A 72089-nucleotide genomic window follows, 5' to 3' on the forward strand; every position below is an offset into this window, starting at 1 on the left:
GTATTATATAAGTGAAGTTGTAGTTGTGTTATTTTTCAATATTAGCTGGGAATTTGTTTTCAGTAGTTTATTAATCGTTTACAATAGGAGATTGATAATCAGTGACTGCAATAGTTGATTTTTCACACTACTCACCCACAAATGGCCCCCCTGCCCAAAACTGGTGGAATCAGGTGCGGATCATAATTACCCATCTTTCTCTATCATATTGAATTATGAAGAGCGTGTTCAGGTGAAGAGGAGGACGGTGACCAACGTGGGTGGCGACAATGCAGTATACAAAGTGCGGGTGAAAAGAAGTCCAAATGTAAAGGAGCGAACAAGCAAGTTATAATCTGACATTCGAAAGCAAAGTGGAAGTGAGAGAGGAGAGTGAATTCTCTAGATTCTGGTTTGAAGTGGAGGGTGTCTCTATACATAGAGAGAGAATAGGTACACTAACCTAAGTGGTAGCATATAAATAATGCCCAGATTATCTATAGTGAGGATGTCAATATAAAACAAAGACTCTGCATGTATTTATGTTAACATAGCAAGTGCGGTATTTGGTGTATGTCGTTGAACCATTCTTGTTCCAAGGGAGACAATTCTTTCCAATGACTCCTCTAAAACAAATGAGATGGAATTAAATACTATAATAGCTATATGTTAAAGAATAACTTTTTCTTGGTGCTTTTCTACTTTATGTAATTTTGTTTTATGAAGATAAATGTCTTTTTTTAGTAAAAAATATTAAGTTAAATTTGGAGTGCCATGGAATTAAATTATAACGCTAAGAATAAAATAATCATATTTTAGAATTTATATTTATCATGTAAAAATAAATTATTACTTCAGTCAATTGTAGAAATGATTATAGTTATATTAGTTAAAAGATATCTCTTCAATTAAAATATCTATTTTTCACTATTTACTATTTTTTACTATTTTTTTGAATAATTACAAAAATATGTCATTTATGTATAATATTTTTTTGAATATTTTTTAAATGAAATATTTATAACTTATTATAAATATTCTTAAATACATATTTATGATTTTTTGGAGTATTATCATTATTTATTTTTAAAAATCACATCATTTTAAAATATATAAATTGTCTTTGTAAACAAGACTATAATTTTTTTAAACTTAATTTAAAAAATTAATTGTAAAAGTGTCTTGTGTTCAAAAAGTGTTACTCAAAAACTTCAATTACATAGGGACATATGTTTTTTCCTTCAAGAGAATAATCCTTCAAGATAATTTATTTTTCTTCATTTATCTAACACCAAATATTTTATATTTTACCTTTTTTTATGTTTGATTTCCACAATTGATATTTCAAGCCTATCACATTTCTTTGAAAATTCTAACAATAAAGTTAAATAATTTATATTATTTTCCACACAAATTTTTTTATTGATTATATAATTTAGAAACATACATTTGTCAAAGTATTGAATCGACTTGTCAGTAATGAAAGTTACTAGTGTAATTAATGTGCTATTAATATGCTAGTTTGTGTGATGGGCCTGCACTCTCTTGTTATTTTTAATGATCAAAAACAAAATATAACCACGAAAGCTACACACCAAAATATACATTATATCATGGATTACATCATCATATTATTGTGAGAAATTACTTAGAAAATGAAATACCATCTCTTATTAGTGAGAGTGGACTAGCCACTTGAGGTACCAAGGTCTAAAGCAATAGGACATGCTCTATTAACAAATACAAGAGGAATTGTAGAGGAAATGATCAACCTTGCCCAAGTGACTGCAAAAGGAGGAACTATAGAGGAGGAGGAGGAGGAAGGTGGATCCTATTGAAGTTGATGAAGATCAACCCCACAACTCTCGAATCACCTTCATGCAAACACTTGTCACAGAAAGAGAGAAACAAATGCTATAGAGGCTAGAATTCTTAGATCTATAGATGAGATATTCTTGATGAGAAAAAAGAGAAATTGTTATAATTAAAAGTAAATTAATTTTATAATTACAAAGAGAGATCATCCTTATAAAGGAGATCAAAACCCTAACAAGTAACTAATCTAGGTTGCATGATAATAATTAATTATTATATGCCTAAAGTTTAGCTTAAGTAAAATAGAGTTAATTAGGAAAGATCTAATTACTCTAACACCCCTCCCTTAAGATAAACTTAGGGAGTAGCTAAAAACTTAAAACTCCTACTGAAAATAGAATTGGGTCTCGACAATAAGGCCTGATGAGATACCCAAGCACAACCAAATCTCTGCAAAGAGGAGAAATAAAGAAAATCACATGAGAACAACCCTACACCAAAAAGAGGTGGAAATAATGTTGAAAAGAACTAGTGGAGGACTGAAGAAGCCTCCAAACTAGGGAATGTTTTAGAAGATAGGAACATGTAGAAGTTGCAAAGCTCTGTCAAAAGTAATTGCTAATCTGAAGAACCTCCACTAAAATAGAACCTAACTAGGTAGAAACGACTATAATTTGCATCAAATTAGGAGGCACACAAAGGAAAACAACTAAACTTCAAGATACATATGGCATGAAACACCAAACCCTAAAGAGATGATTAATTTAACATGGAAGACTATAACCAAAGTAGGAACAAAAAGAAAAGTGTCTATATGGTAAGTGATCCATATCACCAAAAAGTATAGGTACCTTAGCCACTGCACCTGCCTAGTATAGAGGAATGAAAACTAAATACATAGCTCACTCCATTGAACCAAGGAAGCATAAGAAACAATAGAAGAACCCCCCTTATGCAGACAAGGGTGAGGTGATATGAAATTGGAAAAGTGGGCCAAAAGAACAGCATGTCAAGGAACCACAATCAAGATGTGTAAAAGAATACATATGTGTGTACTGAGGTGACCAATCTCAAACACATCATGTGGCTAATTTCAAATAAGGGAAACTCACTGGACTGAGAATGATGGAAAACAAAGGAAAAACATACACCCCTCATGGCACTTTAATCAGAGTAGTGCATGTACAATAAGACACAAGATATAATGAATTCCAAGAATACAATAATCTATACGAGTGTCCTCAAATGACACTGGTTGAGTTAGAAAGAAAAATAACTGAAATAAAAATATAGTTGAAATACAACACTTTATCTTAGTGTCTTTGCAAGAATGCATACAAAGATGTCTATAAAGACTAGTAGATACATAAAGATGATACAATAGATAGTACAACCCATAAAGAATCATTTGAAGCAATGAAATCAATCTTCGAACCTAAAACAACCAAGATATCCACTGAAATGCAAACATGCAAAAAGAAAAAACTACTTGGAGAAAAATATTAAAAAATAATTAGCATAATTAGGAAGAGCTCTAAAAGAGATTTCCAAGGATATAAAGAATTCCAAAATTGGAGATCAGATACTCAAGATATGTCTCCTAGAGTGCAAAATAGAACCCCTGACTTTGATAGCAAAAAAAGGCATAAAAGGTATCAAAATTAAAATATACTTATAGCACTATAATAAACTAAAAAATAATTTTCTAACAATGTCTTGTTTGCAGAAAAATGGACTCTGTATGCTCAAGATATGAGCAAAAATGTGAAGGTAAGTCCAAACAGAGCCAAAAATAGTGATAGGATATGTTGATGCAGTATTGATGTCAGCATGTGCGAAGCATAAATTTGATGGGCAAATGGTTGAAGAAGAAATAAATTGCCAAAAAAATGACCCCTACCAGAAGAAAGAAAATCTAGTTGCCAAAAATACTATGTAGGATCAAATGGTTGGTGTCAGAAGAAAAATCTATCGGCCAAACAGAGTTAGAATGAAAAGTTGAGGCAAAATACCTTAGTTTCTGTGCCAACATGTCTTAGTTTCCATGCCAAAGTGCGTCAATTTCTAGGCCAACATGCACAGATCGCCTCAATTTCTATGTCAAAAATCTTGGTGTCTGTGAAAATATGCCTCAATTTCTATGTCAATGTGCATAGATCGCCTTGATTTCCCTGCCAAAAAATCTCAATTTGTGTGCAAACATGCCTTGATTTATGTTCCAACATGTACAAATCACCTCAATTTTGTTTGCAAAAAACCTCAATTTCTGTGCTAGAAAAGTCTTAATTTTTAGCCAGAATGCATAGATCGACACCTCAGGAAATGTGCCCAATTTGGGAGTAGGTTTTGTTTGCTCCAGATTCTAATTATGTCTAGATTGGATGTGCCTTAAATGAAAATAGGGTTTTGGGGTGCTATGAGTTCAACAGTTAGGTTCATTTTTTTCTCAAAGTGCACCAAAAATTAGTGGCCCCCCATATTCACTACGAAAAACCTCTGAAAAATGAAAACCTTTGAAAGAAAAAATACAGATCTTAAAGTCAAGAAAAACCTCTCATAAATAGAACAAAGGCATGAAGATCTGGAGCTCTAATACCATGTTGAAGTTGATGAAAGATCAACACCGAAGCTCCCAAGAATCGCATGGATGAAACACCTGTCATAGAAAGAGAGAAGCCAGTGCAAGGAGGGATCGAATAGCTAGGGCCAAAGGCACACCTAACTATCCAACCACCTTGCTAAGTAAACACAACAAAAGAAAACAAACACAGAGAAAAAATCCAAGGAGGGAGGGAGGGAGGGAGAGAGAGAGAGAGAGGGAGAGAGAGAGCAAATCACTTTTAGTGATTCATCAAATTATCAGCATACATGTCTAATTGTAAAGCTTTCTGGGTTATTGTTAGAGTAACTATTTATTTATACTTATTAATTAAATCATGTTGATTTAACTAATTACGTCATCTATTACTCTAGTCTATTTAAGCTTTCTCTTAGGTGCTTATAATTAATATAAAATATTAATTATAATGCAAAAACCTAGTTTTCTTTCCCTTTAGGGATTTGTTCACTTTTAAGGTTGAACTTTTGTACATTTTGTTTTCATAACTTGGAATACAATTTTGCTTTCACACCATTGAGATTTTTCAAGCTCTTCTTTTTCCTTTTCTGATTTCTCTAGAGTATAGGTTATTTGCATGTAGGTGTTCTTGGCAATCTGTGAAGTTGGTTTTCACAACTTTTACATGGTATCAGAGTGTCCCTATTGCTTCCTATTTTGAAGATTTTTGAAGCCATGATTCAAAGTTAGAAACCCCATCTTTTTGAGGCTTTCTCCTACAACTAGGAGGAGGTCATTTTTTTGGCTCACTTTAGGCCAAAATGGACATTTCCATCATGCTCAGAAGGCCCATTACAGTCAAAAATCAAATAAAATAATTGACTTTTGGCCATTGTAGCTTCTGGAAAAAACATCTAGCCTCCTAGTGGACCGTGCAGATGGAAAATCAAAAAAATTAAAAAATTAAGAAGCGGTCGCACAGGCCACCACCCAGTGACCCACCACCGTTGGAATGCAACTCACACCTAGCCCATGCTCAGTTGACACCAATCACATAGCCACAACGTAGCCTTCTCTTGGCTACCACCGGTAGTCCACCCTCCAGCCACCTTCGCTCAACCTAGCTGCCACCAACACCCATGGCGCCACCCTCTTTAGCCATCGCCACCTATTAGGATTAAACCATGAACAAAAATAAAAATTTCATGCAAATATAACCAATATTAAAAAATAATAGATCACATAGAAAAGAACACAAGACACCAAGATTTAATGTGGTTCACCCAAACCTTGGGCTAAGTCCACCAAATAGCAAGTGCAATATTTTACAATCTAGTGATTGCAACCTTATTACAATCTCCAATCCCTTATAGCTCAATACCACCGCAAGAACCAATTTCGCATCACCTATGAAATAATCCCTAACTCTATGCTCTTTTATACAACTATTTTTACCACTTTAGAGTTATAATTAATAATTACATGTTAGCCCAAAATATTGATAAAATAGGGCCCAAAAAAAAATTTTCCCAAAGAATTTATGGAGTATGTACAACACTTTTCTGACTAGTCACCAAAAACTAACAATCTTCCACTTGGGGATTAATTAGACTCCACACTAGACAAGAATCTCCCACATGGAGACTGATCCTATAGCAATATCGCTACCACATGGGGCTCCCACTAGATCAAACCACCCTGGACTATGTTGTTCATTGATTTTTGTTCAGTCTAGAAGACCAACTGAAATTGAAGAGGAATTCAACTTCTCTCTTGTCATTACCTTAGTAAACATATCTACTAGATTTTCATCTATATGTATCTTGTCCAACTTTAATTGTCCATCCTCCAAAACTAATCGAATGAAATGGTACCACAACTGTATGTGTATTGTCTTTAAATGTAGAGCTGAATTCTTTGCAAGATTAATTACACTCTGACTATCTATAAAAAAAAAATTATCCTTTTGAGGATGTCCCAACTCTTCCAAGAAGAACTGAAGCCATATCATCTCCTTGGTTGCCTCTATAGCAACAACATACTCTACCTCTATAGTGGATAAAGCATTAACCTTCTATAACCTAGAAACCTAGCTCATGGTTTCCCCACTAATAGTAAAGACATAACATGTAGTACTTCGCCTAGTATCAATATCCCCTACCAAATATAAGTCAACATAGCCTTGTAAATCAGTAGTAGAGCCCCCAAAGTGTAAACACTTATTGGATGTTCCTCTCAAATATCTGAGAATCCACTTGACTGCATTCCAATGCTCAGTTCTCGAATGACTCATATACCTACTAACAACTCACACCGCATGTGCAATATCTGGTCTTGTACATACCATAGCACACATCAAGCTTCCTATAGCTAAAGCATAGGGTACCTTAGAAATTTTATCCTCCTCTTCTTGTGTCTTGTGACACATCTCCTTAATCAACTTCAAATGATTAGGTAAAGGTGTGCTGACAGCTTTAGCATTCTCCATAGAGAAATGTTACAACACCTCCACATAATTAGCCTGAGATAGTGTCAATATTTTTTTCTTTCTATCTCTGCAAATATTCATACCAAAGATTTATTTTGCTACCGCCAAATCCTTCATAGAAAATGCATGTGCTAACTAGTGTTTTAGCCCCTTAATATGATCCATGTTAGACCCAACTATAAGCATATCATCAACATATAAACATAAAATAATATAGCTGTCATCGTCCAACCTCTTAAAATAAACACAATGATTTGAATGACACCTATTTTATCCATGCTCATGCATAAAACTATCAAATTTTAGATATCATTACCGATGTGCTTCCTTCAAGCTATATAAACTTTGCTTCAATTTGCAACTGAGTTCTCCTTACCTTTGACCTCAAATCTCCATGGCTAAGCCATATATATCTCTTCATCCAAATCACCATGAAGGAAGACTATTTTAACATCAATTTTCTCTAAATGCAAACCTTCAGTAGCCATAATACTTAAAATAGTATGGATAGAAGTCATTTTAACAACAAGAGAAAATATCTCATCAAAATCAATGCCCTTTTTTTATGCAAATCCTTTTACAACTAACCTGGATTTAAATCTTTTTTCACCTCCATCCTCTTCTTTTAACTTGTAAACCCATTTATTCTATAGAGCCTCTTTACCTATAGGAAACTTGCATAAATCCCATGTCTTACTCTTCAACAAAGAGTCCATTTCATCTTTCATTGCAAACTCCCACTGAATCTTAGTATCCACCTACACAGCTTCATCATAACATTTAGGTTCACTGGCATCTATTAATAAAATAGAACACAAAGAGGGAGAAAATCTTTTTAGAGGTCTAATTTGCCTTGTTGACCTTCTAACATTTACTAGTGTGTGTGGTATTTTTTTTTGTAGTTGTTACTAATCATGAGGAATGGCTAGAATATCATCTTTTGGAGTATCATCCAGGACTACATAATTATCTTCTTTCTTCTCATGTTGCTGCAACAGATCTTTGTACAACACTTTGTCATTAAATATGACATCTTTGCTTCTTACAATTTTATAATTTTTAAAATCTCAAAGCCTATAACCAAATTTAGTAATGCCATATCCAACAAATAAACATTTATTTGACTTAACTTCTAGCTTGTTTGTGTTTTTAGAATCTATGTGAGAAAATGCTTCACAACCGAAGGTCTTGAGAAAAGAATAACTCACCTTCTTACCAGTCCATGCTTCCTCTAGAATACCACAACCCAAAGGAATAGAGGGACCTCTATTAATCAAATATACAATAGTATATGTGTAAGCAAAACCTAGCATGAAACCTCATGCTCCTTGCACGCTCCATTATAATCTTGTTCATGCATTCAGCCACTCAATTTTCCTCTGGAGTCCTTGGAACAATTTTCTATCTACAAATACCATTAGTGGAGTAGTAATTTTCAAATTCATGATTGCAATACTCACCACCATTATCAAATCTGTGACATTTTAATTTCTTACTAGTCTCATTTTCAACCAAGCATTTCCATTTCTTAATAGTTTGAAATACATTAGATTTCCATCAAGGAAATAAATCCATACCTTTCTAGTTGCATCATCAATAAATGTAACATAATAATGAGAGCCTTTAAGGTAAGATACCTGAGCTGGTCCCCATACATCAGTATGCAAAAGCTCTAATTTCTCCTTATTGTTTTTCTTCCTAGTCTTCATAAAACTCACTCTTTTTTGCTTTCCATACACACAACTTTCACAAAAATCCATATTAACACATTTCAGACCTAGTAAATCATTCTTTGAATGAAGTATTTTCTTACCTTTCTCACTCATGTGCCCAAGTCTACTGTGTGACAACACTGTATCAAAATTTACAGCAGCTATTTGTTCTCCCTGCTCAACTACAACAATTGTTCCTAAACATTCATTTTTCTCTAAAACAATTAAAGTAGAAGGAACAATATGACCTATATGAAGATATATGGTGCCTACTTTCACACATTTTTCTACTACAAGGGAACCTTTTGAAACCTTCCAATTTTTATTATTAAAAGTAACTACACAACCCTCATCACTGACTTGCCTTGCTGAAATTAAATTCCTACTCAGCCTTGGAACACGTCTTACCTCATGTAGTAGCCAATGATTCCCATTCTACAACTTAATCTTATTTTTTCTACAACATGGTTCACCCAAACCCTATGCTATGTCCACCAAATAGCAAGTCCAATATTGAGAAAGTCACCTACATATATATATTCAAATAATTAACAATTTATCTCTTTTTTGCTCATATACTTAACCACTAAAATTGCATAATCAAAGTGTTAATTCTATATTCACTTTCTACCATACATCATCAATATACATGTTCATGAAACATTAAATAACATTAATTAAACATCTCAAAGTAAAACATCACACAATATAAAATTACATAATAATATCTAATGTATCTGACAATATCTCGACATATCGAGTCATGAGTATCAAAATAATAATGTATCAACTATGTTATGATGGGTCCAGGTCAGGCCTCACATCCTCCCCCACTAGGCATGAACATCCTCCTAGAGTTCATAAAAAAGATATAGGTACTAAGATCGCATCTATGCTGCATCCTCTCATGAAACTGTGACCTCATCATAACAATCCCACTAGACTCTAACTTGGTCCAGCTCTTGGCCTCGAAGAGCTAGGGTTTGGTAGACAATAATATGGATAAGCACTAGTGCTAACTACCCATCTGACTCCACCTACAAGGCATTCCAATCTATAATGTGAGACTTGTCATAAATGTATCCTCTAAGTACTAAAATGTGAAACACATCTTGGATGTGTAATAAGCTATGTGGCAAAGCTAGACAGTATGCAACTGGTTCTATCCTCTCTAGGATCTCGAATGGTCCAACAAACTAGGGTGCCAACTTGGAGCCTTTTTTGAATCGAATCAGACTATTGTGCAGTCACACCCTCAAGAAAACTCTATCTCCAACCTGATACTCTCAATCTATACTCTTTGCATCAACATACTTCTTCTGCCTATCATGTGCCTCTCTCAAACGTTGTCTAATTAGGATCACTTGTTGTTTCATCTCTTTGACTAATTGAGGGCCAATAGATACTCGATCTTTGATCTTATCCCAAATCAAGGGCATTCTGTAAGGTCTTCCATATAAGGCTTCATAAGGTGGCATACCTATAGAGGAATGGTGCCCATTATTATAGAAAAACTTGACAAGATGTAAGTATTCCTCCTATTTGACTTGATGTTCCATCACGTACATATGTAACATGTCCTCCAAAACTCGATTCACTCACTTAGTCTGACCATCAATCTAAGGATGGTACACTATACTAAAATTGATCCTAGTGCTCAATGTTTCCTGCAACTCTCTCCAAAAGGATGAAGTGAATAGAGTGTCCCTATCTAACATGATCTTATGAGGAATGCCATGAAGTCTGACAATGTCCTACAAAAACACCTAGGCTATTTTTTGTGTTGTGTATTTAGTACACATAGGTGAGAAGTGGGCAACCTTGGTCAATGTGTCAACCATCACCAAAATGGCATCATGGTAGCGAGAAGACATGGGAAGACCAACAATAAAATCCATAGATATAACATCCCACTTCCACTCTCCAATCTCATGAGGTTGAAGAAGCCCACCAGGATGATGGTTTTCTACCTTCACCGTTTGATACTTGAGGCATCTCACAACTATGTTAGCAATCTGCACTCTCATGCTTGGCCAGAGAAATAATTGCCTCAAATCTACATGTAACTTCTTAACACCAAGGTGTGTTGCATAAGGTGCTTTGTGAGCCTCAAATACAATGAGCTTGTACAAGCCCCCAATCAAAGGTACATACATATGCCCTCTATGATGCAAGAGTCCATCATACTCCAAAGAATACTCTAAACACTTCCCTTCCAAGGGTCTCTGAGAATGTACTATCTAATTAACTTCTACATAAAGCTCATCCACTGGCAAATGATATAGGATCTGCTCTCTCAAATCAGTGCAAGTAGTCATAGATAAAAGCTCATGGCACCTTCTACTTAAACCATCTACAACCACATTCTCCTTTCCCTTGATGTAATGAACATTAAAATCATACTCACAAAGGAACTCCATCCACCTTCTTTGCTTAGCATTAAGGTTCATCTAAGTAAATATGTACTACAAGCTCTGGCGATCGGAATGAAGTTTGAATCTATGACCTAGAAGGAAGTGTTGCCACCTCACTAAGGCATGAACAACTATTGCAAGGTCTAGTTCATGAGTAGGTTAATTGAGTTCATGAGTCTTCAATTTTCTAGACTTGAGGGAAATATTTCATCCATCCTACATAAGGACTGCCCTTATACTATCCAAAGATGCATCTGTGTACACCAACAAATCTGTAGAAGGATTTGGCACTGCTAGGATTAGCGCACTTTTGAGGGCTCTCTTGAGCTCTTGAAAATCGCTATCACACTTCTTTTTTTGCTCATAATTATTCCCCTTTTTTTGAAGAGATGTGATTGGGTGTGCCAATCTAGAGAATCCTACAATAAAACGTCTGTAATATCCTGCTAGTCTCATAAAGCTCCTCACTTCAATGACATTGGTGGGTGCTAGCCAATCCATGATGGCCCCAATCTTTGATGTGTCTACTGAGACTCCATCACCTAATATGATATGATCCAAATAATATATCTCAGGTCTATAGAATGCACACTTTGACAAGCTACCATACAACTGATTCTCTCTCAAATTCTACAACACTTGTCTTAGGTGCTCTTCACACTCTTTCTTCTTATGAGAATAAATCATAATTTCATCAAGGAATACGACCACAAAATTATCCAAAAAGATACAAAATACTCCATTCATGAGGGTCATGAATACAACTAGAGCATTTGTGAGGCTAAATGGTACCATAGTGAACTCATAGTGACCATACCTCATACGAAATGTACTCTTTGGGATATCATAATCCATAATCCTCAACTGATGATAACCAGACTTCAAATCAATCTTTGAAAATACTTGGGCAACCTATAACTAATTGAAGAGATCATTAATCCTAGGAAGCAAGTATCAATTCTTGATGGTTACTTTGTGCAACTATCGATAATCAATACACAACCTAAGTGATATATCCTTCTTCTTTACAAAGATCACTAGTGCACCCCAAGGTGACACACTAGGTCAAATATGCCCTTTCTCCAAGAGTTCCCCCAACTAAATCTTTAGCTCACTGAGCTCATAAGTAGTCATCTTGTATGGTGCTCTCAATAGTATCTTGTATCCTTACACAAGATCTATGTGAAAGTCCACTACTCTAGGTGGAGGGATACCAAGGGTCTCTAAAGGAAAAACATTTGCAAACTCCTACAGGATTGGAAAACTATTGAGGGATGGCTCTCCCTCTAGATCTTCCTCTCTATCACTATTGGTGATAGCGAACAACTAACATCCTTTTCAGATGCACTATCTAAGTTGCATAGCAAAAGTCATATGAAGGGATACTAGTATCTTTACTTCGAAGATCACTCTAGAGATCCCATACTCATCCACACATTCTACCCTCTTCTGTCGACAATCCATCTTGGTGCTATGGGTATAAATCCAATCCATTCCAATGACAACATCATAAGAACCTAGAGGGGTAATGCATAGATCAAACATCATGGTCATGTCTCCAATCTAAATCTAGCAATTATGCACGATGGAACTAACTGACACTTTAGCTCCCAAGGCTAACTCTACTTCCCAACTAACATATGTCCTAACTGCCACTAGCCGCAACACTCCACTACATATGGAGATATAAAAGAGTCAATAGCTCTAGAATCAAATAAAATAGAAACCATATGACCCTACATTATACCTATGGCCTCGATAACTATGGCCTAATGCTCAGTCTGGTGGTTGTCAACCACTACAAAGACTCTATGGGATCTACCCATATCACCAACTCTCAGCTCTAAAATAGTCCCTCTTTGACCACTTGATGATTGTCCCTATGGACACTCTCTAGCTATATGACCCATGCCACCACAAATGTAGCACAGTCCTTAGGTATAAGACTATACAACTTTTGATCTAGACTACTATGGGCCTCTTGACCTACTAGATCCATGTTATCCACTCCTAGAAGACTACTGAGTCTTTACTGACTGTGACTATGGGGCCTATACTTTCTAATCCTATTTGGGACCCTATGACTACCACTGCTTTGGCTTAGAGCTCTGATAACCCTATGAGGGTTTCTACTACTATTGTTATGGTTTTTGTTGCTAAGACTATTGGCCCTTAGAGAACCCTATTGTATAGTTTTGATTTCCTTTCCAAGGAGGTTTCTGCTAGGTAGAGTTTTGGTTCTAAGACTAATCCCGTGACTCCTATCCACCCCAAGTATCCTCAAAAACTAATGTTATCTCAACTGCCTATCTGAAGCTGGTAGGGAAGGCCAAACATTCTACGCCCTAGAGTGAGAAATTTAGGCCCATGATGAAGTGATGCACTCATTATTTCTTATCCTTCATGTATTCAACATAAGGAAGGAGCTTGAGAAACCTACTCTCATACTAAGCTACTGTGAGGTCCCTCTGATATAGAGAATGAAATTTCTCTATCTACTTATGCTTGAAATACTTGGAAAGGTACCTCTCTCAGAATTTAACCAAGAATGTCTCCCATATGAGGGTATCTATCCTCACTCCTCCTATAGTTTTCTCCTAATGCCGTCAATTGGAGGCATCTCCTCTTAGCTAATGGACTAATAGATGTGCCTTCAGATTACTCCCATAAGGATGTAGTCCAAAGCACCACAAAAAACTCTATAACCAAGCCTTTGCTATTGTTTCATCAGTGGAACCAGTAAAGAATGGTGGCTGGAGTCGAATCAACTCCCTAATCTCATCTCCTACATGTCTAGGAGGTCTGGTGAGTGGTGGTCCTCTATGATGTATCAACTCACCCTTATGCTCATCCTGTCCCTCAACCTACCTCGGTGGGTGACTCCTACTCCTCTCTCTTCCATCGAGCCTACCTCCTCTTGGTCCCTATGCTTCCTCTTTGGGAATTTGTTGCTCTGGCTAAACTATGGGTGGTAGGCTCTGCTAAACTACTCCATTTAGTGTCTGGAGGGCATCCAAGATGTTCTAATTTGGGTTTAGTGGTGGTGGTGGTGGTCCATCCTACTTTTTTGCTCTACCACCTCTCACCCTATGACCTCTACCTCATCGATTGCTTTGTGTGATGGGAGGCATCCTACACAATTTAAAGTTTAGATTAAGTTTTAGAAGCATAATGGATTTGGTTCCTAGTGTCAAAAAACAGGCTCTGATATCAAAATTTCATGCCCAAAATACAGGGCAAATTTTTTTATTTTTTTAAAATTAATTAAATCCACTAATTTAGATATGTTTGTTTTCACAAGTTAAAGTAAAGATATAATGCAAGATAGATACGGGTTCTCCTAACAATATCCTAACATTCCATTTAAGTTTATAACCAACATGTGGGGTCCACTCATAATTTTGAATATTCATTATTAATTTGATTTTGATATTTGTTTTGTATTACATTAATTTTAAAACAATATATTATTTTTCAATTACCTTTCAATAACCCATACGTAAACCAACAACTTGTTAAATCTATTAGAAAACGTAATTTGCAACTAATTCATAACCTATTAACATTAACCACTATAACATTAATTAAGCAACATATTAATGAACTATATATATATATATACAAAATTTTCACAAAAAAAGTATAAATACAAAACTTTTTTATTTTTTAAAAAATTTGCCCCAAAAAAATACACTTCCTCTTGATTGAAGAAAAAAATCTCAAACAAACTAGGGTTTGTGTCTCTGAATCACAACTTCAAAAATCTTTCAAACCAAGAAGTAGCAGGGAGGCTCTGATATCATGTAGAAGTTGATGAAAGCCAACTTCACAGTGCACCAAGATCACCTGCATGCAAATAGCTTGCTGAAAAGAAGCTAAAGAAGAAGGAACAAGAGCTTGGAGCAATTCAAAAAAGAAAGAAAAGATATTTCACAATAAGAAAATAAATTTTCTATGCGAATGATGTGAATTTACAATGAGAGAGACCAAATATAAGGGCCTCAAGGAAGCTTGTACAACAAACTAGAAAGTGTTAGAAGATAACGATGACAACTAAGCATACATCCACAAAAGGTGAAATATCCTTGATCAAGGTGAGAGGATAAGTATGACTAGATAGGAGCAAACTCTCGTGTTGTCAACAACTCATCAACTACAACTATTAAATAAATGCATTAACCTAAGTAAACTTAAGTAAAAGAATAAATAATTATTTACTCTAGACACCGATGGTGCTAGGCATAATCAAATGCTTCCAAGTGCCTTTCTATCCAAAAGATGCCATTCATCATTTGACATAGATCCTTGATTCTTGGTTTTTGCCTTCCAATGATTTACATAAATCCTTTTGATAAAGATAGTCTTCCATTTGCATCTTCCATAACTGAAAGTTCTAACCATTAATCCTGTCAAACCTCAGCTTCCCCTCATCTACCATCACTCCCAATCAACCATGAGACTTTCCTATAGAGGATAACTAAAAAATAGCCTCGCTCTGATACCACTTGTTAGGATTAAACCACGGATAGAAATAACAATTACATGAAAATATAACCAATATCAGAAAAAAAAAGAAAATTAGATCACACAGAAAAGAACACAAGACACTAAGATTTAACATGGTTCACCCAAATGTTGGGCTGCGTCCACCAAACAGAAAGTCCAATATTTTATGATCTAGTGATTACAACCTTATTACAATCCATAATCCCTTACAACTCAATATCATTGCAAGAACCAATTTTGCATCACCTATGAAACAATCCCTAACCCTAAGCTCTTTTATATAAGTATTTTTACCACTTTAGGGTTATAATCAATAATTACATGTCAGCCTAAAATCTCGATAAAATAGGGCCCCAAAAAAAATTCCCCAAAGAATTTATGGAGTATGTATAGTACTTTGTTGATCAGTCACCACAAACTAACATTGCCATGGAGCATAACCAACCTACCACCTGGCCACCACTACTTAGCCTGACGTCATCTTCATGGCATCCAACGTCACTATCTCGACTAAAACAACAAATTGTTAAATCTACTAGAAAACATAATTTGCAACTAATTTAAAACCTATTAACATTAACCACTATAACATTAATTAAGCAACATATTAATGAACAATATATTTGAATTATTTGAATAACAATTCAAATAAATATAAATCTAATTATTTCGAAACATTGAAATCAAAGAACTAACTAACTAATATAACATCTAATATACAAATAACTAAACATTATTTAAAACTAACACAACTATTCATCTTTATTCTAAACAAATTATATTTAAATCTACAATCTATTCTAAAATAAAACATATCTAACAATAACAATATAGTTAGAATTAAATAAAACTAAATGACAATTCTTCAAACAAATTAACTAACTAACTTAAAATTAAATTAACAAATCCTAACTTTAAATTTTAGTAAAATATTTAAACAAAATAACATATTATCTAATTTCTAATATCTAACATACTCTAACACTAATAACTATCTAACTTTAACTAACTAACTAAACTTCACTAATTCTAAATAAAATCTAACATATAATATACAAACTGACTTTACTAACAACTGATATTAACTTTAAAGCTCTCTTTTTTTAAACACATTTAAAAACTAAACTATAAAATTTATCTAATAAATAAACTAATTCTAATCATTAAAACTTCATACTAACAAAATTTACTAAAAAATCTAATTTCAAGAAAAACATTAACTACCCCACTTCTAACCTTACCCGACTTAACCCCTTATTCCCTAGGCTGCGTGACCAAGTGGGATTCTATTTCCCCAAACTTGGGTGCTTCCCAAGCGCATGAGGAGGGGGTTGCACATGGTCCAAGGTCATCTTAGCCTTTACTCCAAGGAAGGTATGCATGAATTTGTTGAAGGCTTTTGCAATAATGAGGAGGAGGCATTTACACTCACTTTACAACCTTTCAACACAAAATTGAATTTTTTCCCCCATTCCTTGCCATGTCATGTGGGTGGTTTATAAGAAAAGAAAATGCAATAACTTTGGAGGGTGAGGGGGTGACATCACCCACTTAAATGCATTGACTATGTAAAGTTTAGTGGGTGGCTAGGATAGACATAGGGTAGGATATTTAGATATTTATTTTTTGTTTTTTTTCTTTGTTTATAATTTTTTTGATATTAATTAAATTTAGCAATGAATTTTCAAAGAGAATCCAACGAGAATATTCTCTGTTTCAACAATGGGATTATTTTTCTCCATACAAAATATAGAGAGCATTCACTCTTAGGATGCAAATTTTTTTGGTAAGTGTTGGAAATTTCCAATTTACATAATTTGCCAAGGGAATAATTTTTTTTCTTTGAGTCTATATTTTTTTTCAAGGTGTTAGATTCCAAATTAAATTTACATAGTAAGGGAAACACTTTTTTAAAAAATTGAATATAACATAGAGATTAAATATTATGTTTGAGTGTTCAAATAATATTATAATGCTTCCTGATAATTATGAAAATGCCAAATAATCTAACATTCAAGTAATCAAATTTCCTTAACATAATTTGGGATCAATTTTGCATATCTCTATTTATCATTATTTCCTCAAATTACGATTTAATCCATGAATAAAATTACAACTTTAAGAATATCATAAAAAGGGTAAAACATCAACGCATCTAGTTTTTAGCAACTTATGCATATAAAAATTTAATCACATAGAATATCATAAGAATAGAAAGTACTCCATTTTAATTCATTGATCTGATTCGAGGATTCCCTCGGGAAAGAACTAGGGAAGAAAACCCAAGATCATAGTCGTTTCAACAATACATTTAACAAAAAATGTCTTTACAATAGGATCTTAATCCCGAGGGGAAAACTCCCAAATACATTTGAATTTAAATAACAACTCTAAATTTTCTGTTTGGCTCCACAACAAAGTAATCATTATGAAACTGACCAATAGACAAACAATTTTAACATGAAGAAAAATTCAAACATTTACTCCCATCTAGGATTGCACAATAGGTTTGTCATTGAACCAGACTAGGGAGAAGGTGGATTTTTTCAACAAGAGACATCAGTCTCAACACCATAATAGGTGCCCTTTCAGGGCTATAATTACAAGAACTTTCTTTCTTCCATTTCTTAAATTCCAAAACTCAAAACATGGTTTGTGCTAATGACTAGAGGGCCACAACACCCTACTCTCTCCCTCTCCTCATCTTGAGGAGAGACTATGCACTGTCGGAGTCCAACTAAAGACCTCTTCTTATACATGGCCACTTCTTTCCTATCTGAAGGTGAGTAATGCCAATACAACTCATACAATCCCTTTGAAATCAAAAGTGAAAAAACAAACAAAGGAAACATTTAAGGAAAACTCATTTCAATCCCTTCCAAACATATTTATCAAACACACAAACATACATATGCAAAGAAAACTACTTAAGAATGAATACAACATGGACACATGAGCTTGAAGGGTTCATACCTTCACAATAAGGTGATGGCAACTAAAATTTGAGATGAGCTTCCCTTCCTTCTCCTTCAATCTTGAATTGCTCTCTAAAACTAGAGGTTGGGTGAACACTCCTCCATCCTCAAATCTGCCCCTAAATAATATCCCAACTCAACCATCTTCAAAATGCAATAACTCCCCCACTTGACCAAGGCCTTCTAGAGACTTCTAACCCAATCCTGACATTAAGGCTAACCTCAAGGTGGAGTTTAACTTATCAAACTCATGATGGAACTTCAATTTTCGCAATAAAGAAAAAATGGAATATTTGAGTGGTCACCAAAGTCAATGAAAGGGGCTAGAGAGGTGGAAAACACCCCCAACCCATATATATAACCCTTGGGTACTTAGTTTTCATGATTTTTGGCCTCTAGGACTATTTAGTGACCTAATAAAATGCTTGAAAATTTTTCACTTTTTAAAACTCTTTAAAAAATGCAAAATTATCACTAAACCTTGATTAGGGTAATTAACCTCAATTACCCACATATTAGCATTAGGTCACTAATCTAGTCCACTTAGATCTTTAGGTTACTCACTTAACCTTAACTATCATGCTGAAATGCATACAGAAATCACGAGTGTCAAGCGAAATTATAAAATTACTATTACAAAATATTAACACTTAATGATTACAGAATGATACATTCATTCAATTCACAATACAAATAAAATATGAACTATGGGTTCTGCATCTTTTATTAGACTCAACCCTAGTTTTCACAAATGGTACATAGGGTTTAGTTTCAATTCTCTGTTAGATTTCTTGGCTAAAATATCCTGCACACATCAATAGCTCAAGAAAATCACATGCGTATATATAACTCATTAGGATAATCACATAACTCAAAAAAAAATCTTTCAAATAATTAACTATTTATCTCATTTCTACTCATATACTTAACCACTAAAATTGCATAATCAAAGTGTTAATTCTATATTCATTTTCTGCACTACATCATCAATATACATGTTCATGAAACATTAAATAACATAATTAAACATCTCAAAGTAAAACATCACATGACATAAAATAACATAATAATGTCCAGTGTATCTAACAATGTCTCGGCATATCAAGTCATGAGTATGAAAATAATAATGTATCAATTATGCTATGATGGGTCGAGGCAAGGCCTTACATTATGTTGATTTGACATTTTCAAAATGGCTACCCATTTTTTGAAATTCAAATAATAGGTGCCCATTTCTTACAACATTGGGTAGGATTTTTTTTCTCCCACCTCAAATTTTGTTTCGAGATAGGCTTGGTGAGACCAAGCCTATGCCTCATCCTCGTAAGATTTGGCTAAGGCATTGAACTAACAAATTCACGACATGCCATAATTTATAGAAGGTCTTCCTGATCAATTTTTTTTATGAAACAAAAACCCATAGAGCTCTCATTGTCTTTATTTCATAAATATAAATTTTATGGTGCTATGATTTTATTTACTATTTTTGCATTATTTTTAAATGAAAGGTGGTACCTAAATTTAAAATAGTGAAGTTCACTAAAACTTTAATAACTTTTTTATTTTATAATTTTTCTTAAATTAATTTATATTCTATCAATCTACATACAATTCTTTTGAGATTAAGAAAAAGGATTTTTGAAAAAAATAAAATTTTGATCAAATTATGGTGTCTGTACACGAGAGGTTTTAAAATTTACATTTATAGCCAATTAATAATTAATAATAATAAAATTATTCAATAAAAAATTAAGGAAAAATATTATCATCAATCTTATGTGTATTAGGTAACACCTTTTAAAATTATTTACAAAAATTCATTTATTTGTGTCAAATTATGGTGTTTGTACACGTGTGGTATGGTCTTGAAACAGGAATTTTGAAAAAGTAGTTTTTAAAGATCCATACCACAAATAAAATATATCATATGGGTACACAAATAAATTACATATTCATAAACTAGATTTCAAACACTAAATTTTTTATTTCTATAGTTTTTTTATATTTAATATCTAAATGCCTCAAATTTTGACATCAATTGACAAAAAAATTCAAAAATAGGAAAAACACTTCCACTTTTTGCCCAAAAGTGAGACCCAACTTCTTGCACATACCCCTGTCCTACAGCAATTAGCATAGGAACAAAATGGATGAAGCCATGGGATTGATTGCACTAAAGATCTTTGATAGTCTACTATTTTACTTGAATGGTTTGACCACTCCTCGTGCTATTTAGACCAAGTTTCAGAACTTATTTGGCACAATAAATGAGTTCCGAGCACTACATCTTGATGCAGAGTTGACTTTTTTGACACCTACTAGCTTCCCCACCATTGAGGACTCCTTGATGAAGTTCAAATCTTTGCGTACAATTTTGGAGGGATTTAGAAAAAACAAAATAGATGATGAGTATATTTTTTTGATACTCTTAAAGTTGTGAGGACAGTATAAGATCTTTTCTTCCACTTTCTACTCAACTATGGATGCCTTGGGTAATAGACATCAGATGCCTTCTTTTGAGACATTTTGTGATTGGTTGACATAGGAATAAGCAGAGATCCAATAGGTGGATGCCTCTAGCTCTTCTAGCCAAGCATTGGTTTCTCAGATTTCTTAGGGGAAACTATAACAGAAAGCCAAACTGAAGAAAGATATACCAAAAATTAATTCCAAACCTCCAGCTAACCCTTCCAAGGTAAATCTACTTCAAAGTCTACTAAGTCTACCTCCAAGACTAAGAACTATTCAACTGAGACCTACATTTTTTGTGGAAAGGATGGACATTCCATTTCTAGGTGTCAGAAACATTTTGAGGCTTTAGAGGAAGCCATGCAGGAGCATCATATTTCAGCTCCTAAGTCTTCATCCCCCACTATAGGGAAAGGTCCCATTTTTACTGCATGAGCTATGACTTCTATGCCTAATTGGATTCTTAATTTTGGTGCCTCTCACCATATGAAAAACACTCAGTAGTTGGTCACCTCACTTGCCCCTTGTGTTACTTCATAGATTGCTTTTGGGAACTCATCACATCTTTTAGTCATGGATTATGGTTATGTTGCATTAGATGGGGGTTCTCTTCAAGATGTTCTTTTTTTCTCTGACATCTTGATGAACCTATTGTCTATTTATTAAATTTTTCACTCTAGCTCTAGTAAGATAGTTGAGTTCTCATCACATGATGTGGTTATTCAGGACTTACTTGATTTTGTGTTGATCTTGGCTACTAAGAGTGTTGACTTTGCATCTCATCTCTACAGATTTGATGGATTTGAGTCCTCTGATGACATAGGTTCCTGTCTTGTAACATTTGCAGATTCAATAAGCAAACTTTGGCATGAGAATTTAGGCCATGTCAATTATAGATATCTTTAGTAGATGAGACCATAGGCACTTGTTCTTGGGCTTCCCTAAATTTCTTGCATAGATGGTGTTTGTCAGAGTTGTGCTCTTGGAAAACAACATAGGGATCCTTCTCCACATGGACAAGCCACTCATGCTTTGGCACCATTGGAGTTGATTCATAGTGACCTCATGTCATTTCCCACTCTTTCTTTTTTTAGTGCCAGATATATGCTTACTTTCATTGATTACTTCTCTAGACATACATGGGTGTACTTTTTGAAGTACAAGTCTGATGTCTTTGATTCATTTTGAGTCTTTAAGACATTTGTAGAGAAGTAATCTGGTCTTTTTATTTGGCAAATATGCACAGATAATGGGGGAAAGTATATGAAGTAAGATTTTAGGGACTTTTTCTCTGAACATGGGCTTTAGCACCAGTTTCTAGCCCTACACCCCTCAACAGAATGGTGTGGCAGAGAGATAGCACATAACACTTTAGGAGATGGCTAATTGTATCATTCAATCTAGGTCCATGGATTCATCTTTTTGGGTAGAGGTATTCAATTATGCCAACTATATTTTGAATTAGATATCTCATAAGGTTGTTCGACATATGACTCCTAAGGAGGCTTCATCTCATGTCAATCCTGATGTATCATCATTTTGAGTTTTTGGTAGTGAAGCATGGACATTTGTACCTGATGCTTAGAGGAGAGAAATGAAGTGAAAGAGATGACACCTCATTTTAGTTGGCTACTGCAAGGATATTAAGGTCTACAGGTTGTCTGATCCTAATTCTAAAGAGGTCCTATTTCTATAGGATGTCCAATTTGATGAGTGCCTTCTTACTGTAGATACCTTGTCTCTAGAGTCTACTTCACTTACCACTACTCCCTCATCCTTTCTAGTCTCCTTTTTGGATGATGAGAATGATGATCTTGGTGATCCCTATTTACCTCCACCATAGGATCCTCCCCAAATGCCTAAATGGTCTTGAGCTATAGTTGAGGCTACAGGATCTCTAGTTGGTGACCCTTCCAGTTCTCGTTGCTCCCAATCTCATACTACGAGTTCTAGTCTTCTCAGTCATGCTATTTGTGATGATCCTCAAACATTTACAATAGTGACAAGATATTTTGAGTAGGATAGTGAAATGGAGGAGGAGTATTTTTCTTTGATGAAGAATCATACTTGGGATATTTTTTCTCTTCCTAAGGAAAGAAAGTTAGTGCGATGCAAATAATTGTATCATACTAAGTTTGTTGTTGATGGTTCAATTGATAAGTACAAGGCTTGTCTTGTTGTGAAGGGTTTTTCATAGGTTGAGGGTATTGATTACACTGAGACATTTTCCCCTATCACCAAGATGAACTCCTTATCCCTCACAACTTCACAGGGATGGCCCATTTTTCAGATGGATGTGAAGAGTGTATTCTTGCATGGTGATCTCATTGAGGAGATTTTCATGGAATAACCTTAGGATTTTGTGTAGAATTCCTCCTTGGTTTGTAGACTTTGATGCTCATTGTATGGTCTCAAATAGGCCCCTCAGGCTTGGTATGAGAAGATGGACTCCTTTCTGCTTTCTATAGGCTTCAACCATTGCCATTATGATCCTACAATCTACATTCAACATTTTGAGGCTGAGGTTTTGATCCTTGTTCTATATGTTGATGACCTTCTTCTCACAAATAGCTTGTCCTCTATATTCAAGATGTTTAACAAGCATTGATGGAACAGTTTGAGATGATTGATCTTGGTCTTTTACACTATTTTCTTGGTCTATAGATTGTTTAGTCCTCTTCTGGAATCTTTGTTTACCAACAAAAGTATGCTTTTGACATGTTTTAATGATTTGGCATGCTTGATTGCAAGCTTTCTCCTACACTTTTTCATTCAGGTGTTATTTTGTCTACCTCTTGCACTTCACTTTCAGTGGATCCCACATTGTATTGACAATTGGTTGGCAACTTGTTGTACTTGACCCACACTTGTCTTGATCTCTCCTTTGTAGTTGGTCTTGTCTCTCAGTTTTCACATGAGCGTCACGAGAGTCATTTGCAAGCTGCCAGGCATATTTTGACATACATTCAAGGCACCCTTATGTATGGCATTCATTACACATCAAGGACTCCTCACATTGTTGACTACACTGACTCAAATTGGGTTGGTAATGTTGATGATTGGAAGTCTATTTCTAGCTTTGTTTTTTGTCTTGGCTCTAGTCCTATCACATGGTCGTGTAAGAAGTAGCATGGTCACACACTTTCATCTACAAAGGCTGAGTATAGAGCAACAATGCTTGCAAGTTAGGAGATTTTATGGCTTCAATAGTTGATGACTGAGTTTGGTTTTCCTCCTAATCGTCCCACTATTTTGTGGTGCGATAATCAGAGTGCTATTCACATTTCTCGCAACCTGGTGGATCATTAGTGCACTAAACACATTGAGCTTCATATGCATTTCATTTTTTATTTAATCTAGCATGGTGTTATCTCTTTGGAGTATATTTCCATTGATGCCCAGGTTTTCGACATCTTCACCAAGTCATTTACATCACCTTGCTATCTTCAGTTGCCGTCTATGCTTGGGGTTATAGAAGTTGTCCTTGGAAAGTCTTTTTGAGGCCTTCTTTCCTTCATTTTTTTTCAGCATGTTTGTTTTATCTCTTTTTGGACAGGGGTTTTTCCCAGTAGGTTTTCTCCTTTGTCTGTAGTTTACAAATATTTCCTTGTTTTGGGTACTTGATTAGGCCTTGTTGTTGGAACCCATTTTCCTGCTTTCATAGCTTTGCTAGGTTAGCTTACCTTCTGAGCTTCACTTAAGGGGGGTGTTATAGTGACTATTTATTTACACTTATTAATTAAATCATGTTGATTTAATTAATTAAGTCATCCATTACTCTAGTCTACTTAAGCTTTCTCTTAGGTGTATATAATTAATATTTTATATTAATTATAATGTGCAAATCTATTATTCTTTCCCTTTAGGGTTTTTTTCACCTTTAAGGTTGAAATTTTGTACTTTTTGTTTTCATAACTTGGAATACAATTTTTCTCTCACACTGTTGAGATTTTCCAAGCTCTACTTTTTTCTTTTCTAGTTTCTCTTTAGTATAGGTTATTTGCATGCAGGTGTTCTTGGCGATCTATGAAGTTAGTTTTCACAACTTCTACAGGTATGACTAGATAAAAAAACAACTTCAAGATCTACAATCCAACTTCAAATTTGTAATTCCAAAAACATCCTCTCTAACTTTTTCGATCTACCTCTAAACTAAACCAAATGTACCTCTACTTATACTTGCCAAAAATAACTTACAGAAGATTCTAGAACATTACATAGTAGAAAGGCCAACCCCAAAATGGTTTGTACTCATCCCAAGACAAGATCATATCATTAACTTCATGATCCAAATTAAATACATGAGTCAGCTCAAAATAAGAATCAACACAAATAAACTCAGTCAAAGAAGGACCCGAGCATCAAAAAATAATAGATTCACTCGACACATGAAGGAACACTCAGTCAATACTGGACAACTTAGTTAACACTGGAACTCAGTTAACACTATTGGTTATTACTAACACAGGTTGAACTTGGTTAACACTGGTAGGTTTCCACAATAGGTCAAGATAATAACACCACTATTCTTCTCACAAGGATACTATATCCATTTTAAGGACTATCTATTCCATTATGAAAATACATTTGAATTGTCAACCCAAGGACATAAGACTTGAAATGGGTCAGCACAGTATGTGCATTAAGATCATTTAAGAATCTTAACACCTATGCTATAGGAAAGTAAAATGCATGAAAGGAATCTATACTACTAACAAAAAAATAGTAAACACACTTAGGCTATCTACAAAGAACTATGGAAACTACGAAAAAGAGAATTTTAAACTAATTAACAATTCAAACATCCACTATGATCATTTTCCAAAAGTGTTGTAGGAACTGTCATAGTAGTTATGTTGTAGGACTAATACAGTAAATCTATCTTAAATAGGAAATTGCAATAAATGAATCTACTCTACCTAAATCTATTCCACCTCCCAAGTGGCCCTCCTTGGTTGGCTTTAGCTAACTAAGAACACAATAGGTAGTCCAAAATCACTCTTTCATTAAAATTCTTCTTTTGCTACATGACTAAATAATTTGTAGAGAATAGAAAAAGAAAAAAAAAACTTCAGAATCCTTTTCTTCAACTAACTCTCAACTTTTTCCTTTTTCTCTCATATATATAGAGGATTGGAACTTATTACAAACATAACATAAAAGAAACTAGGAGCAAACTTTGTCAAAAGAAAAAGGCAAAATGTCAACCATGACTTTAGAACATTGATTAAGCCATAGAATAATGGTCTGCAAATAATGTAACAAGTCGGGTCTCCTGGAATAACTCCCCTTGTAGACATGGCTTATCACCTGGAACTAACCTATACTTCTCATGCTATGACCAGTCTTCATTACTCCTTTTTAATATGGTGCTCTCCACTCTTTGTGCCACTTCTCCATTTCTTGAAGATTAGAAACATTTGAACTATATGCACAACAAAATTTCTACTCTCATTCAAATATTAAAACATAGCTTAAAACATTTATATGAAATACTGCACTTTATATATAATATTAAGCAAGATATGTTATATCCACTATCCATATGTTTAATAGGTTCTAGCTACATTCAGCATAAGTTCATAAGACATTTAAAACAAATATATTGGAAATGTTTTTTTCACATGGCTCAAAGAGTAAGTTCAAACCATGTAAAAACTACATCAAATTTGAGACATTAATATGCCTCATCATCTGGCCCCCACTATGCAAATGCTTGTCCTTAAGCGTTGTATTTATTTTTTATTGCTCTAAAATATCTTACCATTATCTTCCATTTCCCACTTCTAAAGGTGTGGAAATATCCTCTAGATCATCTCCAATGCTCACCCAAGTGTTCTTCAACTAATGGATCTAACCTGGTAGCATTGCTTTCATATAGGGGCTAGAGAAGGGTAGGAGGTTGGAAGGTTAGTGGCATCCATAACTCTTTCTTGACTTTCCTTCATAATTGCATATATTTAGCCACTCTATTTACTGCTACCTCAAAATTAATAGGGTTGTGTGGTTTAGCCTTCTTGAAAGATTATGGCAATCATGTAGTGCCTACCCTCGTTCACATCTTTTCTAGACTTATTGTTGCTATTATTATCAGACTATGTAGACTAGTTTTATGATTAATGGTTTAGTGGTGTTGTTTTGACACTATTAGATATTATGATATGGATTCAGTTGATATATGATGAGATCATTTAGACTTTAAATTTCATGTATGTATGATGATCATTACATTGTTTTCAGTTATTAATGATGATTAGTTAGATGGTTTATTATCTCATGTGTTTTATTATAGTTACTTACCCCATACTTGCATGTGTATGGTGTGCGTGTTTTCTTATTGTATGGTATTTTTGATGTGGTTAAGGAATGGAGTTGTAGTCACCTGCTTAGTCGAGATCTACACGATGCACCACTTCCTGCCATTGTATGTTTAGCTTAGCATTATATATTGTATGTACATGCATGGTTTTTCTGCAGGTTGCAGGTACCAGGTATCGACTTCCCTGAATTTCCAAGATGAGCGTACCCTATTATACTATCTCAATGATAAGAGAAGGGAGATAAATTCTCAAGTCCAAATCCCAAAACCTAAAAACCATTTGTCCTAGTGAGTTAGGACAAGTATCAAAGTTGAATACCCACCGAATGTGTTGGATGACATATTTCGTGATTTTTAACCCTTTAGATTTATTTTGTATGATTTGTTCTATGATGGGTTTTGATATTTTTATCTTCGAGGTCTATGGTGAATTTTCCATTAATTAAGTCTTAATAAATAGATTTAATTAATAAATTATTTATTTGAGAAAATTAATAAAATATCATGATCTTTGATATTTTGTTTGTAATTAATTAAATGTGAATTATTGGGGAAAAGGAATTAAATAAAAGAAAACTAGAAATTAAAATTAATAATAATTATAAAATAATAATAAAGTAATAAATAAAATAATAATAATAAAAATTATAAAAATTATAATGAAAGTTATAAAATTTAAATAGAAATTATTTAAAAGCAAATTGGAGTTATAAGCTTGCATGGGAATTAACATGTGTCAACAACACGGGGGTTAGTGCATCAATTAAGCACAAGGTGTCTACAACTCTATGACTCACCAAAAAGGTGGGAAAAGACCCATGCTTAGTTGGTGACACCTTTCAGTGGTTTCAAAAAGCATTCCAAAGGTTTCTTGAGAGCTCTTCATATTCGGGCATTCATAGAAGCTTAGGGAGAGAGCATTTTGGAGGGCAATTGGAGCATTGGAGGACTCGAGAACTCTGAAGAAGGGAGGAGCTTTCTTTGCGGATTTTTTTGAGGAAGAGCGATTTAGCATCAGAATCCAGGTAGATTCTTGTGGTTTTACTTATGCTATTTTTGCATCATGCATTCCCTGTCTTCTTCGTGTCTTCCATATGTCTTCTGAGGAATTTCTTATGCAATTCTCAATATGGTAGCTAATTTTATTTGAGAATTCTATATGCTTAGATCTAGAATGAACACGGGAATAGGGTTTAAATTTGTAGCCAAAACCATCAGAGGATTTAATGGATAAAATTTGAGATCAAAGGATTATAGAAAAATTTCGAGAATTGGAATTTTGTGTATATATATGTTCATATTTTTAAATATATATATATATATATATGCATTATTTATACATATCTGTTTCACCGCAAGCAAATGTTGCATCGCGGATTACATTGGAGGGGTGCGTTTTAAAAAAATGATACTTTAAAAAATATATATATATATGATAAATTTTGAATGGACAGGGAGGAAATATATTTCCTCACCCCCACCGACGGCCACATTAATACGAACTGCGGCCGCAGAGTACCTGCGGTCTGCAGTGTACCTGCGACCGCAGTGTACCCTGCGACCCGCAGGTTTTATATATTGTAGCGGCGGTGATTATTATATCACCATTGGTTTGAAATTAAAAAAGTTTTATTTTATTTGCAACAATATCTCATATGATATTTAATTATGAATTTCGATTTCGTTTGCATTGTTATTAGATATTAAATGTTATTATGTATATATATATATATATATATATATATATATATGTATATAAGTATATATGTATATATAATTATTTATAAATGATTATTATAAAGTTCTAAATTAATGGATCACTCTTTTAATGATTAAAATATTGATATTGAGCTTGTCAATTATGAAGAGATAATAATAATTAATTTAATTAAACTCAGTTTAATTAAGATTAATTATTAGAATATATAATCAAATTTTTTGATTCATTGAGAATGTCAATTTTCAAACAATGTCATATAAATCAATTAGAAAATTGAGTCTAATGGAGAAACTTTTATCTATCAAACATACACATGGGTTAGGTAAAATGTGAAACTTCTCCACTTGATATTTATTTGGGAAAATGTAAACTGAGACTTTTAAATTCAAATTTAAAAACTTAGCAAAACCAAAACATGTGTTTACATTGTGTATTCTTATGCTATTGTTTTGGGTTTTGGGTTGACTAGTGTTGACCAGTTTAGGTCGTCTACCAGAGGCTTGGGGGTTATGTGATTGTGATGTCATGATGATGTTTTAATCTCGATCTTTATAAACCCAACCATGGTTATGTGATGGAATGCTTTATGTATTGGATGTGAATACTGATTGTTATAGTTGAGATTCTTATGTATGAGACACTTGACTTAACCATTATTTTTTGTCATCGATCAGTTATCCTTGGTTATTTTCTAGTCACCATGATGGGATTGTAATGTGAATTTATTCTTGATTATGTCGTGTGGTGACATGTTTGACTCAACCATTTTTGGAGTCTTTGATCAGTATGATTGAGATATATTTTAGTTATTGAGAACCATTGGATACTTTGATTATCAGTGATACTTCAGTTGCCAATAGAGAGCTGTTGTGGTCATGATTTTCTATGGATGCTTGCTCATGGAGATTTGATGCTTTTATGCATATTTGAAGATTTTATTTTGGATTATCTTTTGTGATTTTGAGATTTATGATTCCATGAGCATTAGGGTAGGATATCTACATGTAGTGATGGGAAGTGGCTTGCAATGGGGGCTGGGGCCCTAAGAGGCTGCCAGGGTAACTCATTGTAAGTTGGAGTAATAAGTGATAACATTCACACCTAATACTAACTGAATGAACCTAAAAAGATAAGAGTTTTTGTTCTCGCCCATGCCTTGAGTGCTTGTATAGGCTAGGATGGGAGTAGTGATAACGCATGGTTGCGACCTTGCATTCCATAGTATGCCTCGTCAGTATGAGAGGATACTAGTGGCCACATGAGATCTGTATGGACCCATGGAGTTTAGCTAACTACTAGGGTAACTTGTACGAGATAAATGCGATGACACTTTCCCGCTTGCATAGTATGTTCCTACATGTCATTGTGTGCCTTTGGGAAGTAGATGTCAGTTTCGTGATTGGAACCTTTGAGTTAGTATACTTTTAGGATTCTTGGACTATAGAGATTTGTGCTATGTTTTATGGATAGCCTATTTGGGACTTGAGATTATCTCCTCATCACAGTGGGAGTGGACCACTTAGGTACCATGCGGTCGGGTGGTAGTGTATTTTCCACTCTTATCATTTGAGATTCATTGAGGCATCATGGCTAATGCATCCTTCGTGATGGTGGATATGTATCCTTTTTCATTGATGATTAGCATATGTTAGTTGATGTTATCTTATGCTTATATTTGCATGTTAGATTACTTTCTACATATGATGTTGTAGGAGTGACATTCCTACTATGTTATTACCGGTGATCTCTTCGGTGATTTGGGATGTTACGCAAGGAGGGATGGCTAGGGCCCACGATGGTCTAATGACGCTATTAATGGTTGGGAGGAACTGTGCACTTATTTTATTTTGTTTGATATTTATGATGGATGTATATGTCTTCTATGATGATGTATCATGTGTATCATGTGATTATCTTTACTTTGATGTATCATGGATTAGAATAGGATGATGTACCTTATTCTACATATGTATATTCTTTGAGCTTGTCATACCCTGTGACATGTACAGAGGATGATTGAGCATTTGGAAATGTATTGTTTAAAAATTGGACTTATCATTATTATTTCATGTGGTTGTTGTACTAGATGGATTCATGTATGTAATTCAACGTTAAGGGATCTTTAAAGAATGTAATCAGTTATATATGTTATGTTTACTTTCAGATGGACATTTTTATTGCTTCTGTTATTAAGTACAAGTTATATGTGGTATTTACTTTCATGTTATTTATAAAATTAAAAAAAAAATGTTACCAAACTTAGTGAAATTCTAGGTTAATTCTTTGGATCCCTTGGCGGGGCATTACAAATAAACTCCATCTATTTTTAAGCCCTGCGATTTCTCTCTGATGTGTGAAATTAGGAAGTTTCTAATACTCTCTGTAAACTTTTTCCCTTTCTTTGAACACTTTCTCTCTGATTTCTAGTTTTGGCCTTCCACAAATTAATTTGAACCAATCTCTCAAGAGATCATAAGGCTTATGGGATTCAACCCAAAGTGGTAGTGATTTAGACTTTTCAAGGTCTCTATAGGTATCCAATTGTCTATCATAATTTGTTTCATTGTGCATCCATGACATTAGGGCTCTCAAGTGAGCATCCCCTATGTAAAGCAGGGGATTCCACTCTATTTCTTGTGGAATTATGAAATTGTGAAAATAGATTTCATGCAACAAGTTTTTTTTCCATGGAGGCAAAGTTTGATACACATTATAAAAATCTTGAGAATTCTTTAATTCACAATCAATATTTCTCATTGTCATCATCAACTAGAATAACATAAGCTGTTCTTTTAAACACATAGCATACACCCTTGGGGGTGGTCTATAGGCCATAGCCTAATCAACTAGCTTCAAATCTTTATTCATTTATTGCTTCTACTTTTCTAGTTGCTCTTTTAATGATTCAATTTCCTCATCTCTATCAAATATTTCCTTTTGCATCTAGTCTCTTTCTTGCTTCCACAAGGCTTTTTGAAAAATAAAATGATTGTATAGAACAAACAATAGTGACTGAATTGTTGATGATGAAAATTCTCAAGTTTTGGATTTCATCTTTTGCTCTTTGGCAACTTGTTGGAAATGTTGGGTGTACCAAGAAGATTTATAATGTATAAGAAAGATATTGGAATATTCAAGGACTGGTGGCATGGTAGGTTGATCATTGCTAGGGGCTTTTTCTTGGAATAGTAGTAGGATTCAATTTTCATATTTCCTAATTCTCTTGTGGTGTCTCCTTAATACGCTCAACTTCAAGTATTTCTACATTTTAGGGCTCTAATTGCATAGGAGAATCATCTGGGGCATTTTTAACTACTGACTCTATATGAGAATTTGGAATTGGGGCATTTGGTTTTTCAATAAAAGCTGGAGATACACGACCTTGCATATGAAGGCTTCTATGTACAGAAACTCCTTTAGCTTCAACCACCTTGTGGGTCCATTTTGATTTAGGCATGACTGGAGTAGATGTTGTAGGATTAGTTTCTATAGGAATAGACTTCTTTCTTTTTGTTACCTTAACATAGAGATTTTGTACTTCCTTTTCATGGTTAGCACTAACCTTATACTTTCCTTTACCCCTAGAAGAGCTCAGCATATCATTCTCTAAATTGAGCTTAGTATACTTATCAGGAGAGGGTTATTTTTCCATCTCAGCTAGATTTTTAATTGGCTCTATGGTTTCTTCCTCATTTTCTAGGTTTTGGGGAACAAGGTTTGCTTGTGGCTGGAAGGTCTTGGCTTCAACAAATTATGGCCATGAAATAGGGGAGGAATCTCTATGAGATCTTTCAACTAGATTCTTAATGAGGGCATGATGGGAAACATAATTTTCCTTTCCTATTTGATTTTCCTCAGAACTTATACACAACATATTGTAAAGAAAGATGGAAACACTAACTTGCATGTTATGCCATATGCAACTAAGCAATTTAAAATGATGAGCATGCAAGTTAGAAAACCTACCTTCACAAGTTAAATATCAAATAATGTGGGTTGCTAACTCTAGCTATGGAGGTGGAAGAGAAAGTCTCTTACATCCTTGTTTTGTAATATCTAGTTGAGGGTCACCTTGCTAAGTGAATTGTGCCCTTGAAGACCTGGCATCATGTTCATTTGGATAAGGTTCCCTAATTACCAATAATCCTATGACTTCTACTATCCTTTCCTTAGTAGAAACCAATCTTAATCCCCAAACTAAGGCTTTCGCTTCATCAAATGTCATCATGAACTCCATTGCCACTTATTCATTGAATTTTCTTAGTTGTAAGAAGTAACCAAGCCATCAACAAGCATGAAATCGCCAAACTGCTTCAATGTCCACAAGTAAAACACTCATACCTCTTTAGCTATCCTCCCATCTTCAAAATGTTTGGCTTCCACTCTTGCTACTATGATTAAAAAAATTCCCCTCTTACCTCTTCAAATTCCCTATTTCTATGAACTTCAAAACTAATCTTTATTAAAAATGACAAAAAATGTCGTATGCCATTACCATTTCTCGTAATCAAGACCCCTTTGTTTCCAACATGTAGAATAATGATACATTAATGATGAAGGACATTGAGATTGACTAAAGGTATTCCCATAATAACTCTAGTCTTTTCAATCATGCCAAGTATAGGAGATCTTTTCCCAAAAACCACAATAAAAGGTATGGTGGATACAGAAGGATTTTTAAAATTAATGAAATGAAAACTATCAAACTATCGCCAAATTACATCCTTTAATGTAGACATGACTAGGATAATGTGGAGATGAAATTTGGAAATTACTACACTTTCTCGGCCCCCCCCCACTAAAATTTGACAAGTGTCCTCACTTTAAAAATTTTGGCATGGGAAGGAGAAACTAAATTAAGTCTTATATGATGTATAATGTAGTATTAGATATAAATATCGAAACCTATATTCTAAAAATGAATAAAGAGAAAAAGAAATTGTTATACCTAAAAATTTGAGAGTGTACATCCGCATGCAAGTTGATGAGGTGGTGAAGTCTAATGATCGTAGAAAATCCTAACAGATTCATTTATTAAAAGTAGGAAAAATAGTGTGTTGGTGACATGTAGTGTGGGTGGATGGTAGATAGAGAAATGAGATGGATTGATATGAAGAAAGAGAAGAGTGGATGGAAGAATGGGGCCTCATATTTCAATGAGGCTTTATTATGAAGGTTCCTAAAATTTTGATCATTACATGGTTGCAGAAAGAAGACTTTCATCTTCTATTGCAGGAACTGTGTTCAGAAGAGCTGGTGCACCAGTTGGTTGGAATTGCTATAGGAACTATGCTTTAGTCTATGGCTTATGATAATGACATAGGCTATGGCCATTTACAAGTAACTTAAACTAAATAGGATCAATGGTTGTTAGTTGTACTACACCATTTTCAAATACATACTAAATTTCATAAGGCCCTAACCATCAAGTCTAAAATTTCCCTGGATTCTCTTTGAAGTGACAATCATAGAGGATGGCCTTATTTCCTACTTGGAATTTTTTATTCTTGATATGTGCATCATGCCACTACTTTCACTGCCACTTAATATTTTCTATTCTTTCTAAAGTTCTCTTTCATATTTCATCTAGCAAATTCAAGTGGAGGAGTCTCTCTTGTTGTACTACAGGAAGATTGATGCTCAACTCTAAAGTAGTGTGCAATGTCTTGTATTCAAATTCAATGGGAAACATTTTTGCTTTACCATATATAAGCTAAAATGGAGTGAATCTAGTTGTTGTCTTTCGTGTGGTTTGATATGCCCAAAAAGCTTTAGTTAATTTTCTTGTCTAATCTTTCTTATGTATGTGTAATGTTTTAGTCCAAATGGCTTCTAGTTCTCTATTGGTAACCTCTTCTTGTCCATTTTCTTGAGGGTGATAAGGACTAGATTTATGGTGCCTTATGTTGTATTCCTTCATAACCTCAGTGATCAATTTTGATGTAAACTAAGCTCCTTGATTTGTGAAAAGTTCTCTGGGCACCCTATAATGGGTGAATATTTCTTCATATAGGAAATTAGCTACTTTCTCATCTCTAGCATTTTTCATTTCTCTAACTTCTACCCATTTAGTTACATAATCTGTACATACTATGATGTAGGATTTTCTAATTGATGGTGAATCAATTGGACTTATGAAGTCCATGACCCACTTATCAAAATGTGTGACTAAAATATGTGGAGTGAGTGGCATCTCATCAATTTTCATTAGTCAGCCCATCCTCTGGCATTTGTCACAATTAGTTGTATATGTCACTGCATCCTTATGTAATGTTGGCCAATAATATCTCATTGTAAGTATTTGCAGTGCTATTATTTTCCCTGCAAAATGGCCTCCACATGGTTCATCATGACAAGCATGTAGTATATCATATATCTCATCTTCCTTGACACATCTCCTCATGACTTGATCTAGTCCTACATTGAAGAGATTGTTATCTATCCAGGAATATTGAAAACTCTTCTCTGGTAGCTTTTTCTTTTTTTTATGAGAGAAGTGTGGGGGCATTTTGTTTGTAGCAAGATAATTTGCAATGTTTTCATACCATGGTGTATGAGATGCTATAAGGAAAAAATGCTCATCTAGAAAGGTGTCTTCAATTAGAATTGGATCTTCACCAGCAATGGTTAATCTAGAAAAATAATTTGCAACTATGTTAGATTTACCTGGCTTATCAATAATAGTAATATCAAATTCTTGTAACAACAAGAGCCATCTTGCCAATCTATCAATGATAGTTGGTTTGTTCATTAAATACCTTATAGTTTACTGATCATTATGAACAAAAATAGGATATCTAGTCACATAATGTCTAAATTTTTTCAATGCATAGACTACAGCTAAAAGTTCTTTTTTCATTACTATGTAATTCAGCTCGGGTCCATGCATGCTTTTACTAATATAGTAGATAGCATTCTCAAGATTAGTAGGCTTTTGTCCTAATACGGCTCCTATGGCATAGTTTGATGCATCAGTATGAATATGAAATGCAATTGACCAATATGGTCCCTAAAAAATTGGTGTTGTGGTGAGGAGTTTCTTAAGCTACAGGAAGGCTTCATTACATTCAGGTGTCCAAATAAATTCAACTTCCTTATTCAACAATGTGTATAAAGGACTAGCTATTCTGATGAAGTCTTTTATGAAATGCCTATAATATCTAGCATGAACTAAAAAAGATCTTACATATTTTAGTTATTTAGGTATGGACAATGTTAGAATTACCTCTATCTTAGCTGGATCCACTTGTATTCCTGCAGTTGATATGAAATAACCAAGTACCACTCCTTGCATGAGCATGAAACATTTTTCACTATTAAGTGCTAGATTATGTTCTCTACATCTGATGAGAACCTTTTCAAGATTCATTATGGCTTCTTTAAAGGTGACTCCAAGTGTTGTGAAATCATCCATATATATTTCCATATAATCATGTGATATATCAACAAAGATGTTAATTACAACTCATTGAAATGTTGCAAGGGTATTGCATAGGCCAAATGGAAAAACAAAATATGTAAAAGTACCCCATGGGCATGTAAATGTGGTTTTGTCTTGATCTTCGAGAGAAATACTTGTTTGATTATAACCACTATACCCATCTAGAAAAGATAAATACTTCTTTCCAGCTAGAGTGTCCAGAACTTGATCAAGAATGGTAAAGGAAAGTGATTCTTCTTAGTTGCCTTATTCAATTCTTTGTAATCTACACAAATCTACCATTTCCCTCCCTTTTAGGTACTATGACCAGGGGTGACACCCATCTACTATCAGATATAGGATAAATAAAACTAGCATCAAGCATTTTTACAATTTAGTTTTAACTATTTCTCTAAGGGTTGGATTAATCCTTCTCTTGGGTTGATAGAGTGATAGACACCTTTCATTGATGTATATTCTATGAGTACATAGTGTAGGACTTTACCCTTTCATATCCCCATAATCCCATGCAAAATAATTTTCATGTTTTTGAAGTAGTTCTTTTAATTCTTTCATCTATGTGGAAGATAATTTGGGATTAATGTGGAGATTATGACATTTTGACAGGTCAACAGTAGTTGTAGACTCAATTATAGTAGCTTCAGAGATTTGGACTTGTATCTAATTCACATGGTTAGAGTTGATGAATAATGTTTGGCTCCTTGAGCAGAATACAATTCTCGTTACATTCCTCATATGTGGTTAATTCTAATATAGAACTATCAAATACATCTTTTTCTACCACACAAGTGTTAGTAAGAATACTCAGAATTACCAAATCCTCTTCTTGTAGCTTTAGAAAAGATTGTCTATGTAACAGCTTAAGCTATGCTATAGAGTTTAACTCTTCTTCTCCATCCCCTAAATTTGGACAAACAGATGTGCTTAAACCTAGTTGTAGTTGTGCTGGAGGATATAAATCAAATTTATTTGTTTCTTGACCATTAGATATGATCATATTCCCTAACCTAAAACTTGTATTTGCATCAGTTGTAGCTAACCATGGTCATCCTAGAATGACAAGGTAACCAGATAAATTAACTTTGGGAGAGAGAATCATGAAATCTACAGGGTACTCTAGAGAGTCTAGGGTTACAACTATGTCTTCTATCATTCCACTAGGAGTGATAGTAGAACTATTTGCAAGTTGTAGAATTGTTGGAGTAGCCCTCAATCCCTCTATTTTCAACTTCTTCATAGTATCCTTAGTCATGATATTTATAGAAGCACCAAGATCAATTAAAGCATTTTTAACAGACTAACCATTCATAATCACATTCACAACTGGACTTCCTAGATTAGAGTATTTAGGAATGATTAGTTTTCCTAACATAATGTCAGACAATTGTCCTACAACATGATCTGTAGTTGGGTCCTTTTTCTTCCTCCTGGGCTTTTTTAGGCAAGCTTCTCTGATGGCATAGATAGGAACATCTTTAATAGCTTGGAATAGGGGTATTTGGACATGCATGTTCTTTAACTGATCAATAATATCAAAAGGTTGTTCCTCTATTTGTGTAGGTTTCTTTGTATGAGCTTCTCTGGAAAAGGAGGGTCAACTACTAGTTGGGCTTGAGCTGAGCTAGTGACATTAGTTGGGTCAACCTCTTTAGAAACTACTAGTTTTGATTCTATAGGAGTACATAGTATTTTAGTTATAAGAGGTGGTTTAGGTGTTGGTAGGGTTATATTGAACCTCAAATGTATACTTACAACATTCAAAGTGTAAGCAAGATATTGTTGAGCATTATTAGAGTACATGGGTTGTTGTGACTGCTAGTTATTTGGATTTGGCTAAAGTTGTATAGGTAATTGGGTCTACTTTTGAGTTCCAGGACTTGTAAGTGGTGGCATTAGTGCAAATTATTGGGCTGGAGGTGGTAATTGTGGTAATTTTGGATTACTAGTATTTTGGTTAGGCCACTGTTGAGGTCCTCTCCATTGATTTGTAGATTGCCAATTCCCTTGGGGTGGTTGGCATTGGTTCTACTAATTTTTCCATTGATTATTTTGTTGGTTTCGCTAGGAAAGTTGGAAATTCTGAGGCCATTGAGGCTATTGTGGATTATTTTGCCAAGCATTATTCCAATTAGGTTGACTATATTGTGGAGGGCCTTGGGTATTACAATTTTGCCATTGATTACCATATAGATTTAAATTTTACAAAGGGTCCTGAGGCATGCCTTGACATTGGGCCCATGGCTGACATTGAGCAACAAAGAATACTTGCTCATCATCTCCATCTATCTTGATGTACTCAGTTGGAAGATGTTTGTTTTTCCTGCTAGCAACCAATTTGCATTGGCAATCTTTCTTCTACTTCTGACAATGTAGGCAGTACTTAGCTAATTGTAACTCATCTTCTACATTTTTCTTCTTTGTAGTCATTGTGTTGAGAAGTGTAGCAACATCATTTATAATGTCCTACTTGAAATTTGAGAGTAGATTAGATGTCTCGAGCTTTGAAATACCTTGACTAATTCCTTTAGTAATCATAGTTTGGTGTCCTTTTCCTTTCTTCATTGTTGATCTTGAGTAATTAAGAAAAATTTTCTTGAGGTCATTCCAAGAAGATTGATATACATCTCCTCTAGCCATCAAGTCTAATACTTCTAGACAACTATCATTCATGCCTCTCAAAAATTCTAGCTTTTGTGAATCCTTGGACAACACATGTTGAGGGTTCTTTTGTAGTGTATACAAGAAATGTGAAACATAGTCTTCCAATGTTTCTTCTTCCCTTTGTGATATTCTAAAGATATCATCTTCACTTGAATCAGTTGCTTTGCAATACTCTTTATATTTTTCTAGAAACAGAGTTTGTATTTCATCCCAAGTACCTACTACATTGGCTAATAAACCCATGAACCATTGTAAAGCTAACTCTTTCAATGTTGCTAGAAATAATTTGAGCTTATGGGAATCAGTGTTGTAGTCAAAGCTATGACAAAGTATGTCAAAATAAAACAAGAAGGTATCAAGATCTTCAATTGCAAGGCCATGAAACTTTGGAAAGCATTTGGAGGTATATTTTTAAGATTAGCATTGGTTACAAGACTTGTGAGAGGAAATGGAAAAGTAGGTTGTGCTACTAGAGGTACATTTAATTATGAGGTTGCAATTGAAAAGGAACATTGGGCACTAGATTGTCAACAACTGGTGGATTTGGAGCAGTACTAAGAAAACTAGCCAAAATTTTAGCAAATGGTTGATGACCACTTGTATCCAAAGGTTCTTCTCTTGAGGACGATTCTATAGGAAAAATAGGGCTTGCTTTTGAAAAAGGTAACTCAACGTCTTCTTCAATTTATTCATTTAGATTAATTGGTTTTCATGAAATAAATCTCCCATATTCATCGTGTTATTTGCCTCTTCGACGAATGCAATTGAATTGGTGACTTGTGAATTAAGCACTCAATCTTGTGGTTTCTAACAAACACACTAATCTAAAAATAGAGGACTCATGAAGGTTCCTAGTTTGACACTATCCCCAGCAACAATGCCAAAAATGGTAAGTTTCCACAATAGGTCAAGATAATCACACCACTATTCCTTTCACATGGATACTATATCCATTTTAAGGATTATCTATTCCATTATGAAAATACATTTGAATTGTCAACCAAGGGACATAAGACTTGAAATGGGTCAGCAAATTATGTGCACTAAGTTCCTTTAAGAGTCTTAACACCTAGTATGTGCACTAAGTTCCTTTAAGAGTCTTAACACCTATGCTACAAGAAAGTAAAATGCATGAAACGTATCTATAGTACTAACATAGAGCAGTAAACACACTTAGGCTATCCATAGAGAGTTGTGGAAACTATAGAAAAGAGAAATCTAAACTAATTAACAATTCAAGCATCCACTATGATTGTTTTCCACAAGTGATGCAGGAACTTTAACAATAATTATGTTGTAGGACTAATACAGTAAATCTGTCTTAAACAATAAATTACAATAAATAAATCTACTTTACCTAAATCTATTCCACCTCCCAAGTGGACCCCCTTGGTTGGCTTAAACTAACTAAGAACATAATAGGTAGTCCAAAATCACTCTTTCATTAAAATTCTTCTTTTGCGACATGATTGAATAATTCATAGAGAATAGAAAAAACAACTTCTGAATCATTTTTTTTCAACTAACTCTCAAATATTTCCTTTTTCTCTCATATATATAGAGGATTGGAACTTATTACAAATATAACATAAAAGAAATCAGGGGAAAAATTTGTTCGAAGAAAAAGGCAGAATGTCAACCATGACTTTAGAACATTGATTAAGCAACAAAATAATGGCCCATAGATAATGTAACAAGTTAGGTCTCCTGCAATAACTCCCCTCACAGACATGACTTATTACCCAGAACTGACCTACGCTTCTCATGCTATGACGAGTCTTCATTACTCCTTTTTAATATGATGCTCTCTACTCTTTGCACCACTTCTCCATTTCCTAAAGATTAGAAAAATTCAAACCATATGTGCAACAACATTTCTAGTCTCATTCAAATATTAAAACATAGCTTAAAACATTTATATGAAATACTGCACTTTATATATAATATTAAGCAAGGTATGTTATATCCACTATCCATAGGTTTAATAGGTTCTACCTACATTCAGCATAAGTTCACAAGACATTTAAAAGAGATATATTGGAAATTTTTTCTTCACATGGCTCAAAGAGTAAGTTCAGACTACGTAAAAACTATATAAAATTTCAGACGTTAATATGCCTCATCAAACACTATGTGTACTCAGTTAACATTGTGTATACTCAGTTAACATTGTGGGTACTTGGCTAACATTGCAAACTTGGTAAAAATTGCCAAAATGAACAATAGAGAAGGATTATAAGGCAAACTGGGAAACTCCTACATTAGACAACTAGGTTTAAAAGAAATGTTTCTCCTGAATCATGTAATTGTCACAACCTGAGCTGAATCCAACTTAGATTGATAAATTCATGTAGCATCTTCAATTGGTCTATTCTTCCACTTCATCAAATACTCATAGTAGTCTATTCCTCTTGTTCTTTTTCCAATTCTCTAATCCAATACTTGTTCAACCTCTTCAATCTTCTTCTTAGGATAATCATCTGATACAAAAATGTCATTATCTTATTCATGATAGTTATACAAATCAGCAACATTGAATATTGGAAATATATACCATGTCATTAGGCAACTCAACTTCACTTCCTCATGCAAAGTCTTCATAAAACCAACAAATTCTTCCCCTTAAATATTTCTCTTTTCTTCACCAGCAACATCCCTCAAATAGGATATTCCTCTAGGCTGCATTCCAATAACATGTATTGGAGAATCTCTCTCCACCTTATTCATATTTTTGCAAGGAATGATTTGCATAGTAGAAAGGAAGGAATATGTCATTTTGTAATGAATTTGAAAGGGTCAAATCCTTCTCCATGTTGTTTTATTTTTCATTCTTAAAGTTGGATGCTTCATTTATGTCTTTATATAATGCATTGTAGGGGTGGGATTATCATCTTATTTACATTGTGGTGAAGAGTAAAGGATTTAGGAACATGATCATATGTGATTGCATTATAAAAATTGAGATTTTACATTTAGCTGTAGTAGAAAAATGAGAGATTTTTGCATCATAGTTTGAGCATAAAAATAATTCATTTCGAAGATAGCCATGTACGTTGATACTTGGAAAATGTATATGTAATGTTGCATTTTTATTTCTGGAATCAAGGACCAAATTTGAGAAACTGCACTTCATTGATTTTGTAAATAAATTTCACTATGCATTAGTTAAATGAGAAATATTATTTAAGTTCCATGATAGATAGGAAGAGGACTCAATTAGTTTCGTTCAAAATTTTCACTACAATACTTGGGTTAAGCATGTTGTATGGAAAGGATTTAAAATAGTTTCATTAACTCATCTATCTACATTGAAATATCAAAGGAAATATATCTTGACAAGTTATTTCACTTCCAAAGAGCTCAATAAACATAGTTGTAATAAGAGAAAATAATTGGAAACTCCCATATGAAAATAGGCTTGTACATACATTTCAGTCTCTGGAATTTGTATGGGAGGTGGGAAATTACCCCACTCCCAAATAAAATCTAATAAAATACTCTAGAAGAATATTCCTTAAAATCTTTTAACATATCCATATATTTAGTATGGACGTAGGGTGTAATAAGTAAAACACTACCATCTTGAAAAATGGAGAAAATGTCACCAGCAACTCATGGCCAAACTTGTGCTAGAAAGTCATGTCACAAAAAAATGGTGGAATAAAATAAAATAAGAAATAATAAAATATCATCAAACCATGATCTAACTCTAATCAAATAATTTGACATTTATGGTAAGGAAAGGAAGGCTCAAAATAACATATATGGCTTTAACACATTGTATTTGATGAGGAAGGAAGGAAGTGGTCCTTACTACTCCCTCATCCTCCACATCCCCTTTACCTATATTTAGGTGCCACCCAAGTGAAGACATGATCTCCCCATGGGTCAGACCTTCCAAGATCTTTATGCCTCCACTCTACTCTCTACAAATGAGACGAATCGACTGAGAATGGGAGGGAAAATTACTTGGTGATAGGTGAATTTCATAGGGGGGAGATTATTTGGACACATAAGTGGGGCTGGGTTATTGTATTGGAATATGGGAAGGGATATACCATGTATATTAGCTAGGTATTACTTAGGAATGATAAAGGCATTCAAAATTTTAATAGGGAGAGGGAGAGGAACCATGTGGTCTCCACCACAGCCCTACCTTACATGTCACCTTTCAAATAAAACTCATGTACTAAGCCTTGAAGAGGAATGCAATTTGGTGGGACCAATCTCATCACATAATTCCACCTACTTAGGAACCAAGGTAAGTACATTTCCCAAACACTTCAGTCATTGCTGCCCACCATCATGCCTTGGACAGTATACTAGGTAAAGGAACTTGGGAATAGGCATTGGAAAAAGGCCTAGGGATGGGCACCCAAAGGAGACCACTTGGAAGGAGGTGCCTCCTCTCACATGTGACATGTAACATTTGGAGGAAGTGATTTGTAAGGGAGAAGCATGCTAAGAAAAAGGTAGGGTTAGGAGTTAGAGGTAGATTTTATGGGTTTAGATTAGTATGTAGAAAATAATAACAAGTAGTAAATAATGTTTACGTAATCAAGGTTAGTGAATTATTTGATAAGTATGAGTGTGTTAGTAGTTAAAAAGTTAGGTTAGATAGTAATGATTATTAGAAGTTAGTTTAGTTAATGTTAGTAAAAGGGTATGTGCATTTTAATAGTGGGTTGTTAAGAAGAGGATGTTCTTAGTGATTAGATAAGGGATATAATGAAGGGTTAGTTAGTAGTAATATACATTGAAATAGAATATTAGTATAGTAAGTAGATAATGATTTTTGATAAATGGTGTATCGTGAATTAATTAGTAAAACTATAAGATAGGTGGTTTGTGGTTGGTTAGTAAATAAAATTTGTCAATAGTAATATCCAAATCTAATATTTTTAAGTTATTAGTTAATATAATAATCAAGTTAGCAATTAGATAAGTTGGTAAATTGATGAAGTAATTGATAGGTAAAATTTAGGTTTTTCTAGTTGATAATGTTAGTAGTAGTGGTTGTGAAATAATTAATAAATAAATTCCATAGCATAGTTAGTAGTTTATTAGCATGGTTAGGGTTTTATTAAATAATAAAGTGAATGTGTATCAATACTAGTAGACATTAGTAGTACATAATTAAAGGGTCGATAGCCCTATAGTAACATAATGGTTTATATTAAATCGTCATGATCTAATAATTACTCTATAATCTAATTTGGTAATGTTAAATTTGAACACAAATACTATACATGCCAATAACCTATGAAATGCATATCTAGAATGAAAGAGTTCATTTAAACATCTATTTTGAGATATGAAATTTGGAATGGAAGAATAATGATTTGAGGTTGCCTTAAAATTTTTGGAAATATATATATGTACTAGAACGTATATGATTATTCATCATTGATACATTGCCATGATTAATTTGTGGATCTATATAAAGACTTGATATCCCACATTTATGAATACTATGTTACTTCCAAGTTAGGTTATGAAATTAAAAGTGATGTTTCTTATCAATGCATGCACAACAAGGCCTTAGGAAAAACCTATTTCTGTGGAAGCAATTATAATTTAGCTAGGTGTCATAATCTAAAACTCCAATAATGATATGTGACCTCCCATTAAATTATTTATCTAGTGATACTAAAGTATCAAATGAGAGAATCATCTGACAATGCCACCAAGTTATTTAATAACCTAGTTGCAACTTGCACACATCAAAATATGATACCTTCAATTTAGGTTTCAAAAAAAAAAATAGTTGTGTTTTTTCCCTATAATTTTGGGCATGACATTCTGGTATCAAATCCTAGTTTCAACACTATGATCCTAACCCATTGCATTTCAACTTAGGTAAAAAAACTACAACCTTTTTCAAGATGTATTAGTACAATCAATTAAACTACAATCTATGGACGAAGCACTGAGAGGCATAGGGGATAGGAGACTTCTTCCTAAGCAAATAGTTTCAATAAAATGACTATTTCTCCTCTTCTCCATTAGGGAACCTTGGTACGGCCACATCATTCTTGTGAAATTATTTTTCAATGTGAATTATTGTTGGGTCTTTGTTGTAAATTTTTCATTTATATGTTTTGCCAACAATGTGACATTTATCATTTTGCTATTTAGCTAGATTTCTTGATTTTGGTCCCATTGTGCCTTAGGGACATGTCTTAATTTTAATTTGGATTTACCAAAGTGGCCACATTTTTTTGTTTTCTTGTAAAATTGTTCTTTTATTTTTTGTTCTAAGTCATTTATGAGGCATTTTCTTGTGAATAGTTTTGGCAAGTACATTATACTAATACCTATGAAATGACTATACCAAGGAGAAACCTTGACTAACCATCTAGAAAACTAGTGAACCATTAAAACCTGCTTGTTATGTGTTCCAAGGCTACTAGACAAGATCCCTAAGACACCATCCTTTTCTATGTTGTAAATAGGAAATGGTCAAACTCCTTAAACCAATATTAGCACAAATATTGATTGTATCTTATACTTGTTAAGACTATAGGTCAATATTATGTTAAGAACCTTAAGTAAGGGCATAAACAATTCATCAATTAGACCTTGGTAAGGTAAAGAGAAATTTATTAGTACCAATAGTAGAAGACTATATTTGGTCCAACCCTAGTAGATACAACATAGATAAGATCCTAATACTTGTATCTTGTTGATGAACTCCAAGAGGAGGTTCACGCCTAGGGGGGAAGGATGTGAGGCCTCACCCAATCTATCATAGCATAGATGACATATTTCCATTATGATACTTCTAATTCAATGTTTTGATACACCTTTGAGACTATAGGGTTATGTTATTTTAATATTTTTATTTTGATGATTTGCACATATGTCTGCACATTAATACCTAAATACTATATTTAATGATTTCATCCATGCTTTGATATTTTTCAATTGCTTTGATAGAAACTAAATTTTAGAAATGCTTGAGATATCAAATTGTAATGTTTAAGTGGAAATTAAGATTAAAGGATATATTATGATATGCAATAGGACCTAATTCACATGCCTGATGACTTAATAGTTATGGATTCAATATTTCATCACTATGATATAAAATATATTATGAAGTTATTTAGAATATTAATTTGATTATGTTAAGTAAAATTTAACGTTGATAATCATAATTTGATATTAAATGTTTTGAATGTTTTATGTGAGAATGATTAGGAAAAAATTAAGTTAATTGGAAATGATGAAGTATGAAACCCTAATGTTGAATGTGATAATGATTTGTTACACATATTTGCATATCTCTTACATGATTTTCTTGGACCACTAATGCTCGAGTTTAGTGTGCAATAATCTAACCATGGGATTTAATGGGGAACCAAGGCTCAAGCCCATGTAAACATGACATAGCCAAGGTTAAATCAGTGGAAAACATACAAACCTCATTGTAACATGTTTTTTAATGTGAAGTGTATGTGTGTATAGCTTAATTCATATATAATTAGAGACATGTCACTGTAAATGTAATGTGTTATTTTTATGAGTTGCTTGACACTTGTGTTGTCCATGTGTTGATGACTTCTCATTTAATTTTTTGGAAAAAGTCACCTAACCTAAACCTAACTCAATGTAGTACCCAAGTTAACCCCTTATGGTAGAGTGTTAGGAAAAGTCTCCATCAAGGGAAATTCGAATTCCAACTTCCCAATAACTTTTAGGGATCAAAAATTGATCCAAGGGGGTTATTTTTGGTGAAAAATAAGTGCTCTCATGATAATAATATGGTTTGGGCATCTAAATTTAGCCTTTAGTAAGCCAAGATGACCTTGGGAATCCTCTAAACAAGTCACTTTCAAGCCAATTCAAAAATTGAGTTGTCCCATGAATTTACCTCCACTTTTTCCACTTAGTCAAAGTAGAAATTTTGGTAGGGAAAAGGGTGTAAGAGATAGTGGCTTGATTTTTTTGCCAAAAAAGATAGTGGGAGAGTCCTTTTACTAGACTTGGACAAACTAGTAGAGTGTCTACCCACTCTCTAACTTTAGAGACTCTTAGGGTTTAAAAGCTTGGGAGGGAGCTCTTCTACAACCATTCATTACTATTTTGAAAAAGGATTCAAGGTTTGTTTCTTCTTTCCCATGTAATATTTTTCTTCAAACTCTCATAATGGTGTTCCATTAATGAGCATCAAGGAGTGTGAGATTCATATTGTATGTAGATTTCATGGTGTTGTATTCTGAAGCAACATTCATTTAAATGTTTGAATGGTGAATCATGTTGTGGGAAGATTGTGACATTATTGTTTTGAGATGAAAAGTTTTGTTGCATTTGATTTTCTCTTGTTTCTCCATTTTTTTATGTGTGTTTTTTATGGGTGTGAGGACTTCACTTGCCTTTTGTGAAGGGAAGAGAAGTCCAGGGTGAAGGGGTTAGTTGGGCTTGAAAATGTATTCAAGAACCTTGGAGAATGGGCTCCATTGTGTGCAATAATCATTCATATCTTGCTAGGGTTGATAAGGGAAGAATGGTGTAGAATGGAAGGTTATGGAGCATAGGCTCCAAGGAAGTTATATCTGATGGTAGTGTGTTTGGAGGATGCTTGTGAAAGCCTTGAAAGGGCATGAAATTTGTTGGTTTGTGAAATCCTTAAAAGGGCATAAAATTTCTTTATTGTAGATATTATTTGACATTGCAAGTGTCCATTGGAAAAGCACACCTTCACCCTATGTTCATGGTTCCATAGGTGAACCATTGTGTGTAATATCCTTGGGATGAAATTGTTAAATGTTGTAATTTGATGTATGCATTTGTAAGATTGGAATGAAACCCCATTTGAGCCTTGCTCCCCTAGCTCAGGGGTGGTATCTTTGGATTCCTATGGTTGGGAGGAGAGTACCCATGGTCTTTGTTGTTTTTTTGTGATGTATTTGCAGATTTTGAACTCAAGGGAGCAATGGAAAAAGCTTAGAAAGATCATCTTGTAGATGTTGCTTGAAGGAGAAAACATGTCATTGTCCATTGTACATGTATTGGAGAATCTCTCTCCACCTTATTCATATTTTTGCAAGGAATGATTTGCATAGTAGAAAGGAAGGGATATGTCATTTTTTAGTGAATTTGAAAGGGTCAAATCCTTCTCCATGTTGTTGTATTTTTCATTCTTAAAGTTGGACACTTCATTTAGGTATTTGTATAATGCATTGTAGTAGTGAGATTATCATCTTATGTACATTGTGGTGAAGAGTAAAGGATTTGGGAACATAATCATATCTGATTGCATTATAAAAATTGAGATTTTACATTTAGCTATAGTGGAAAAATGAGAGATTTTTGCATCATAGTTTGAGCATAGAAATAATTCATTTCAAGGATAGCCATGTACTTTGATACTTGGAAAATGTATATGTAATATTATATTTTTATTTTCAGAATCAAGGACCAAATTTGAGAAAGTGCACTTCATTGATTTTGTAAAAAGAAATTTCACTATGCATTAGTTAAATGAGAAATATTATTTAAGTTCAATGATAGATAGAAAGAGGACTCAATTAGTTTCACTCAAATTTTTCACTACAATACTTGGGTTAAGTATGTTGTATGGAAAAGATTTAAAATAGTTTCATTAAATCATCTATCTAAAATATCAAAGGAAATAAATCTTGACAAGCTATTTCACTTCCAAAGAGCTCAATAAACATAGTCACAATAAGAGAAATCAATTGGAAACTCCCATACGAAAATAGTTCTATACATGTATTTTAGTCTTTGGAATTTGTATGGGAGGTGGAAAATTACCCCACTCCCAAATACAATCTAATAAAATATTCTAGAAGAATATTCCTTAGAATATTTTAACATATCCATAAATTTACTATGGATTTAGGGTGCAATAAGTAAAACACTACCATGTTGAAAAATGGAGAAAATGTAACAAGCAACTCATGGCCAAACTTGTGCTAGAAAGTCATGTCACAAAAAAATGGTGGAATAAAATAAAATAAGAAATAATAAAATATCATCAAAAAATGATCTAACTCTAATCAAAGAATTTGACATTTATGGTAAGGAAAGGCAGGCTCATAATAACATATATAGCTTTAGAGCATCGTATTTGATGAGGAAGGAAGGAAGTGGTCCCTACTACTCCCTCATCCTCCACATCTCCTTTACCTATATTTAGGTGCCACCCAAGTGAAGACATGATCTAACCATGGGTTAGACCTTCCAAGATCTTTATGCTTCCACTTTACTCTCTACAAATGAGATGAGTTGACTGAGAATGGGAGGGAAAATTACTTGGAGATAGGTGAATTTCATAGGGGGGAGATTATTGGGACACATAAGTGGGGTTGGGTTATTGTATTGGAATATGGGAAGGGATATAGCATGCATATTAGCTAGGTATTACCTAGGAATGGTAACATCATTCAAAAGTTTTAGAGGGAGAGGGAGAGGAACCATGTGGTCACCACCACACTCCTATCTCAGACGTCACCTTTCAAAAAAAACTTTTGTACTAAGCCTTGAAGAGGCATGCGATTTGGTGGGACCAATCTCATCACATAACTCCACCTACTTAGGAACCAAGGTATGTAAATTTCCCAAACACTTCAGTCATTTCTACTCACCATCGTTCCTTGGATAGTGTGCTAGGTAAAGGAACTTGGGAATGGGCATTGGAAAAAGCTTAGAAAGATCATCTTGTAGATGTTGCTTGCTGGAGAAAGCTTGTCATTGTGCATTGTACATGGATTGGAGAATCTCTCTTCACCTTATTCATATTTTTTAAGGAATGATTTGAATAGTAACAAAGAAAGGATATGTCATTTTGTAATGAATCTGAAAAGGTGAAATCCTTCTCCATGTTGTTGTAGTTTGCATTGTTAAAGTTTGACGATTCATTTTTGTCTCTATATAGTGCATTGTAGGGGTGAGATTATCATCTTATGTACATTGTGGTGAAGAGTAAAGGATTTGGGAACATGATCATATGTGATTTCATTGTAAAAATTGAGATTTTACATTTAAGTGTAGTGGAAGAATGAGATATTTTTGCATCATAGTTTGAGCATCAAAATAATTTATTTTGAGGATAGCCATGTATTTTGATACATGGAAAATGTATATGTAATGTTCCATTTTTATTTTTGGAATCAAGGACCAAATTTGAGAAAGTGCACTTCATTCATTCTATAAAGAAATTTCATTGTGCATTAGTTAAATGACAAATATTATTTAAGTACCATGATAGATAGGAAGAGGACTCAATTAGTTTCATTAACCTTGTTTGACTATAATACTTGGTTTAAGTATTTTGAATGGAAAATATTTAAAATAGTTTCATTAAATCAGATATGTACATCTTAATAACAAAGGAAATATATCTTGACAAGTTATTTCACTTCCAAAGAGCTCAATAAACATAGTTGCAATAAGAGGAAACAATTGGAAACTCCCATATGAAAATAGGCCTGTACATGTATTTTAGTCTCTAGAATTTTTATGGGAGGTGGAAAATTACCCCACTCCCAAATAAAATCTAATAAAATAATCTAGAATAATATTCCTCAGAATCTTATAACATATCCATAAACTTACTATAGACATAGGGTGCAATAAGTAAAACACTACCATGTTGAAAATTGGAGAAAATCTCACAAGCAACCCATTATGAAGTCACATCACAAAAGGGGGGGAGGAAGTTAAATGAAATAATAAATAATTAAATATCATCAAACCTTGACCTAACTCTAATCTAAGAATTTGACATTTATGGTAAGGAAAAGAAGGCTTAGAATAACATATATAGTTTTAGCACATCGTATTTGATGAGGATCCTCATCCTCCATGTCCCCTTCACCTATATTCCAAGTGCCACTCAAGTGAAGGCATGATTTGACCATGGGTCAGACCTTCCAAGAACCTTATACCTCCACTCTACTCTCTACCAAATGAGAGGAATTGACTAAGAATGGGAGGGAAAATTACTTGGCGACAGGTGAATTTCATAGGGGAGAGATTATTGGGACATACAAGTGGGGTTCAGTTACTGTATTGGAATATGTGAAGGGAGATAGCATGGATATTTGCTAGGTATTACTTAGGAATGGAAAAAAATTCAAAATTTTAAGAGGGAGAGGGAGAGGAACTATGTGATCCCCACCACACCCCTACTTCACACATCACCTTTCAAGAAAAACTCGTGTACTAAGCCTTGAAGAGGCATGTGATTTGGTGGGACCAATCTCATCACGTAACTCCACCTACTCAAGAACCAAGGTGAGCATGTTGCCCAAACACTTCAGCAATCACTACCCACCATTATGCCTTGGACAATGCGCTAGGTAAAGGAACTTATGAATGGGCATTCAAAAAAGGCTTAGGGATAGGAACCCAAAGGAGACTGCTTGGAAGGAGGTGCCTCCTCTCATATGTGACACATGAATTTTGGAGGAAGCAATGTGTAAGGGAGAAGGTTTCTAAGAAAAAGGTAGGGTTAGGAGTTAGAGGTAGATTTTATGGGTTTTGATTAGTTTGTAGAAAATAATAGGAAATAGCAAATAATGTTTAGGTAATTAGGGTTAGTGTATTATTTGATAAGTATGAGTGTGTTAGTAGTTAAAAAGTTAGGTTAGATAGTAATGATTATTAGAAGTTAGTTTAGTTAATGTTAGTAAAAGGGTATGTGCATTTTAATAGTGGGTTGTTAAGAAGAGGATGTTCTTAGTGATTAGATAAGGGATGTAATGAAGGGTTAGTTAGTAGTAATATACATTGAAATAGAATATTATTATAGTAAGTAGATAATGATTTTTGATAAATGGTGTATGGTGAATTAATTAGTAAAACTATAAGATAGGTAGTTTGTGGTTGGTTAGTAAATAAAATTTGTCAATAGTAATATCCAAATCTAATATTTTTAAGTTATTAGTTAATATAATAATCAAGTTAGCAATTAGATAAGTTGGTAAATTGATGAAGTAATTGATAGGTAAAATTTAGGTTTTGCTAGTTGATAATGTTAGTAGTAGTGGTTGTGAAATAATAAATAAATAAATTCCATAGCATAGCTAGTAGTTTATTAGCATGGTTAGGGTTTTATTAAATAATAAAGTGAATGTGTATCAATACTAGTAGATGTTATTAATACATAATTAAAGGTTGGATAGCCCTATAGTAACCTAAGGGTTTATATTAAATTATCATGATGTAATAATTGCTCTATACTCTAATTTCATAATGTTAAATTTGAATGCAAACGCTATGCATGCCAATAACCTATGAAATGCATACCTAGAATGAAAGAGTTCATTTAAAAATCTATTTTGAGATATGAAATTTGGAATGGAAGAATAGTGATTTGAGGTTTTCTTACGAATTTTGGAAACATATATATGTACTAGAATGAATATGATTATTTATCATCAATACATCGCCATGATTAAGTTGTGAATCTATATAAAGACTTGATATCTCACATTTATGAATACAATGTTACTTCCAAGTTAGGTTATGAAATTGAAAGTGATGTCACTTATCAATGTGTGCATAGCAAGGCCTTGGGACAAACCTATTGTTGTGGAAGCAATTATAATTTAGCCATGTGTCATAACCTAAAACTAAAATAATGATATGTGACCTCCCATTAAATTATCTATTTAGTGATCCTAAAGTATCAAACAAGAGAATCATCTAACAGTGCCACCAAAATATTCAATCCTAGTTGCAACTTGCACACATCAATATATGAGACATTCAGTCTAGCTTTCTAAAAAAAATAGTTTTTTTTTTGCCCTATAATTTTGGACATGACAAAATATATCAAGGAGATACTAAAGACTTTTAGAATGGAAGATTCAAGACCACTAAACACACCTATGTCTATAGGACACAAGTTATCTAAAAATGATTAATTTGCTAATGTGAACTATACACTATACAAATCCATGATTTGAAAATTACAATATGTTGTTCATAGAAGACCAGATATTACATTAGTTGTTGGGATAGTTGCAGGATTTTTGGAAAATCCTAAAGAGAATCTCATGATGGCAATGAAAACGATATTGAGATATTTGAAAGGTATAAAAGACTATGGATTATAGTACAAGAGAGGTGATATGTTTAAACTAAAGGTATTCACTGACTTTGATTGGGTGGGAAATGTTGATGACAATAAAAAACACTAGTGGAGGTGCATTCTTTCTAGGAAAGAGATTGGTGCCATGGACAAGAAAGAAAGAAAATTATATTTCCAATCAATAGCTAAAGCTGAGTATGTGGTAGTTGCAGTGAACTATTCAAACATTATGTAGATCAAATAATTGTTGAAGGGAGTGAAAGAAGAAATTATAGATCTAGTGGTTATCTATTGTGGTAAAAAAAGTGTTATCAACATATCAAAGAATTGAGTGATGCACACTAAGACCAAGAACATTGCTATCAAGTATCACTACTTGAGAGAACTAGTTCAAGACAAAGAAGTGAAGTTAGAATATGTGAACACCAAAGAAAATATTGTAGACATATTCACTATAGCTCATGAATATCTTAGAGGTAAATTAGGGGTGATTCCCCTAAGAAAAGAAAGTTAAGGAGATAAGGTGTATTGCGTCAAATGTGCTAATCAAAATGCCTTACACATTGATGGAAAATGTTTCAATACCTTACACATTGATGGAAAGTATTTCTACTTTAGGAGATACCTAAAATAGTGAAGTTAAGAAGAAGACCAACACAACAACTCAACAAGAGATAGATGTTAGAATTAAGCTAGACATGCAAATATCTACATAATCCAAATGTATGAAGTAATTGAAGCAAATAATTCTAACTATCTTTTGCATTGTTTTCAAAGAGGTAGAGAATCATTAAATAAGAATGAGGGAGAGAATTACCATAGATAAACCTCAAAAAGAGAGAATCATATGATAGAGAGAGTTTTCTAAAATTGTAGAGATGAGAATTAGAATGATATATGATCATTCACTCATAGTGAAAACCTTTTGGATTACATGGTAATAAAGAGGGAGATTGTATTCCTATATTGTAAGATGTATTGAGGTGTTGCTACCAATGCTAAAGAGGGAGATTGTTGGAAACTACAATTGGAAATTTTTTTTTTTTTTCATTGATATCAAATCTATTGATGAGACATGTTGCTATATGATCTAAATGTCATATCTATTTTGATTGATGAAGAGGATTTGAGAGATTACTCATTACAATATCACCTAGAGGAAAGATTGAGTTATGAAAAGGAAGTTGCAATGGACATCTGATTAATTAGACTTTGACAAACAAAAATGATTATTTTTATTATTGATGTAAAGCTTAACCAAACAATGGAATGAAAGACTAAAGATTTTCAAGTGATGCTAGTGTCAATCGAGCCACAATAAGTATTGAGAAAATTTAATGTTACCCAAGCATCAATATCAACCAAGCAAGATAGTATCAGTATTTTCATTGTAAAATAGCATATTTTCATTCTAAAATAGCACATTTGAATTGTGAAATAGTGCATTTAATTTTTTATTTGGTAGTCAAACCTAGGAAGGTCATAACTTGGTCATCCTGACTCCAAATCAAATGCAAATTTTTTTTTGATTTAGGATAGTAACTCCCAAATTTTCCTATGGTGAAATCAGTTTTGTAGTTTGATGAATGGTTTTTTATGTATTAAAAAATTTTGTATGACTATACCAACTTAATCCTTTTTTTGCAACCTCTAGAGCTCATACAAACACATATTTAAGTTTTATTCTTTTTTAAAGCGCCTTTTTTTCAGATCTATCTAGATCTAATATCAAAAGATAGTCTTCTTTGAGTAGAAACTTCACTTTCAAAAAGTGGCCTTATTTGCCTCTTTGGTACTTACCCTCTATTAGATCCTTTTGTGATCTAAGTTTTTTTTTGTATGAAACTGATATTGTTTCAGATTGTAAGTTGTAATCATAACAAAAAAGGAGGACACTTTTCTTTTTTTTCAACTAGAAAATTGTACCTACACTCCATTATAAAGTGCTGAAAATTTGCATTTTGGGGGATGACTTTTGATTTAGTGAAACTCAAGGGACATGATCTTGTGTAAATCTAAATGCATTGACTCCTTTAAGTATCTTAAGTCAACTAGAAAATCATAATTTGAAATCTTAATTCCACATAATTAAGTATGCAATTAATTTTGTGGTTGGGTTAATTATATTGCGGGGGAAGTTTCTTTCTTGCTTTCTTTAATATACATTAGAAAACCCAAACTTCTTAAACTTTTGAAAACAATGGTAAATTCATCTTTAGAGTCTCTTACTCCAAACAATTATCATCTATGGAAAGCTTGTATGACAAGAATTCTAAGATCACAAGGATTATGGTCATGTTTGGATGAGGTTCAACCTTAGTTGACACATGCTTTTGAGGTCATGCAGCATAGGAACAACATGGATCTGGCTATGGGTTTGTTATCTTTGTATGTCACTGATAGTCTACTCTTTCATCTAGATGGTTGTCTCACTCCTTGGGTTGTATGGAGAAATTTTGAAGGAATTTTTGGCACCATAAATGAGTTCAAAGAACTGTAAATTGAGGCAGAGTTGACTTGTCTAGTTCCTAATTCATTTCCCTCCATTAAGGGTTTCTTGATGAAATTCAAATCTATCAGATCTATCATACAAGGTTGTGGAAAGATTGAGACTGATCAAGAGTTCATTTACCTTATTCTTTCAAATATTCAAGAAAACTTTTAGATTTTCTTATCTATATTTTACTCTACTATGAATGCTTTGGGTTCTAGACTTACCATTCCTACATTTAAGGTTCTTTTTTATTGACTGACTAGAGAGCAGGCCAAGATTACATAGTTGTACTCTCTAATAGGATCAACAAAATAGGCATTAGTTGCTTAGTCATCTAAGGAGAGGTCGAAGTAGAAATTGAAGCCTAAGAATTATTTTTTTGGAAGTGAGCAGTCCTCCAATCCAACTTTGAAGTCTACTTCAAAAACAAAATTCAATCCTAAACAAAGTAAATCTTCTAAATCTGGTGATTCTTCCTCCAAGACTAAGAAATTTACAAGGGATCTTTGCAGTTTCTATGGTAAGGAAGGACATCTAGTTTCTAGGTGTTGGAGATGGTTAGAGGCTTTAGAGGAAGCCATGCAACAACAACATATCTCTCCACCTCAACCTCCTTCCATAGGGAAAGGTCATGTTCTTCATGCATGAGCCTTACCTTTGGGGTCTTCTTAGATCACTGATTCTAGTGTTTCACACCATATGACACATTCATAGGATTTGGCCACCACCCTTTCCCATATTGATATTCACATATTGTAGTTGGTGACTCAACACAACTCCTAGTTCTTGGTTCAGGTTTAATTTCATTAGATGGTGGTTCTCTTTAGGATGTACTTCTTGTTCCTAACATTTTGATGAACCTCCTTTTATTTTATCAAATTTTCCATTATGGATCTAGTGACATAGTTAAGTTCTCACCATGTGATGTAGTTATTTGAGACCTTCATGATCTTGATTCAATTATTGCTACTAGAAATGTTGATCCTTAGTCTCACCTATATCAGTTTGATGGCTTTGAGAGTTCAAAATTTTGGGTTCTTCTCTTATTTATCATGAAAATTTAGTGAGAAAGCTTTGGCATGATTATTTGGTCCATGTCAACTACAAATATTTATAGCAAATAAGTACACAAGCACTTGTTACTAGGATAGCAAAGATTTCTTGCACTAATGGTGTTTATCATGGATGTGTTCTTGGATAGTATCATCAAGATTCCTTTCTTATGGGAATGGCCACATGTGTTAAGGAACCCTTGGAGTTGGTCCACAATAATCTTATGTCATTTCCTACTCCTTTTTCAAGGGCTCGCTGTATACTCACCTTCATTGATAACTTCTCCAGACAACATGGGTGTACTTTCTTAAGTACAAATATGATGTCTTTGGTTCCTTTCAAGTATTTAAGACATTTGTGGAGAAGAAATCTATTTTTTCTCTCACATAAATACAAAGAGATAATGGGGAAGAATGTGAAGCACACATTCAAAGAATTTGGCACTATACATGGTTTACTACAAGAATTTTCAATTCTCCATACCCCTTAGCAAAATGGTGTTGCTGAGAAAAAGAAAATAACACTACAACAGATGGAAAATTTTATAATTCACTCATAGGATATGCAATCTTCATTTTGGGCTAAAGCAATTGACTATGCCAACTATATTCATAATCAAGTGCCCCACAAGGCATTATGGCATATGACTCCTAAAGATGCTTGGTCTCATGCCAAGCGTGATGTTTCTACATTTCAATTTTTGGTAGTGAGACAAGGGATTTTATTCCTGATGCTTAGAAGAAATCTATGGAGAAGAAGATTTGACCACTCATATTTATTGGCTATTGTAAGGATGTGAAGGCATATAAGTTGTTTTATCCTAATTCCAAAAAGGTCTTATTTTCATGAGATGACTAGATTGATGAGTGTTTTCCTCTTCAAGATTCTCCCTCATTGAATTCCTCCTCATTACCTACTCCTCCCTCTTCATCTTTTAGGGATTTAACATGCTCTAAGGATGATGTAGATGATAATCCACCCCCACCACTAGTTGCTCCACCTTTTCCTAGGTGGGTATGTATCACAGTTAAGGTAGTTAGTTCTTTAGTAGGTGTTCCTTCTAATACACATTTTACTCAAGCTCAGACATTTGGTTCAAGACTTCTGAGTCATGTTATTTCTATAGATCCTCAAAAAAAATTAGAGGCAATAGGATACCCAGAGTAGGATATCTCTATGAATGAGGAGTATTCTTCCTTGATGAAGAATAATACATGGGTTCTTTGTTCCCTTTTGAAAGGGAGAAAGTTAGTTTAGTGCAAGTGGCTATACCATATCAAGTATGTTGCAAACGGATCTATTGATAAATATAAGGCATGTCTTGTTGTGAAGGGATTTTCATAGGTAGAGGGTATTGATTACTCTAAGACCTTTTCCCCTATTGCCAACATGAATTCATTCACTTTGTACTTTCATTAGTAGGTTCACAGGGATGGGTAATCTATCAAATGGATGTGAAGAGTGCATTCTTTCATGGGGATCTTTGTAAAGATATCTATATGGAGAAACCTTAGGTTTTTGCAAGACTCTTCCTTAGTTTTTAGACTTCAATATTCATTATATGATCTTAAACAAGCCTTTAGGGATTGGTATGAGAAGATGGACTCATTCTTGCTTACTTCACTCTTCACACACTATCATTCTAATCACATAGTAGACATTTAGTGTTAGGGGATTGATATTATGATACTTGTCTCTATCTTTATGATCTCATCATTATGGTTACCTCATCCTCTATAATTTAGAGTGTTTAGAGAGAATTGATGGAGTAGTTTGAGATCACAAATCTTGATCTTTTGCACTATTTTTAGGCCTACAAGTTATTCAGACTCCCAATGATATTTCCATCTATCAACATAAGTATTCACTTGATATGCTTTAGTTATTCAACATGCTTGATTGAAAGCCTTCCTCTACATCATTTCAATCAAGTGTTGTCTTGTCTACCACTTTTCCTACTTTAGTGGATCCCACTTTATACTGGCAGTTGGTTGGTAGTTTGTTGTACCTAATGCACACTTGTCTTGATCTTTCTTTTGTAGTGGCCCTTATTTCTCACTTTTCCCATGATCCTAATGAGAGACATTGATAGGAAGCCAAACCTATTTTGAGGTACATTTAGGGCACTACATAGTTTGGCATTCACTAGACTATATGACCCACACACATTGTCAGCTTCACTGACTCAAATTGGGTTGGTGATTATGATGATAAGAATTCTACTTATGGCTTCATTTTCTATCTTATATTTGGTCCTATCACATGGTCTTGCAAGTATAAATCTACTATTGCACTATCATCTATAGAGGTTGAGTATCAAGTAGTAGTGTTATCTAGTCAAGAAATTTTGTGGCTTCAACAGTTGATGACTGAGTTTGGGTTTCCTCCTGATAGTAGATAAAACTATAAAGTTGTGTCACATTTTAGGACAACTTATTATAATGACTGAATTTGATTATTTCTATCTAAAAATCATTTTTTATCACATATGATCTAGATAAATTCATTCTAGCTAAGTTATGTATGGTCTCACACTTTTCCAATTGGAAATGTCTATTAAATGCATGTTTTATACTAGTTTGTATCCAATTACTAAAAAAATAAAATTATTTTAGAAAAGTGGCATTTTAATAACTCTTACTATTTTTTATGGTATTTTTTAATAACATATAAACACCATTTTATAGAGCTTAGACTTAAGAATATTCTCATATAGAGTTTATAGTGTTTTAGATAGATATAGTAACTTATAATTAAAAAACTCTACAAGGACATATTTTAAAACTCGAAAAGATGTTGGTTTTGAGAAAGAAAAAAATATTAAATCATGTCAAAAAAATTTAAAATTATATGACGTTCTAAAGGAGAGAGTCCTCTTCTAGAATGTATAATTGTTCTCCTTGCTAGAATAGGATTTTTTTTGAAAAATGTGCTGGTATATGAAAACTATCGATTTCAAGTGAGTTGAAATTTGAATCATTATAAAAGAGAAAATATAGGTCTAAAGCTTCTTCTTTTTTTTTCTAGCTATATATGTTATCTATAACATAGTCTGAGATCAAAGGGAAATAAGTTAAATTAAATGTAGTTTTGTTTTGGGAACTAGACCCCTAGTTTTTAGCATTTTTCATTAGCTAATAAATTATCTATAAAAGTTAGGAACACTTATCAAATCTTATTCCAAATAATTATTAAAAATCATAATCCTAAACTTCACCCATTTCTACACATTTCCTTAGTTTACTTCATTTTCAAATTCAAAATAATAATACCAATTTTATGTCACTGGAGGTGAACAATTATACTTTTGTTAGCCTTGTCCTTTACAAAAGGGTGATGCAGGTTTGTGCTTTTACCTATGCTATGTTTTGGTGTGATAATCAAAGTATCATTCACATTTCCCACAACCTAGTGGAGCATCGACATACTAAGTATATTGACATCCATATTCACTTCATCCAACACTTGATCTAGGATGGTGTTCTCATCTTAGAGTACATTCGTATAGAAGAGAAGGTTGTTGACATCTTCACTAAGTCTTTTTCATTACCACACTATCTTGAGTTGTGCACCATACTTGGGGTGAAGGAAGTTGTCTCTGGGGGGTCTTAGTGAGGATTTATTTCCTTTTTCATGTTTTACAACATGTTTCTTCATCTCTTTTTGGAGTATAGTTTTTCCCATGTGGTTTCCTCCATTTATCCATCTTATAGAGATTTGGTTTTAATTGGGTACCTCATCAGGCCATGTTGTCAAGACCCAAGTTTTCTTCTAGATTATTGCTCATCTTTGGGGGCGGTGGGGGGGAGGTGTTAGAGTAAAATCCCTAACTTTAATTTCTTGATTAAAGTTGTATTTTATCCTCTCTTAAGATTTCACCTTTATGCATATTTGGAATTTAATAAATGTTTTCATTTATTAAATGGATTTATCTCTTTAGGGAATCCATGATAGGATTGCATTGACCCATTATCTCTTTAGCAGTGGATGAGAAGGATTCCCTTATCACCTTATCCTCTTTAGAGATTACATGATCTCCTCTATATAGAGATCATCTCTCTTGTATTACATATCTTTAGAACTCATTTCTTATTGATGAGAACACTTCTCATTTTTCATATGAATATATTCTTTCTATTTTATGAGATAAATTTTCTTCCTATTAGGATTAAACCTCAGACAGAAATAACAATTACATGCAAATATAAACAATATCAAAAAATAATTGATCACATAGAAAATAACACAAGACACCAAGATTTAGCGTGGTTCACCTAAACCTTAGGCTATGTCCACCAAACAAAAAGTCCAATATTCTTATGATATAGTGATTACAACCTGATAACAATATGCAATCCCTTATAGCTCAATACCACTACAAGAAGAAATTTTCACATCACACTTTATGAAACAATCCCTAACCCTAAGACCTTTTATACAAGTATTTTTGTTGCTTTTAGGGTTAAAACTAGTTACAATGTGAGGCCTCACCCTGGCCCATCATAGCATATCATAGTAGTTTATTTGCATTTTAGATACTTTATATTTGGCATTGCAAATAATTTATATTTTGAGACCTTGTTATATGTTCGACTATTTTGGACTGTTACTCAGACTATTGGATACTATGGGACACTTTATTTTATGGTAATCATTTATGATGTTAGAACTTATTTATGATGCTTGATGATTAGTTACATTCATGTACTTGGTTGGTTATTTTATTAATGAGTAGGAAGTTATATTTGAATATAAATGTTAGATGGACTATATATATTTATGAAAATCATGAGATGTGCAAAAGAGTCATGTCATGTTTAGTTCAATAATGGTAGTATTATATATGCACAATGGTTAGAAATGGAAATAATGTTATTCAATTGAGAAATGCCTTATGTTTTGATTCAATTATGAATATAGAATTTATTGAGGATTTATGTATGCATATGTTTTATTTATCTTGGATTACTGATATATGGCTTGAGTGTGTAGAAATATCCATGGTAAAATGGAGAACCAAGACTATAACTTTGTATTAATTTAGATTTCCAAGGTTAGATCTAATGAAGAGATCTTAACCTCGTTGTTAAGTATTTTACTTTGTGATCATAATGTGAATGGATTTTTTTGTTGGAAATATTTAGGATGAAATGTGTTACTAAGAGGGGAGGGGTGAATCAGTAACATATAAAATCTTAAGCATTTTAACCATTTATCATTCATTCATCTAATCTACTGCATAAATGAAAGATCAATCATTCATAACACATGAACACAATGATTTGGTGACCTAGAAACCTTCCAATTAGAAAGTAAAATTGGGGTGGGGATGATGCCCACAAAACTTCATTACTATAGTATGAAGTTGGCCGGTTAAGGCTTACAATGATCACTTATGATGATCTACCCTGTTAGGAACAAGTAGGACTGCTAGATCCACCTTGTTAGAGGATTTACAAACATACAATGAAGTATGCACTCTGTTAGGAGTTTTACAAAAAGACTATTAAGTCTACCATGTTAAAGGATTTAAAAAATTGATTCACTTGTTAGGATGAAGCAATGGATCTACTTACAACTTGTTTGCTAATAAGATCCTTTATGCATTGATCACCTGATGTGATAGATATAACTTTTCTACTCCTGTGTTGACCTTGTTGTATTCCTTTTGCTCTACTACTGATAGCAATATCTTCTTCACATGTGAACAATACTCTCTTATTTCATGCCAATATTCTCAATCATATTCATATATTACAAAATGATATCATACATTACATATATACCATTCCAATATTTACAATTACAAGGTCGGCCAAAACACAAGCGAACAAAACATTACTGAGTCAGCCTATTAGTAAATAGCTCGAGTTCAATGAACTCACTCAGTGACCTTCTGATACTCAGTATCCATTATGCTACTCGACATCATCATGCACTTGGTAGATGTAGAGACTCGATTTATACTAGTCACAGAACATTGCTTGGAACTCGGTAAACATTGGTGACTCGGTAGATGTAGTGTCACTCAGTAGAAACTATCTTCTTCTTCGTTTACCTTGCTTAACTCAGTAAACACTGAATCCTTTGTTTACCTTTTTCACTCAGTAAGCTCCACTGATCTTCATTTACCTTTTTCACTCGGTAAACTTTGTTGATCTTCATTTACCTTTTTCACTTGATAAACTTTGAAATGCTCAGTGAGAACTATTTGCCTGTTGAACTTATAAGGTAACCACTAAATGCTCAGTATATACTTGAGATTAAGTGATGAGCAAGATAAGCATTCGAGATAGAATAAGTGTTTGCACTAATGACAAATATATCATAATTCCAACAATCTCCCCCTTTGGCATTAGTGACAAAAACACTTATGAGCGAAAACTTATGTACAAAATTTGACGTATTGATTTACATATATCTCCCCTATACAATATGCTTAGAGTATTTACAAATATCTCTATCTCTTTTCTAACTCTATCTCCATCTCTAAACTCTATCTCCCCCTTTTTGACAATAATGCCAAATTAACCATTATATATTTACATAGAGACATCAAAATGGGAGATGAATTCAAAGTGTACCTTGAGAATAAGAGCCAAAGTCTTATCCCAATTTTCTTGAAAATTTTTGTAGGTGGAGAGTGCTATTTGGACTTTGGTTGAAAGTTCAACCATATGATCTGCAACTAAGAAATTATTGTCGTGGATCAATGCTTTGGAGTGGACAATGTGTTTTTGCATTGTGTCCATGATAGGAAGGATCATGTTCTAGATGTCTATTAAGTTAGACTTGATCCTTGCTTCTTCTCTAAATAATTTTGCCTACTTTTCTAACAAAAATTTGATTTTGAGATGATGGGATGAACTTGAATTTGGGTCAAGTTGTAACGTTTGGGTACTGCCCTTCATATCCTCATCAATTTTATTCAATTTTTCTTTGATCTCCTTGGTGTACTCGGTAACATCACAAATTTTGGCAAAAAGTGAAGGTACATTATTAAAAGAATTTTCAAAATTAGCCAAAATTGTAGACAATTCTACCTGTTTTATTGCAGTGTGCTAAGCAATGTGCTCAAGCACCTTATTATCAAATTTCCTTTCAGCCTTCTCAATCAATTTTTCTTGACCAAAGGTGTTCTCGTTGAATTTATTTACAGCCTCTTCTAATTGTATCAAAATGTGTTGAGTAGAATCTACTTCAACACCTATAGCCTATGTAATTATGTTCTTGGCATCCTCTATTATTTTATATTCCTTATCCCTTTTAGATCTTAACTGCTTCTGCGTAGCCTTCATCTCTATTAATTGACTAGCATACCTCATTTCTTCAATGGTAGGATTTTTAGAGTCAATTTTTGGAATAACTATATCTGTGTCTAAATCAATGTCTTCTGGAATTTCCTTTCCAGTTATCAGAAGTCTTAATGGTTTCTTTTGTTTGACTTCTGTGACCATTGGTTTAATCTTAGGAATAGACACAATAGTAGAGATGGAAGGGCTAGCAGCAAAAACTGGGATAGGACTTGAAGAATGACTGCCAATAGAAGTATTTACCGGATCAAAAATTGGATTACTTCCCAAAAATGATGATATACCCATTATAACAGTATATGAACTAGTTGAATTTGAAGTAGATGCAGATAATGCTGTCAAAATTGTAGAACATGTTGGAACTGACAAAATTGTGGAACTTACTATTGTATCTCCTGATGATGATGGAACAGAGGAGGCTGGCTCAGTGACTGAAGAAGAGGGTTGTAGCTTGGTAGATGAAGTGGTAGATACTTCCATTGATGATACCTGGAGCTATGAAGTGGCAGGTGCAGATGATAAATCTAACGTAGATGCTATCAAACCTATGAAAGTTGACTCAAACCTTGATGATGTGATAGTTTTAGGTGGAGAGTGAGGAAGGGATGCAATGACTGCTGCTGCAATTTTTACTGGATCATCTTCCTTCTTATTTTCTTCTTCAGCTTCTTCCTCTTTTTCTTCCTTGTCATCTTCCATTAATGCATGCAGCTCTCCTAGAGAAACTGTGATGGATGGAGAGGCAGTTGTATTATCACTGTCACTACTGTCATCTTGGATTTCTACTGGGTCTTCACTGGGCTTATGCAGATGATAGATATTTTTCCACATTTTTGTTGCATCATTTATAACATGCTCAATGTCTTTGATTAAAATCAAACAAGTGTGGAATTTGATCATCATTTTGCCTTCATGATTTTTCATTGCAATCTTTATTTCTGCTCCAGTGAGATTTGGTTGAAGATTCTTCAGAGATTGTTCATAGATATCTTTCACCATTTGGGTGGTTGTTTCCCATCTTAGTTGCAATCTCTGCAGTAGTTCCTTGGAGATTTGAGAGGCAAACTGGTTCGAGGAGTATTTCCATTTTCCCATCTTAGAGAGTACTAGTTCCTCTATCTGCATTTTCTTAGCATCTATTCTTGTTTCAAATTTCAAAGCTTTGAAATTTGTGATGCCTGCTCCTTCTTCTAATTGTTTGAGCCTTTCCTCAAATATGAGTAAAGGTCTGACCAGTACAGGTTCCTTTTTTCCTTTTCTAGTTCTCCTTGAGAATACTGCAGTAGGCATCTTCGTAGGTTTGGTAATGGTTACCTTACCTTTCTTCTTTAGGGGTTCTTCTCCTGCAGATTCATGTTCTTCTTCTTCTCCTTTTTCTTCATCATCTTCTTTGTCCTTGCCCTTACCTTCAGTTAGCATAAGAGGACTGGTAGAATTTTTCATTTTGGCTATCTTCCTATTGCCTTTGCTTATTGCCTGAAGTAGCTTGATTTCAAGCTCTATTCTGGCCTTTGCTTCATCATAAGTTCCAAAGTTAGGGATGTTAGGGATAGCTGGTTCATTGACCAGTGCCTCAATGATATCTCTTGCATCATCAATATTTAATTCATAAGGCAATGGTTTTACCCATACCACTCGGGGTATGACTGCCTGTATATACACATGATCACAGTCAACCATGAGACATATATCATCTTTATAATCCTCAACTAGTTTAGGAGGAATTTTGAACCTGTTATTCATCCTTTCCTTGAAATCTTCAAAATAGTTATCCATGACTTTGTCAAAATTTTCACCCATTTCTGCTATGAACTCATTAATCTGATATAAAATTGGAGTATCTTTTCTCCATACTATAGATCCTTTTGATGGAAAAAAATTTTGTACATAAAAGAATAAGCAAATTAACAAAGAACCAAATCTACAGGGGTTATTCTTTGAAGTCCTTATGCATTCCACATTTTTATTCAGCTATCATAATAGCAATTCTAACAAATCAAATTCGAGATTTTTCTTTACAATCTTAAATGCTAAATCCATAGCCTCACACGGTACACTATTCAATCTGCTGGAACTTTATAATTTATATGCAATCGCATAAATGCCAAATCTAAGTTCCATGTTAGATATATTGTTAAGTTTTAGTCCTCTATTATCCCACTCTGCTAGGGTTTTCTTCTGTAATTCATCCCGACCTAGGGTTTTAGTGGTTTTGGCTTTGTTTAGCATAAGCAAACCTGTGATTTTATGAACCATCTTTTTGGTTAACAATACAAGTTGTTCCAACCACAACTAACCATTATGTACGTGGCTCAGAACATATCTAACCCATTTAACCTGGAAACTTCTTGGAAGGTGCAGAATATGGGTTAAGCCTTTTTCTTCTAAGTGTTTATGCTCAGGTTTTAGGGCTCCATCAACACATAATTGACCTAGGGCATTATCCATATCTAATGTACCAATTTCTTGAACAACACATTTGAAATGAGTGCGAATATCATTAACAAGAAGTACCTTAGGACGAATTTTCATCTGAGCTCCATGGATGTCAAGTGATTCAACAAATGCGGCTACTACCTTAAATTTTAGGGCTTTCCATTCGACTCCTTTTATGAGCATTTCAGAACCCTTCTTCACCTTGCTACTACTGGTGCTTGTGGATGCCATTGTTGCTCCATGGATGAAAAAAATTTCAAACAATTACTTTGCAGGGATTTTGCTTCAAATCACTTGGCATGCAACTGGAAATCCTTTTCGCTCTAAGTATTTTAAGTCACAGTGAAAAATGAAATCAAATTCTGCCCCTTTTAATGAAATATTGTCATTAAAGCTCGGTACAAAGGTAGATGAGATGACATAGTGTGTGCCAGTATATCATTGAATTACTCGGTAGAACCTTGCAACTCGGTGGTCTAACAAAATCTTTGATACTCCTGACCTAGCTCGGTAAGGTCTTTAGTCAGCCTTGCTTGGTACATGCAACTCGGTGAATGATAACTTTTCTATGATCCATGTATCTGAAATACTGTATTAATCATTTGTACCCATTTTTATAATCTGGAACTATTTAAGATGTGGCTAGAGGATACAGTTCCTGAGTCTCCTTAAGTCTTAATTGGAAATGGTGTAGTCACCCACTTCTTGAGTGACATGATCATTATTTGAACTGTCTTAATTGGTAGATTTAGGAATCCACTTTTTTCTTATTTGCTTCCAAATGTTATCAGCTTTAGCTTTCTTTTCATCTTCCAGTATTCATGCAATTCTTACCTATATAACCAAGTTTAGTACATGTGTAACATCTTATGGTTGTATCCTTCTTTCTTAGATGATGCCTTGCACAATTTATCCCAATGTGTCCATATTCTCCACAATAGTGACACCTGCACCAGGTATTGTAGTCCCAACCAAATATTGTTTTGATAATTTTTTCTATTGGATTAAATTCTTTTGATTTTCATTGAGATGCCTTGTGAGCTAGTTTCTTGCATTTGTGACATTTGCCTTCAAATTTTGGTTTTTCTTTGCATTCATTAGCTTTGTGACCATGCTAATTGTAGTTGAAGCATTTGCCATTAAATTTTGCCTTTCCATTACTCCAACATTTGTTTGATGTATGACCTATCTTACCATAGTGATTACAAGTAGGCCTTTGATTTCTTTGTGCACCTTGTTTGGAAGTTTCACCTTCTTCCTTGTAACCAAGTCCAGCTTTTCCCTTTTGTCTATGAAGATTTTGCTTACTTGGCTGATTTAATTGAGTCACGTCTGCTTGTGATTTCATCATTCTCTCATTGATTTGCTTTTCAGTGTTTAGGTTATTTTCCAAACTTTCATTGATTTTTCTTTCAGATCTCAAGTCACTTTTTAAGCTTTCATTGATTTGTCTTTCATTGATCAGATCATTCCTCAAATCTTCATTTTCAGATCTCAAATTCATAATTTCTTCATTTGCATCGAAAAGTTGATTTATAAGATCTTGATGTTGAATCGATTGACTATTTCTTACCTCTAAGACTTCATTTGCCTTGTTTCTTTGTTCCAAGACTTCATATAGCCAGATTGATTGGATTTCTTGTTCTCTTTTGAGTTTTCTTACTTCTTCCTGTAGGGAACCATTCTTTCTCGGTAGTTCCTTGATTGTCTCATTAGCTTGATGGTAAAAGGTCTTCAATCTTTTCTTCAACATATTGATGATCATTCATTTGTCTTGCAACTTCCTTTCTTCTTTTTAGGGATTGAGAAATATGTTCCTTGGCTTCATTGAGTTGAGCCATGATCATTTCCAGATCTAACTTTTCATTTTCAATAGCTTTGTCAAGTTTGAATATCTCCATTGTTCTTGATCTTTGCTCAAGCTATCAAACTTTGTCCTGAGAACCAAATGCTCTAATACCAATTGTTGGAAATATTTAGGATGAAATGTGTTACTAAGAGGGGAGGGGTGAATCAGTAACATATAAAATCTTAAGCATTTTAACCATTCATCATTCATTCATCTAATCTACTGCATAAATGAAAGATCAATCATTCATAACACATGAACACAATGATTTGGTGACCCAGAAACCTTCCAATTAGAAAGTAAAACTGGGGTGGGGATGATGCCCACAAAACTTCATTATTGTAGTATGAAGTTGGCCAGTTAAGGTTTACAATGATCACTTCTGATGATCTGCCCTGTTAGGAGCAAGTAGGACTGCTAGATCCACCTTGTTAGAGAATTTACAAACATACAATGAAGTATGCACTCTGTTAGAAGTTTTACAAAAAGACTATTAAGTCTACCATGTTAAAGGATTTAAAAAATTGATTCACCTATTAGGATGAAGCAATGGATCTACTTACAACTTGTTTGCTGATAAGATCCTTTATGCATTGATCACCTGATGTGATAGATATAACTTTTCTGCTCCTGTGTTGACCTTGTTGTATTCCTTTTGCTCTACTGCTGATAGCAATATCTTCTTCACATGTGAAAAATACTCTCTTATTTTATGCCAATATTCTCAATCATATTCATATATTACAAAATAATATCATACATTACATATATACCATTCCAATATTTACAATTACAAGGTCGGCCAAAACACAAGTGAACAAAATGTTACTGAGTTGGCCCATTAGTAAATAACTCGAGTTCACTGAACTGACTCGATGACCTTTTGATACTCATTATCCATTATGCTACTCGGAATCATCATGCACTCAGTAGATGTAGTGTCACTCGGTAGAAAATATCTTCTTTTTCATTTACCTTGCTTAACTTGGTAAACATTGAATCCTTTGTTTACCTTTTTCACTTGGTAAGCTCCACTGATCTTCATTTATATTTTTCACTCAGTAAACTCTATTGATCTTCATTTACCTTTTTCATTCAGTAAACTCTGGAATGCTCGATGAGAACTGTTTGCCTACTGTACTTATAAGGTAACCACTGAATGCTCTGTATATACTTGAGATTAAGTGATGAGCAAGATAAGCATTCAGGATAGAATAAGTGTTTACACTAATGACATATATATCATAATTCCAACAGTTTTAGATTAGATTTGTTTTTGTGAAAATTGATTTGTCACTCATAATGTTAAATGTATATTTATAGTGTCACTTGACATTTGTGTTGTTATAATTTTAGTGGCAAGTCAGGTTAAGTCATTGGCAAAAGACACCCAACCTTATTCCTAACCAATTAGAAATGTTGAAGTTTTCATTTCCTTGCATAAAATATCTTATGAAGGTTTTAATTAAATTAAATTTCGGATTTCAAGTTTAGGGTGACTTTAGAGGGCTTTGTTTGAGTCTTAGAGTGTTCTTTTAGTGAAATTAAGTTACCTACATGTTAGTACTTTATGTTAGGGCTTTAATTTTGGCTTTACTAGAGTTAAATCTCTTTTCTAACACTTGTAAAATCCCATTTCTTAAGTATTGCGAAAATGGAAGAAGACTTACCCAAAATTCCTACCTTATCTCTAGTGAGTTGATAATTCCAACCAAATAGGGAAACTTAGGTGGCTTTGAAGTGTTTGTTCTCTTTTATGATGAAGAAAAATTAGGAATGTTCTTCTTTTAGAGGGAGATTGGAAAATAGGTTGGGCATTCATCCACTTTCTAGTTTTAGAGATTTTTGGTTTTGGAGATTGGATTAAGGAAAGATAGAGGGCTCTTCTCAAATTGGGTCATTTTCCATAGCTTCGAGAAAGGTTGGAGCTTTTACCATGTTTTGGAAATTATGTGTTTGATTATTTTTTTGAATATAAAATGTGTAAATTTTTCTATAGATTCATATGTTTGTTGTTTATTGTCCCTATTGTATTGTTAGGTGTGGATGAATTTCTATTTCCTTATTTTTATTTGATTTTGAGAGTATGATGTTATGGGTGTGGAAGGACATCACTCACCCTTGGGAGGGAAGAAGTAGTGGCCTTTCGGTGAAGGGGTTTGTTGGGCCTATCCCCTAAGTGTAGATTCTCTTCCCTAGAAGGAAGAGGGATAAGCATGTAGTATGGGTTGCATTTGCTAGTACTTGGTTATGCACTTTGGGGGTGATAAGGGGAGAAATTTTGTGAGAGTTGGTATTTATTTTGCATGCCTTGTGGAGGCAGATTTGGTTTTTTGTATTTAGCTTCTCCTAGGGGTTTTAGGCACCTTCACCCATTCTATTGGTTCCTCTAGTAACCTATTATGTAAGCTCAAAAAGGGTGTTAAATTTTGTATCATGTATTGTTGATTTATATGTGTATAATTGATTGTTACCCAGTTGGTCTTGTTCTCCAAGCTCGGTGAGTGGCCTCTTAGAGACCTAGGCTAGGAGGTGAGCTCTCCATGGTTTACAGGGTTCTTTTGTGTAGGTATTCTAAATGGATATGTGTTGAAGAAAATTCTAGAAGATTTTTAATTTTTGTTGAATTTTTGAAGATGATTTATTATGAACATTTGTAAAAGTTATGTATTGTAAAAGATAAGAAGTAGATCTTCATGTAATTTGTAAATTGATGTAAAGATCCAAATATGATTGTAATATTTAAAAGGACTTTTGAATATTGTGAATATATTTTGTTTTAAATATTTCTTTAAAAAATTCCAAGAAATAAAATTGAATATTATTATTCTATGTGTGCATGTGTGTGTAAATGTGTGTCTTGTTCAAGAAAGTTTGGGCATGACATACAACATGTTCGTCATAAATTGGTGAATATTAGTCATTGGTGAATAGTAGCCCAAAGAATTTATGAAGTGTTTTTAGTACTTCCTTGGTCAATCACCACAAACTAACACTTCTTTGCTTCATCTTCCTTGTAACAGGTATTTGCTTGCAGGTTATTTCTAGGATCTGTAAAGTTGTGTATTTATAAATTTCTACATATTTCTAGGATATGGAAATCATGTAGAAGATAAGATTAATGAGTTGGATCATTAAATTCAAGGAAAGGATTAGGTAGAATACCTAAGATCAAATCTGATGGATAAGAAGTTTCTATAAAATAAGGAAGATGGACATATACAATGAACCTAATGAACCAGATCACAAAACCTAAGATCTACGATGATCATGAAAAATAGAAAAACAAGAATTACCTATTTAAGAGGTATAGATCTAAAATTTAAAATTGTGGGCACAAAGAAAGATGGAATAGAGGAACACAAGGTTGAACACTAGTGTGTAAGTGCGAGAGAGAAGAAAAAGGAGTGCTTGCACAAATGTTGCTAAAGCTGATAAGTGAATCTAAGTAGAAGGCTTAAGTTTTATGTGAAGGGGGATGACTACTTGAAGGGTTTCCAAGTGAGTTAAGAGATAGAGTTGAAAAGGGGACTTATCATAAAATCAACAGAAGAGCCAAAAAGGATTTGAACTTGCAAAAGTGAGTTGTAAACATATAGATCAAAACCCTATTATTTTATTTCTAATAATTGTAAATAGTTTATATTGAAATCCTTTTAATCAAAGGTTGAGCTAATAGTCATTGAAGTACTTAAAAATCTATGTAAATCCTATGACAAGGTGACATTCTAAATAGAATGATTAAAGTCCTCTGCTAAGGCCACTCCAAACAGGGTGATTAAATCCTCTAACCAATTCCCATTTAATAGTGTGTATTGTAACC

Source organism: Cupressus sempervirens, chromosome 7, assembly GCF_028749045.1.
Source record: "Cupressus sempervirens isolate cs-2001-9-10 chromosome 7, ASM2874904v1, whole genome shotgun sequence".
In the NCBI taxonomy this organism is placed as follows: domain Eukaryota; kingdom Viridiplantae; phylum Streptophyta; class Pinopsida; order Cupressales; family Cupressaceae; genus Cupressus; species Cupressus sempervirens.